General features: G+C 36.2%; 1 protein-coding gene across 1 annotated transcript; it reads left to right on the forward strand.

The window, feature by feature from the left end:
* Window positions 1-861: 861 nt before the first annotated feature.
* On the forward strand, window positions 862-55,848 carry LOC121316712 (SPARC-related modular calcium-binding protein 2-like). Its single transcript, XM_041251811.1, has 13 exons — window positions 862-1,450; window positions 10,679-10,844; window positions 21,482-21,588; window positions 22,095-22,194; window positions 26,288-26,332; window positions 29,688-29,771; window positions 30,605-30,679; window positions 36,102-36,288; window positions 38,915-38,997; window positions 50,115-50,214; window positions 51,443-51,708; window positions 53,686-53,740; window positions 55,810-55,848. The coding sequence occupies exons 1-12, from the start codon at window positions 1,373-1,375 to the stop codon at window positions 53,697-53,699; spliced, it is 1,305 nt and encodes a 434-aa protein (XP_041107745.1). The 5' UTR covers window positions 862-1,372; the 3' UTR covers window positions 53,700-53,740; window positions 55,810-55,848.
* The last annotated feature ends 16,241 nt before the right edge of the window (window positions 55,849-72,089 follow it).

Below are 72,089 nucleotides of genomic sequence, written 5' to 3' on the forward strand. Positions count from 1 at the left end.
GGGAAAAAAAAAATCAGATACTGTTTACTTACTGCTAGGATTCTCTATGTACCCAATTTCACAGTTGGCTAGATTGATTTGCCATGGGTCATGCAAGAAGCTGGAAGTTGTGCTGGGATTTGAAAACAGGAAAGCTACAGTTTATCCCGAACTTTCACCACTAGGTTACACTGCCTCCCTCTCAAAGGGGATTACAAAAAAATGGCAAATAAAGTGTGTCCATCTCTCTGTACTTCGATAAATACAGTTTCATTAAAGGAATGTCACCTTTGTTATTTCATACAAATAAGATATTACATAACATGATAGCAGATAGCAGCTCTATTACACAAAGCAATACATTTAGCTTGTCACTAGTAGTACAACAGCAGCAAACTTTCCCGTGGATATTTTCTCTTCTTATGTTTTCTTTTTCTTTTTTTCTTAAAGGCAGACCAGTCTTGGGCTGTAAATCTTTCTCATCTTTTTTTTTTTTTTTTTCGGGATAGTAATTTAGGAGAGTAAATCTAGTGTCAAGGGGTTAATCAATCAATCAACAGAGTATCAGCAAGTCTGGGAGGAGAAATGCTTTGGAGGCTGGCTAGAATGACAGAGCTTGGAGAGAGTGAGTGAGTGAGTGAGTGGGGCAGTGAAACAGAGAAAGACTTCAATCAATGCTTGGAGGTTCTGTGGCATGTACTTCATTTTCACAGAAACACACACTCACACAAGTGCATGCCGTGGAACTCTTATCTACCTTTTTATTTTCCTTTAAATACATATTTTTTATATTTTATATATATATATATATATATATATATATATATATATATATATATATATATATATATATATATATATATATTTCAAAGTAGACACACACATACACACACACACACAAGAATCCTTTAAGCTGGCTACCAGCAGATGTGAGATCTCTACAAATCCTACCTACCTAGAAGAAAGGGAAGAGCCAGTATCTGATAAGAGATCTGACTGACACATAGGGGGGTGGGAGAGAAGCAGAAGCAAGAAGAAGAAGAAGAAGAAGAAGAAGAAGAAGAAGAAGAAGAAGAAGAAGAAGAAGAAGGTCACAGAAAAGCTCAGAAAAGTCAGAAGAGCAGAGGGTGGGGGAGCATTCTGAAGTGACACGCCAAAGAAGAAGCTGGAAGAAAGAAAAAAAATAAGTTGATTTTGGCAGAGCAAGAAGGACAGAGCCTACTTATTTTATTTTGAGTTTCTGAGAACTACCTACCACCAGTAGACTAGAAAGTGGCAGTCAACGGATCAAAGGATTTAGGGACTCTGAGAAAGAATAGCTCACAGAGAAAATTAAATCGGGGAAAACCCTGGAGAGGAACCTGACGAGTTTAGCATTTCTAGTGCTATCAGGATGCTACTTCAGTGTCTTTTCCTGCTAATGATCCAGCATGCCCCCACAGTATATCCACAGAAATTCTCAGCACTCACGGTAAGAAAACATACTGATATTTATTATTGCACACATGTATACGTGTTTTCTCATGTATAGTTTAACTGCTTTAATGTGGTTTGTTATTGGGGGGGGGGTACTATTTACACTGTTTACATTATTCTGTGGGCTAAACAACTTGTTTGTTTGATTTTTTTTGCTACTTTTTGTTTCTTATATTACATTTCTTAAAATCTGACACATATATGATACATCGAAAGAGGAGCAGGCAGAGTGAGGGATTTATGTTGTGCCTAAATGAACAAGTCAGTTGGAAAGCAGGAGAGCTTAAACATTTAAAAAGCTGACACATTCTTCAGTAGAACAGAAAGAGGAGACGGAATGGGAGGGAGATTGAAGTTGAAAAAGTCAGTCAGAAAGGATTATTCGATCATGATTTAGGGATATTGAACATATTATGTATTTTATGTGATATACGACCCTATTTTTGATATTTTTTAAAACTATCCCACACACATGATATTCACAGTTTTGTCTTTATTGATCATACATATTCAGACAGTGCTTTGGTAGAGTTTCATTTGGACTTCTAAAGCTGTCCAACACAGAATGGTTTGATGCTAATCATTTTAGATAATGATCCAATTCTCTGGAATACAGAGAATTGAAAATAAAAGATGAAGTTAGGAATAGCAAGATGTTTTGGGACAGGCAGTTAAAACACTTCCATGGTTCTTAGTGTTATTATTCTGCATGGCTGAGATCTTTAGGTTGTGAAAACAACATCAATAAAAGTTCCAAGGAGGAAATTGTCCTATACATTTCTGACTGAACCTGGAATATTCATATATATATATCTATATATATATATATGAATATATATATAGATATATATGTATCAATATGTGGTGTATGTATATAATTAGATCTATATATATATTATATATATATATATATATATATATATATATATATATATATATATATATATATATATATATATATTATCATATGCTTCAGTTAAAGCTTGGTGTGGGGCTGGGGTATATAAAATATCGTCATGTTCTAAAACCCAATACATATGCTTGTGACAGTTTATTTAACCCTACAATGAAGCAGAGTATAATGTCAGGGATACAAAAACAAAGTGTGTTCAATTGTACCTAAGGCTAAACTCCAAACTCCAATCCGTGCCATCGCCACAGTCACTAAGCTGCAGTGACAGACTACATTATTCATTCCATACTGCTTGCTGAAGGTAGAATTCTACCAAGTGCTAAATGCACCAGCAAAATAGACTAACTAGAGGATTATGGTGTGGAAGCCAGAGAGTCATGTGTGGTCTCACTCCGGCAAGATCATGTGGACTGCACAGTTTTGCCCGCCTGTTTCAGCTTCATTAATATTACACTGAGTCTGATTTTCTTTTTTCTTTTAATAATAATTGTTTTTATTAGTTTACCGATTCCATGGTCAGCTTTACTTAACCTTTTCTCATGTGCCAAGTTTTTAAGATTTCCAAATGAGAAACAAATAATTGACATTATTCTTTTTTCAGACATACAGTTCTTGTGCTTTTAATTCATCAATATATTTAAAATTGTTTGTACACATGGCTGCCCCACTAACAGCCAAAGTATATTTGAAACCCTGTCAGACAGAATGTCTTTGTTTTTTGTTTTGTGTTGTTTTTATGTTACTAAACTTGCATCATTATGCATCACTACATCTCTGCTCAAGCGAAATGTTTACTGAATTAAATAACCAGACTTTAATTAGCTAAGCTTTTTCCTTTCACAATGAACAAATAAAAGACATACTAATATGTTTCCAGATACAGAGAATAATATCATTTCTGTATGACAGTACTTTATTTTAAGGTTAGTTGAAACTCTGTGTAATGCTGCAGTACAACAACAAAAAACAACAAAAAAGAAAAAACAACAAACAACAACAAAAAAGAAAAAAAAGTTTCAAGAATACTAAACTTGAAATATTGAAAACAGACTGGAAAACTACAGTGAGATTTTCAGAATGAAAGCAGTTGTAAAGTTTGTTTTGTGGAATTCATCCAGTTTATGCAGACCTTTGATGATTTAGTAGCGAGAGTGACAGCTGCCGTACCTGTGGATGTTATTTATGTGATGATCCAGAAGTCTTGACACACAAAGGGGAACCAGTTGCTGAAGTTGTTAACTCAAGGTCAGGGTGGCTTTTCACATTCACACTGTGGAATGCAGGAAGCATTGGACATAGTTATCCAATAGGATGTTATTTAGATAAACCTATATAACCTATATATATATATATATATATATATATATATATATATATATATATATAGAGAGAGAGAGAGAGAGAGAGAGAGAGAGAGAGAGAGAGAGAGAGGAGAGAGAGAGAGAGAGAGAGAGAGAGAGAGATTCTTTTTTCTATACAATAGGGCAAGATAGTATTACATATACAAACCACTGATTACTGATAATCTGTTTATATTTTGTATTTTACTCATTTATTTCTGTCTATACATGACTCTGATCTTATAGCAGACTCCCAGACCGATAATGTCCTGTTCTTTCTTCACACAAATCTCAAAGTTCAGTCCTATTATGCAAAACAATTATTTATTATGCTTCTCCCTTTGATTGAGTTAATAGCTCGGTTAAGGCCTGTCAGTGTCTTCCTTGTATCAAGCTGGAAACCAACGAATCACACAGCAACAGCAGGAAATTCATGGGGTGAGAATTTCACGCTCCATCTCTTCAGCTCCACTGGTGTGCTATTGAAAGGTTCCCCATTATGCCTAGCCCTATACTCATAGTGGCTTTTTCTTTGCATTTTTATAATACAACACAATATGTTCACAGTGTGTATTAAAAAAAGAGAGACTTTAATCAATATGGCAGAAGCTTAAAAGCTGATTTAAGAGACTTTGATTAGTATGTCTGAAAGTAACAGGCCTGTGAAATAAGAAAGACGGTTGTTTAATTATGCACATCCCTGGGTCCTCTGTGAATATACTGATGCTTGAGTGAAGCTTAACAATTGTGCCATACTGTGTTGGGGCTTTATGATATGGACAATACTTCATTAAAGGCAATGTGGTAAGTGATGTGACAAATGACTGGCTACTGAAATTCAGTGTATTTTATTTCTACTTTTTAGAGTCCTTCTAATTTTATTTCCATATGCTTTCTTTATTTTCTACTTACAAAAATGTTTGCAAAAACATGGTCTTTGGATCCCAGAGAATCTATAGTTATTATTAAAAATAAATCTGGATTCTGATTTCTAAAACATCACTGACCCATATTCATAAAGAATTATATTCCCACATGCATTCTTTATAAATACTGAGCCTGTTTGTAGGGGCATGGGGGCCAAGTACTTAGGTCTATGAAGGTGGAGGGGAGGTTTGTTGTTAGGATTATAGATCATGTTTCATTTTTAAATGTCATCTACAATATTTTATTATTTAGCTTTTTTAAATGACTTGTTATTGTTTTAATGTTATACAATGAAAACATAAAACAATTGCTGATTTGGTTCGGGCTTGTGTGTAGGGCCGATGTTTTTGTGTTGTCCAAACTGTCTGATTTGTCTCTCTGTGATTGCTTTGGTCAGCTGAAAAATGAACTTATATTAGTTTGTGAAGCTCTTTTCATTTTGACGACATAAGACTAGTAAGCAAAAATAAAACACAGATGAAATTCAACAGGATTTGACTGGTATGACTTCCAGAAAAAGGAAGACCGCTGTAGCACACATCAGTAATATGTAAGATCTACGGATACAGGGAAGGTGCTTCTGGAGGATAAGGGCAGTGACCTGAGGTGAAATAGACTCGTGGTATGTAATTGTAGAGATACTAAAGCCGTATTTTGTGCAAGACTAAAGAGCAGGTAGGGGGTTTTGTAGCAGTATAACATTTATATTCTTTTTTTCCCCCTCTATGATTTTATTTTTCTTTTGCCACTATGTGATACCACCCATTTTTGTCTTACCAGTATACATACCGACACATGTTGGTAAGACACTTTAACTGCTGTCTGTTAGTATTTCAATTGAAGACCTTAATTCAGCTTAGCTTCAGTGAGGAATTCCTTACAGTTTCTTAATGCCTCAAAAATTCTATCTAAATATGTGGGCGGTACAATTAATCTCCTGAAGGAGGTTCCACATCCCTTCATAGAGTTAGTAGGCACTGATGTGGAATTGTTTTACAGCTATTATTGAGTGTTTTCAGCTGAATTCCCGAAGGGAAGGAAGAAGGGCTATGTGAAAGACAAAAGGGCACATGTGTCTGGATCAAGTTTCAATTGAAACACAGGAAGCATTGTATTGCTTTGTTTTGTGCACAACAAGTTGTGTGGGTCTCTAAATACCTCAGTGTGCAGCAATTTGGGTTTTGCCTTGGTTCTGGCTGTATTTCTAGGGAAATTTCTTTTTTCCATTGAGCGTGGAGTGGAATTACTTTGTGAAATCTAGGAGCTACAAACCCACTAACTGAATTAAATTTAATAATTCTTTAGACATTTCTCCAATTCAAAATCCAATTCAAAGGTTGTCTCAACTTCTAATTAGTTGCTTAGTCACAGTTGGTTTTGAGAGTTGAACAAGCCCACTTTTAAGTAAATTAAAATGGTAACAAAAAATGTAAATTCTGAATCCAGATGTTATGATTCAGTTGGGAATAAACTCATTAAAGGTACAATTATCACCACAAATTTATCCTGAAACTTGAGTAACCAGTAAAATAACAGAGTTTGTAAAGTGACACGTTAAAGGGAAAAGAAAGGTTGGGAGCTTAGAACAGAGGTTCACTTAACAATCAGCGAAATGTCTTCATGTCTACCTATCCTAAAATCCCTGTGTTTTAAACCTGTCTTCTTAACACTAGAACTACCGGAGGGGTCTTTTTGACTCATCATTTTTCTCCACTGGTTTGGCAGCAAGGCATCTGTGCTTTTTTGATTTTGCTAAATATATTGTAGCATGCACGGGGGAAGGCAGCAGCAGGGCTGGTAGGTGATGTAATCACATACAAAGACATAAGCCCGATATACGCTCCTCGCAAAGGAGCCGGCTCTTTTTTACAGCGATATCAGTGCAAGAGGTCTTGGGTCACCTTGTGTGATGCAACTTCCTGCGGGAATCGGAATCTCTACAATATATATTAAACATTTCAAACCATCACTAGATACAGGATTGCAGAAACTTACGTTATATATAAGATATATAAGATATAATATGTTATACCTAGAACTGCCTGAGCTGTCATTTTGACTGTCATAGTAAAAACAATGGGTTTGGCTATGTCTGCTGAACTTGAGAGCTTCACGCTTGTTTTGAATAGCTACAGGAGACATTTTCAGACATGATTTATCTATCAACAGCTGTAAAAATACTTATTTTCTAGTTGAATAGACCAATACAACACAGGACTGCACAGCAAGTCTTAGGTGTGATTATATTGTATAAAAAAAAAAATTACTGAATAAACAATGTACCAAACCAGCTATTGCAAGACTGGAGATGGTAATTACCCTTGAATAGTTAACAGAACAAAATAAAAGGATAAACAGAAAACACTTGCATAAAACAGTCAACATCAAATCTCTGGCACTTATCTCTATTGCTTCACAGAGTGTCGTAAGCTCCCGCTGCATGTTAAAAGTCGTCTCTGAGCTCCTTTGTTTTATAGCCCTGCATTTGCAATCATAAGTCCCCTTCCAACAACACCCCAAGTCTCGTGTCAGCGCTTGTGTTGTAACAGGTTTCCCTCACGTGCAACAAGCAGGCTGCAAAAACTGTGTCACAGACAATATCCTGAAGGAAAACAAACAATAGCATCAAAACGCAATTTTTTTTGCAATTTAAAGTTTTTACACTCCAAATATCACAGGCAAGATGGGGGAACGTCTGATTTACAAAGAAGTTATGGGAAAATTGGAATTAATGGTAATCACTATGTTTAGTATGTCGAAATAAATACGCTGTTTTGACTACATTTAACACAGAACAGTTTTGTAGCGTGTGACACTGCAGTAGTTTTATACGCTAAATATCTTTAATAGAATTTATAAAAGAGCGCTGCGGTAGTTCTAGGTGTGTATGTACGCTCGGTAGTTCAAGTGTTAAACAACTATATTGCGCTTTTGTATGTTTTCTTTTGAATAGTACCTTATTTAGACATTTAGATAGAATAGTACATGTTCTATAGTGATATGTGCTTACATGTTTAAAAACATATATATATAATCACATAACAAATATATTCTCTCTTGCCTTATTTCTCTCCTCTAAAAAACACAATCTACTGACTTTCAGACAGCTTCGTATGGATTTGCTGGGCTCTGCTGCCGGTGAAGTGAATGAGTTTGGCCTGACTTGATGTTGGCCCAGTTAGGTTGAGCTGAACCCCAGATTTCTGACAGGCCTTTCATTCCTTCCAAAGCGAGTTGTGAATGAAGAAGGGTGTGAGCTCAGGGGACACAGATGCAGAAGAGGAGTCCATGCAGCCCTCTGGACTTCCGAGGACATCGGTGTCCAGTGTCCCCAAACTGCGCAGAATTAAAACAAAATGTGACACTTAACACAGAGTCATGCTTCAGCCAGACCATGTCTTCATTTAGCAACTACAGTTTGGCTTGATCTTAGATTGAAATCTTGTCATTACCACCTGCAAAATATTAATGACTAATCATTTCAGCCTTTTAAGTTTTACAGTTTGATCCAGTTTTTTTTTTTTTTTTTAGGAGTGGTGGTAGATAAAAGAATATTGTAACTTGCCAGTACTGGATGTTCTCTTACACCAATCTGTTTCAGTCTATCATATGAGAACCAAAACAAAACACTGTGCTTCCGTGCACAGAAACTCCACTGTGTGAAAATATATTTCATCAGTGTTTTTAATTTAAAGTCCAATTCAACTAAACCAATTATCCTGCTGGCCACGTACCTTTTATATGTTCCAAGCGGCTATTCCTTTTAAAGATTTATGATGAAAGTTGAGAAGAAGGTTCTAATTTAGCAGCTGGAGGCCATTTGAATCCTACCTCTCCAGGTGTAGATAGTATACTCTTGTTCCAGATCTCAACTGACACTATTGATGTCAATGCTTTTTAATCTGTGAAAGCAAATTTTGTCAGGCTCCATCCATAAAATTGCCTTTCTAATTTTATACAGCAAAACATATTTTACCAGGGAAAAACCATCAATTTGCAGGTCGGTTCACAAGTCAACTCATAAATGAATGTTCATTATTATGTAATAGGTTTGATAAAGTCATATAATGTAATAACATATTTTAAGAAATTACAGAATTTCAAGCTTTTCAAGCTTTAAACTGATAGTGAGCAGAGAACTGCTTTCAGATTATTTTGAACGTTCGATACAGTGGCATAACTTGGTTTAAAAAATGTGTGTGTGGGGGGGGGGGGGTGTTTGAGCAGTTTCTGTAGCTGATGCATATAGTAAAACAAACAAAAATAAATGGACAAACAAAAATAAATGGACCCTCTAAGTTATTCCCAATGTTTATATATATATATATATATATATCTATATATATATAAGATATAGACTCCCTCTCTTATATATATAGATGAGAGACGGATGAGAGAGAGAGAGAGAGAGAGAGAGAGAGAGAGAGAGAGAGAGAGAGAGAGAGAGAGAGAGAGAGAGAGACCATTGACATTGGAAATGGTATCATGATTGAGAAATTTGTCAATGAAAAGAAAGAAAAAAACACCTGTAGAAACTGTTCTTTAAAATCAGGCTCTGCTTTCTTCTTGTCCAACAACGCTGCCTCAGTTGATTGGCTTTCCCATCACATACTAGTGGAGACTTCTGTACTAAATAATGATTATCCGAATAAATGAGTGAGAAATTAAAGTTTTAGTACTCTTAAAAAAGCAAGGGGGGGGGGGCATGTCCTCTGCGTCTCCATGTAAATTACACTTGTAGTTTGATAGACAAGATTATCCATGCGCACTACCTATAAAATGAGGGGTATTCCTGTCCATGTATTATAATTCGCAATTTTTAATTAATCTACTTTATGTATTATCATTCCACAACTGCCAATCTTTGGGGTCTCCTAAATGGCAACACCAAGTGTCTCTTAAAGGGGTGCAATAGGGCTTGCTACACATAGTTAAGGGTTAGTCCTGCTTCAGCCTCTGCGTTTCAATTATGAATTTATTCTCATAGAAAAACCAACTCTGTAAATAAATAAAACCACTAATTTAGAGGGAGGGAAGTAAAGATATAATTAAGAGATTTAAATAGGGACTTTCCTATTTTATTCATTTTAATTGGGTAATATACATTACCAAGTGTCTGATGTAATGCAATCCAGGTGCAGAGATAAAGAATAAAAGCATTCATGCTTTGGCGCTGTAATGCTATGTTGTGACTGTTGATGCTATTATACATTACCAAATGAAAGGGAACGAGGGATTACAATGTCCGGGTCTTGTAACGGTGGTTGGAAATGTTTTAGATTAAATAGAATGCTTAGGAAACTGACCAACATGGGAATGCATTTTGTAATACCAAATTTAACAGTTGTCATTTAGACATCTTTATTGAGATGAAGACATTTCCAGAAAGCAAGTACATGTTACAAAACTGAAAACATATTTTGGCCTATATCCTGGTAGTGTGATACATCCAAAAAAAGCATGTGGTGGTATTCCACAAGCGTGTCAAATAGGTTTTCATATATTTCTTGATTCCAAAACAACATCTTAATGGCCCATCTCAAAGTGACCCAGCGACTAACATAAATCTTTTGTAAGAGTCATATATTAAAATATGTTCAATGACTATAAAAAAAGAGAGGAAACTTTTCTGGAGCTTTTGTTTGGCAAAATTCTATTTTATATGGTTAACACTGATCACCATCTGGGGATGTCTGCTGCAACAGTACCATTGATATTTATAATAAAAGCAAGCATCTGAGACAATTATTTATTACAGTGGTTCTTAGCAGTTACTAAGTTTTACACATAATGTGGCTTGCTTCCCTACACAAGTGAGTTGCTGGCAAGGTAGAGCCTTCTCCTAAAGCTATACCATCACTATAATATTATTGCAGTTGATTTCGTTAAGAATTAAACAACAGAGCAATGAAACATTCCATAGTATACATTTAACAGGTGACAAATCATAATAAACACTGTTCGATTATGGTAGGATTATGGTCTGTTTATGTTTTCAGCTTAACTCAACAAATGATTTCTCCCCCTCCACCTCCCTTCACAGTTTTTACGAGTTGACCAAGATAAGGAATGCAATGTTGAGTGCACAGGCTCACCACAGAAGACACTGTGCGCCTCGGATGGAAGGACATTCATGACTCGGTGTGAATTTCAAAGAGCCAAGTGCAGAGACCCTCAGCTAGAGATAGCATACAGAGGCAGCTGCAAAGGTAAGAGTGTCTAGAGAGATACTGTTGTTGCCATATCTCTGTAAATTGTTGCAGTTACCCAGGTAAGTGGTTTTTTTTGCAATTAAGGACTGATACATCATCATTGGAAACATATAAATACGTCTATAAAATAATTACTTAATAATGAAAAAAGTAAAACTTAATGGAATTGAAAAACAAACTTACAGGGACAAAAGTCTGGATAAAAATGGAAAGCATAAAGAAGGCGCAAACTCCATCCTCCATCCCACTTTTTTTAGTGAACGTTAAAACGAATTTCAAATGTTAAACTTTGGAATTCTTCTTAAAAATATGTGTCTTCAGATTCCTTGAAGAATCTAATCTTCAACATGTATTTGGTTTGAACGCTATGGAAACTAGGAACAGTTAATCGCTATTTTAGTTTTGTCATTTACCTTGCAATGAACTCTTACACGCTGACAGAACACATAATACAAACTAGTCAACATGTTTCCATTTGATCTGCCTCGAGCCATGAGTGGAGTATACTTAATTTTGTTAGCTGTCACAGACAAAGCAAAGTTGAGTCTTGTCAATAGTTGGATGCAACACTAATGTTCCACTTTCAACACAAAGTTACTTTTTGCATCAAATTCTTTAAAATTGTCATACGTCAAAGTAACACAACAAGTGTAAAGGCAGTGCAATAACCTTCAAGGGGCATCATTGAGCATTTCTAATTCTATTTGTGATCTGAAGAATTTTAGGCTAAACTAATGTGTCTAAGTTTTTTCAGCTTACTAAAACATGAACCAGAAAACACATCCATCCTCATGGCCATGAAATAGATTTTTCATGGGCAATTAATTACAAATTAAACCAATTATAGCACTTCTACTGCATCGGGAATGGTACTTACAGCACCCCAAAGGTGTTTGCTTAAAAAGCTGGGATGGAATAACCACTTTCTGTTTTAACCAATAAACTGCTGTCTGGTAAGTACAGTTCCTCCACAAAAAAAAACAAACAAAAAAAAAAACAGTCAAAGCCACAGACTTCCTCCTTTCAGTATGATGGTTTAAATGATAATTACATATCTGTGTGGGGTCTGAAATAAACTAATGAACATTTGAGATGACAGTGGATCTTGATGATTTAAAGTACCAGCAGACAAAAAAAAAAAAAAAAAAAAAACACACTCCCCACCACAGAGTCCATGAAGCTACTTTTAATAGTCTGCTAATGACAGACAGGAACCTTAGGTGACTCTATTTAGTACAAATTTATTATGCCTGTGTGACAAGTTAGCTGGGTGTATACAGGTGATGCAGTGCAGGAATTAAACAAACAGAGACTATAATCAGGTTTGGAAAGGGGTATTTTATTTGTAATTCCAGGTCTGGTGACCAGTAAGAATAATAAACAAACATTGTTTAATAAATCAGACGTATCTTCCCCACAATAATACATAGACAGTCACCAGTCCATGAGTACAGTAGTGCTCATGGTGGGTGATACACTTTATTGCTTTGGGACAGTAGTGCAATGCTGTTCCGGTTTTAGTGTTGGCCCTCGGCGACAGCTCCAGAATCATGTTGGCAGTCTAGTGCAGCAAACAAGACAATTGTTTACACAGACAAACAAACAAAAAACACTCACAAACTGCTCCACGTTTTTAACTCTTGTTAAAGTCCTCGGTTCTTTCGATTCAAACCAATGCGAAGGAACAGATTATTTTTCTCCATCCCACGCTTGACCCCTTGGTAAATGAGTGCAAACGCCTCTCCAATCTGCGTCTGCCACGTAATTTCTCTTCCTGATCAATACGTTCGTGCAACGGAGTCTCGCCTTCTTGCAGACTGGCCGACTTCCTGTCCCTGGGAAAGAACTGTCAAACCAGCCCGTCCAAATAACTCTTTTCTCGCTGCTTAGTGCTCTCACAGGGTGGGAGGGAGATTTACTACCAAGAATCACTGTATTTCTGTCACAGCCTGTCATATAAATCTGAGGCATGTTTAAATGGCTGCCTGAATAAGTCTAGAGCAGAACATTTGCACCTCTATAATCATTTTCCTCCATTTATTCCCATGGCACATAAACTGCAACTATACAGCAATGACTGCAGGCAGGCAGAAAGGAATCCCTAAAACAGAATGTGAAGCATAGATTGAACCTGCCAAAGAATGCTACCAGCGCTCTGTGGGTTCAGACATAGTGACATCAATTATGTTGTATTTGGTCACACAATTGTTTGTTAAATATAGACAAGATTGAAACTGGGATCAAAAGAGTTTCTATGCTGATAATCTAGGAATCTTGGTCTGTCGTAATGCATGGCTTTCACCATATTGGTAGCTATCTCAATGGTGTGCGGTAAAGCTCTTACCACTGGAACCTTCGGGATTTCAGATTACATACAACCGCCGCACCCGCAGAATGTGCGGCTCCATTTTAACATGGCTTCGATATGAAAAACAAACAATCGGATACAATGTTTTTATTTATGAACATCATACATAACATTTTCAAAGCAGAAACTCTGTATTTACATTGAAAATTGATTTTTTTCTTATTTTTTTCAAAATGAGTACATGTACATAAACATGAAAAACTGTAATAAAATAGACTTTATGCAATAAACTTCTGTGCACATATCAAATTATTAAACATAAATAACTAGTTATAAAAATAGCATAAAACAAAAATAACCTAACTTATGCAATGTGAAAGAGCTTTCAGTGAAACAGAGTTCAAAGACTGTTAGTTCTATGACAGCTTCCTCAGTACAATCTATGCAGAAAACACACTTTTCAACTGAACCAGTGCATTTGACACAGACTGCCTTTTCACAATGGGCGCAGACATCAAAAGTTCTCTTTATTTCTTTATTGCATTTAGCAACCTGGCATCTTTTATTCCATGTGCCAGTGGGCACAGCGCTGGCTGAAATGTTTCTGCCCTAGCTCCAGGGCTAGCTGCAAAATGAAGTCCCTCTGAGTGTTTGTGTTGCCGGTGCACTCCTTGTATAAAACAAAAGCCAGGTCCAAAACATTATAAAAAACAGCCACAGGCCACCTGTGAGTACCACCTTTGACAGAATACAGCCATTTCATTTGATCCAGTATATCCATACCGTACTTAGCTGCATTGTAAAATGCAACAGTCTTTGGCTTTTGTTTAGCATCAGTCCCGATGGTCACTGATTTGTGCAGAGAGCTTAGAATAAGAAAAGAATATAAGAATATAGAAAATCTTTACACCTGTACACACTCAGGGTGGCACAGTTGTTCTGCCTGAGGAGTATAGTGGAGTGCAGGGGGGCTCGCACGGCTTGAGCTGTTGGTGGTAACTCTATTCAGAGGACAGGCAAACGAGAAAAAAGTAGTGTAGCTATATCACACTGTATTGTGATTCAATGTGTATATTTTGTGACAACTGCTAATAAAATAATAACAATAATAATAATAATAATAATAATAATAATAATAATAATAATAATAATAATAATGTGTTGAATGACTTTCATAAGTGTTTCAGCACTCGACAGGAGTATATAATACATTCTTTCACAGTGACTGATTTTATTACAAAGCCCAGACTGAATTGTCAGCTATATTGTATTGGTTTCAATATGCTGCATAAACTGAGGGTCTGGCGGTTGCAGAAGCAAGTGCTTATAACTTATTCATTTTTACGATTCTGCAGCTGAAACACTGTATGGGTATTTCATTCAAATATTTATTAACACTTAAGAACAGACATGCACGAGATATTCACAAACATGGAGATATTTAAATTTGAATTGCAAAAGCCATTCAAAAAGCGGCTATGGCAGTGCTAGTGTTAATAAATGGTGCTCAAAGCCCTTTATAACACATGCAAGCTTTTGGAGGTTTTTGGTATTATGTTCTCACAGGACAGTAGCCAATAATACAGTTTAATCAATGTCTGGAAAGCACCTGAATTTAAGTTCAAATTGAGAACCACATTAACTACTCTTTGAATGGACTGGAAAAGGTTTACACATCATGGATACCATTCGTGTTGTGGAGATTTGAAATAGATATGAAAAGGAATTAATTTGCAGGTTTCAGTGCTGTTTGAACATCCTCCAGTAAACAACCCGAAATACTCTTGCAAGAGGACAATTACGTTTATTTCCTATCAATAGCATTTTGGAATTTAAAACCAAAACCAGGGTTAGACCAAACCAGAATTTACACAATTTGGTTTAATCTATTTCATATTTCAGTTGCCAAAGATAATTCTTTGTGTTATTCCCAATCAAGAGCCGTTTCTGTTTAATCTTAACCATAGGATACCAGAGACAAAATTCCACAATGTGTTTTATTTCTTCTCAATTCCGTATTATATAAAATAGAATGAGTGAAATAGGGTGTCGTTTTTTTTTTTTTTTTTTTTTTTAGCTTAGGGAGGTATTCCATGTGGTTTTAATACTTTTTCATGCTGAGGTTTTTTGGTTTTTTTTAAGGCTCTCATCTGTTTTGCCTCCTACAAGTATTTACTAAATGTATGACTGTAAATGAGCTATAAGCGGTAATGACAAAGGATGTAGAAACTGTTAAGGTTATCTAATGTTATGATTATGTGATTGTGGTTATGTGGTTGTTAGAACCATATATAAAAGGCATGTTCTCTTTGAGTCTCAGTGGCAAAACTATAAAATGTTAAATTAAATTACTCATTCACATACAGAATGCATCTACTGAAAATACCAATGCAGTTTTTTGTATGTTTATATGGCTTTTAGAATGGTTTGAGAAATGTTGCATTTTTATATTTGGGGTTAAATCAAGAATACTCATGCAGATTGGGGTAATCTAGTCATTTCTTTGCATCTTTAATGATCTTGCTCAGGTTCAAATTTTATGAACATAATACTTGAAGACTCCCACTCACACACAATTATGGACACACACACACACACACACACACACACACACACACACACACATTGTACAAACTCAATGCTATCGGCCTGTGCCCAGTGTTATGACATGTTCTCAAGATTATGATGTTTTCTCAGTTTTGAAATTACCAAGGGGGCGCAAAGTTGTCATTAAAGCAATAGTGTATGTATGAGTGTGTGTGTGTGTGTGTGTGTGTGTGTGTGTGTGTGTGTGTGTGTGTGTGTGCGTGTGTGTGTGTGTCCACTATTTCGTCATTTTAAATATTTTCATAAACAAACATTAAACTTTAAAGCTACAGTGTGCAGTGCAAAAGCACATCATGAAAATCCACATTTGTAGATGAACAACGCAACAATAAATGCTGCAACAATATATATGCATAAAATATATAAAAAAGTATATTAGATGTTCAGTCCACTAAAACAAGTTGCTTTACATTATTTCTTTAAGTAAAAACATTGGAGTGTTTACTGTGAAATCACAACACTAAATAATAAGTTTCCATAGCATCCAAAGTAGCATTATAGCATTAAAATGGGACACGGACTTTGCAGAATCCGGTACATAAATGTTTATACTGTAACAGAACTCCAGAAAGCCTTCATAAAGCTGTCTTTTCTGTTGAAAACCATGATCTGCTTGTGTTCAGCTGAATGATTTTTTGTCTCTGTGTGTCTTAAAGACACTTGGGTGTTGTGTAAAATGCCAGTGTTATAGAAGATTGTAGACATAACAAAGGCACTATCTTCTGTCACTGTCAAAGTCAGGCACAGAAACACATTCAAATTTGACAAGAATCCCACATGAAAGCTACTCTGTTGATAGCACACAAAGGAACTTGATCAGTAACTGCGAAGGACTTAATACTGTTCTGTGCAAAGAAAAATCTCTTTCTACGTTTTTACATTTATTTTCATGCTTTCAGAAACATTTATTATTTAATGTGGTTCATTGCTCAAGGTGTGATCAGTGCCTTCAGGCTGTAAAAAGAAAGTTAGAAACTTTAGCTTTGGTTGTTCAGTCAGAGCAGTCAGAGCAAGTTAACTTTTTAACCTGTCGATATTCACTGAAAAGGCCTGCAAAAAGGCAAAAACATCAGGGATGGGCTTTGATTCCATGAATCCCTCAGGGTCCTGGATAGGTCTATTCAATTGATCTAAACGGGAACAGATAACAATCAAATGAGGGGACTTTTTAAAAACCAACATCTATAAAAGTGTGTGTGAGTAGTATCATTTTGGCTTTAAAAGTAGGTACAGTGCCTAGTTTAATATTTAAACAGTGGCAGTGTTTGGATCCTCCATTGGCTGTAGAGTTTAAAACACAATGCATTCCCCCAGTTTTCAGCTTTGTTGTACATATTTCTGCAATATATGTTTCAACACAATCATGAGTGTTTTGATATTTGTATTAACATATCCCCAGTCATAAATCAGTTGTGAGTAGTTTTTTTTTTTTGTTTTTTTTTGTTTTTTTTTACGTTGGTTATGCATCGGGTCTTCCTGTCAAAATATCTTCTGAATCTGTGATTGAACCCAACCTGTTCATTATAAACATTTAATTGGTTCCCGACTCCACAACAAAGCAGGAATCAAGGGTAAGTAACATGGTGTGTTTGCAACCCTACAGCATATTCAGTAACACTTTAAAAAGATGAAAGGGAGACAATTATCTGTGCTTAGAATTCTGTAAATACCTGTTTTGGATTGGCTTCATGAGTAATAATTTCATTTTGAAAGTGTTTTATTTTTTTGGATTCCCTCCACGAGGATCTCCCTTATAGAATACTAAATGGTCTTGACTGATTTTAAAGTATGACATAAGAACCTCGGGTGTCAATCCCTAAAAACATCAATAGATAAATAAACATTGTGTCCCAGTCACAGCGCCTAGTACATAGAGGGAGTGTAAACATTTTAAACAGCCTTGTATCAGCTGACACTTGTGCTTACTAGTTCGGAAGATTCCGGGTAAGATTCCGGACAAGTTTTTTTGTCTGTTGGAGACTGCTAATCCAATAACTTGTTTTGAGTGCACACAAATGTTCTCGGAAAAAAATGGGGGTTTTGCAAGCCCTAAGTAAAATTAGTTGCAACCGTTCTGGTGGTTGAAAGCACACAGAAGGTTTGTTTTGTAGCCAGCTGATCCCAGAAGCTGCACAGCTATATGTCAGATGATTCAACTTTTTGTAACTTTTTCCACTGATGCTTAAGGATTCTGAAGGAAGTGGACACTTGTACTTCCCACTTAAGCTTGAAGCCCAGCTTTGCAATAAAAAAGCCCTTGGCCTATATTTACCTCTTATGGGTTAATTGCAGGCACAATTTGCCCACAGGGTAAAACCAGACCCATAGTGTATACTGAAGTCAAGTTTGCCTGAAATTCAAGATAGGAACTATGAAAGAAAATACTGTTCTAAATATCCCACAAAGTGATTTAAAAATTAGAAAGAATCTGGTTTTCTCTTTTGACAGAGGACCCTAGATTAACCCTTTACTTAATTTACATGAGGTATAGATCTATAAAGCTTCACTGCTGCTAGTTAAAACAACAAACCCAATTCAATCATGTTAAATGACACAGATCACGAATCTCATTTAAAGAGAAACAACTTTATTAATCATTTTAGTCAAAAGTACTCCGCTGGTGAGGGTTGGATTAACCCATCACTGGGCCCTAGGCAAGCATACACTTGCAGGCCCCCTAACCTGGAACAAACAGCCATAGACACATTCATACACACGCCTATATCCTTTAACACTAGCCCGCCACCCTTTTACAACAGGTATAATTCTCAGTTTTAAGTTATTATGAACAACTGTTTTTCACTAAGGGTAGCTTCAAATAGTCCATCCCTGTGCATTGTTGTGTAATCAAATACGTTACAGTTTACTGCATGCAAAACCGTCAATGTTTCCTTGTTTTTTTTTTTATTGATCGGGTGGGTTTTGACTTTCTTTATTAAAAAATGTCCTTTTCTCAAGAGCAGAGGAATCACCAATGTTTTGGCATTCAAGTAAGTTTTGGTGTCACATATGGTGGATTCTGTACCCTATAGAATTCTGTACGTCGACACAGCTGCATGTCTTCAAAGATCGCTGGACATATTTACATGTAATACAATGAAAATATGTTTTAAAAGAAAAAAAAGAGTTGTATATGATTACTTTAATAAAGGGTTTCATGTATTGAGCAACACAGGATGCTGAACGTACTGTATATCTAGAAAATCAGTGTAGTTAAATGTGCTATTTTATTTTGACACATAATTAGTTTTGTCTTGTTTACAATATTTGTTGCAAGCTACAGCAGAACTCAATAGAGAACACAATGGAGCTCGGGCATAGAAATATCATGCATGCGCATCCAGCGATCTTTTAAAAACTGCATCTGCACAAGCATGGAATAATGTGGTGATACAGGATTCTATACAAAAATACAGAGTACAGAAATCCACATAACACCTGTCAGAACAATTTGATTTTGAGATACAAGCCTTGGTTCGTATGTCACTGAGTGATGTTTTTCCAGTCAAATCTGTATATGTAAAAAAAAAGACACATAACAGTTTTGGGCCCCCTCTTGAGTTCGGGCCTTAGGCACATATCTAGTCTGCCTGTGCATTAATCCAGCCCTGCCTCTGCTACCACATTAAAGTGGAAATCTGCCCCAAAGTGAGAAGCTTGCTTCTGCCAGCATATATCAGTAAATTATGCAGGAAACTGGCAGGAAACTCACTTTAAGCTTACAGCTATGGCTGAAAGTTTGCATCACCTTATAGAATGAAAACATTTTGCTTCATAAAGTCGAATGAAACCTGCTCAATAATGTTACGTTAGCATATTGACTTACATATTGCTTTGTAGTTTTCCATATACTTAACAAAAAACTGACAAAAATTTTAAAAATGTGACATTTCGAAATGTACTACTATTATGACTTCCGGTAGAGTTTTGCAATACCATTTAGTATTTAGTCAAATAAAAGATTTAAATTATGCTCATATAGTTTATTTTTAAAATGATGTCTGAATCCTACAATTCTAAGTAATGCAAAACATTTGGCCATAGCTGTAGATCAAATCATGTAAACATGAAGCATATTTTAGACTCTTCCAACACCAGATTAAATCGTCACTCGAATAGCTAGCGTCTTATTAGTTCTTTGATAAATAATATGTGCAAAGATTGGCAAGAAATTATTTATAGCTTACCTCAATCCATTTGTCCCTACTGTGCATCAGATCTTGCCTCTCCAGTCCCCACCTGCCTTTTGGCTTTTCAACCCGTTAGTGATGCTATTAGCAGGAATCTTGCTTGCTTGTACAGGGAGGACAGCTATCCTGCCCCTTGCCCTTGGCTTCCCTATGGTCAGCCTCTTTACAAGGGTACCTCGAAAGGCAAGGAAAAAAGCCAAAGAATAATGTGTAGAATGCATATGGTCATGTTGTCTAGTTTACGTTTTAATAAATAACCTATCGCATAGTTTCCTGACTGAATTTAGAAAACATATTAAACTAGAAAATTTGATGCACCAACCCCAAGTGATGTTTCGCTATTCAGTCCAGAAATACATGTCACATCATTTTGTTTTAAGTAGCAGATTCATTAAATACAGTTACTGTAGCAGAATGTAACATGGAAATGGACTCTTGAACTATGTTTATACTGAAAGTGGTAAAATCCTGAGTAGTATTTTTCCAGCTTTTTGTGGTCTAAATCCAGACCAAATGATATGCAAATGCAGTGCAATTTAAGAAAAAAATGAATGCTACTTTGTAGCCGTCCAGTCTTATTTGACTGTTTCAGCAAGCACAAAGGACATGGCTGTTTGCTTGTGGGAATAAGGAAAGTTGTTTCAGAAGAAATTGTTACCGTGCACATGATGGAGGACATAAATGGAAAACAAATCCATTGGTTGTTTGTTTGTGTTAAACATACAAGAGAGGGGGTCAATAACTGAGCAATAACTAGTGGCTCACCTGCTATAGACACGCTGGTGTGGTCATACAGTCAGATAGTGCAGATTTGTATCCTGGCTGAGCAAATTTGCAGATTTTGCATTGGGATTTCATAAAGTGTTGCATTGCATCTGGTGCTCCTCTGGGTTAGGGAGGAAATATTGTCCCAAAATGTGTTACGGCAGCCCCTACTGGAAAGGCACCCGGAGAGCTCAAAGCAGACACTTGCAGGGCTGGCCTTTATCCTCCAGTGGACAGTCGCTTGCTGATATCTGCTGCAGTTCCTGGGTGTAAAGAGGCAATTGACTTGGGCGTGGGATCAGAGGATTCCCATTGCCCTTCAGTAATCCTGAGCTGCTGTGGAGATTGCTGCTGGTTTGTTTATTAATATCAAACATCCATCTATTACCAAGGTTTCTAATATAGAGCAGTTACTCCAACAACAGTTTAAATGTATTGCCATGTTATATATTCATTTACCTTTTGTACACATCTGCCTCTTTGGCTGATGCAACACACAGAATGGAATTTGTGTGTGTGTGTGTGTGTGTGTGTGTGTGTGTGTGTGTGTGTGTGTGTGTGTGTGTGTGTGTCTCTTAATTGTTTAATCACTAAGCAGTTAACAGCATACTGCTTTTAAGTCTGCTGCACAAATAAGAACAGGGTGTTTGGATATTTTCCCAGACAATGGATAATATAACCACTTCTGAAACATTTTGGATTGTTCCAAGTTGCTCTTAGAATAGTAACCTGAGCTATGTCTTATAATTTTGTTTTGCTTTTAGAGGTTTCCAGATGTGTGGCAGAGAGGAAGTACACCCAACAGCAGGCAAGGAAAGTCTTCCCACAAGTGTTCGTCCCCGAGTGCAATGAAGATGGCACATACAGTCAGGTATCTGCAGTACATATTCATTATTTGATGGAAGATGACTTCTTTAAAGAACATAAAAGTTCTGAACTACACTGCAGTGACCCAAGTGAGAATGCATGCCAAAAGAACTCTTTTGCTCCCGCTTAAACCATTTCAAATAGGGTGTGTTTTGTTGTGTTTAGAGTAAAGGAACATCTTGTCAGAGCAGATATTCAATTAAGATGCTGCTTGGTGGTTGTAATGGCATGTCTCATGTGTCATGTGTAATTGAAGATACTAGGTCAGCTTCACAACTATATGATCTGAATCAAGGAAGCAAGTACTGCACTGGACTATACATGTATACTCACTATCCCACCAGCCATGGTCCCCAAATTAGCTAAAGCTACCCAAATTCAATGTAGGGTGTTCGACACATCTTTGTTTCATATGTAACTGTTGTCCATTTAAAAAGCTTTAGAAAACACTTTAAATGTACTTGGTGTGCATGCAATGCATTTTCATTTTGAAATATGTTCCTTTTCCAGGTTCAGTGCCACAGTTACACTGGTTACTGCTGGTGCGTCACTCCCAATGGAAGACCCATCAGCGGCACAGCAGTAGCCAATAAAACACCTCGATGCCCAGGTAGGGAGACCCTTTACAACCACCCTGCTATGTACAAATATAGATATATATATATATATATATATATATATATATATATATATATATATATTAGAGCTCGAGCCGTGACCATCTTTTAGAACCTTGGGTACCCATGGGTTAAAATCAGAGTCAAACAAAAAGACCCGATGCTCGAGTCTACTGACATATTTGTTTCTTTATTTTTAAATAAAGGCAAATTCCGTTGATCTTTTGGGTAAGAAAAACCATTCTTGAGCAATAGACTAGATAAAGCATTTCGTAATTGGTATAACCTTCACACAGTGTGAGTTTATTATTATTATTATTATTATTATTATTATTATTATTATTAATGGATCACTGAGTTATCAGTGACATAATCCCAACAGGAGGTTGTTTTCTTTCCAATTTAGTTTCTTAGAAGAATAGTCGCTACAATCATTATTAATGAGGGGTACTTGCTGCTGTTGTTGTTTTTTGTAAAACCTTGATATCTTGTCAGTTAAGAAAAGGCTCAATGCAAAGCTTGTTTTAACATTGTCTTTATTACGCCAGCCAGCGACCCACAATTACAACTGTATTGTCATATTTTTTACATTTTCTTTAAATTCTCAAATTAATAATTGATACCCAGGTAGTAAAAAGAGACCCGGGTCGGGTCGGGTAATTTATACATATATATATATATATATATAAGGGGTGCACCGATAATCGGCAGCCTATCGGCATGGCAGCAATATAAGGGAAAAAACCACAATCGGCTATTGGCAGTTTTTTTGTTATTTTAGTCAATAATGTACACTGATATTTATGCTTGAATTTTTTCCATCACAGAATGTAATGTTTGGTCAGGCATGTTTACTAATGACACAAAAACACTGAGAAACTCATTTTCCCAGTGCTGTGCAACGTGCAACTAAAATGCAGTAAATACGTCTCTAAATGGAAGTGTCTGGGTTTTTTTTTTTTTATATCTGAAGACAACAATAGGATAGTGAATTGTGTGCAGAACAGACTTGATGCTACATTAAATCCAATATTATTCTGATGCTTAAAAAAAAAAGGTTGAATCCTAAATAACATTGCTAGCTTAAGTTATTAGTATTATTAGTCATCTGTTGCTTTTATTTGCTTTAATTTTAAAATGTTGTTTTTTCTTGCTGTTTTTATTGTTATATTGTTTTTATTGTACTAAATGTACTTCTAAATTATTGTTCAAATACAGCACCTATCACGGTTAGTTACAAAACAGCCTCTGTGATGTCTCTGCTCCTTCTCTCTATTTGGCAGCTTCGCGTTACCTCAGGTCCTCCACCATAGCTCACTTGATCAAATCCTTGAAAGTAAATATTTTAGCTGAAAAGCACTACTACAGCAAAGACTACAGCAGCAATGACAACAATGTTCTGAACTTCCAAGGAGTTGTGGGCTTTCTAAATGTGAAGTAGGAATTCACCTTGTCACCTTGTGCTATTAGATCAGACATGACCTCTGGAGACCTTCATGACGAACACCCTTTGTAATTTGTGTTTATCTTGCTCTGTTTGTTTATTTTAATCTGCATTGGTTGTGGGTGTATTATGTGGTATTTTGAATTGATTACTGTATCATCTTGTTTAGTAACAAATTCAAGTTTGACTGAATTTTGTAACTGGATATTTTCATGGCATCTTTTTGTTTTTGATTAAGTGAATAAATATAAGTTGAGCTGCATTTCTAACCAGTGTATGCATGTAAAGGATTGTGCTCAACTAATCAAATCAGAGACGAGGTGCAGGCAAAAATAACAACAATAAAGAAATAAGAATAGAGCACCACTCACTCATTGAATTAAAACAGATACTTTATTCTATCTGCATTCAAAATAAAAACATCTTGACGTTTCGGCCGTACATGCGACCTTCATCAGAGACAAAAGACGTTGATCACAGTGCAGTTAAATACACTATTAAATTAACAATCAACATGCTGAGATAATTGGTAAAGTTCAGACACCTATATAACAGACTTAACTCAGGGACAAATAAATAATCTGAATTAGTACAAAGTGCCCAGTGTACATTTAGGCTATACAAATAGGCAATAATAACCCATAACACCATAAGTCAAACAAGACAATCACCACACGCGCTGTTTATTTTACACGCACTGATTATTTATTTATTTATTTTTCAGAGTAAAACAGGTAAAACAGGACACTTGTGACGACCTAAAAACATCATCCTCAAATGAATGCTACAATGTGCGCGTGTATTTTACTGTCACTTTCATATGTGATTGTCTTTTCCAAGTCATACAAAAGCACTAACAGGGTTATTTTACCTCTGTATTGATACAGTTTAACTTCTAATCAATGCTCTGCAAACATAGTAAACCGGATTTATTTTTTGAATGTACAGCTAGATATCATTTGCAAGATATCCATAATGTAATTAAGAAATAGAGATGATTTAACAATGCTGATTACAGCTTTAAAGGAAGTAGAGTGGACAGAAATAAATGTTGAAAAACTTTTTATATAGCTTACTAAAGTAGGTTATTTTGAAAAAAAAAAGTGCAGTTTCATTAGTTTTATTTTATACAAAACTGCAGGCACTTTTCTAAATAAACAGATTACCACAATCGTGTTTCTTAACAATACAACAAACGTGGTCATGCAAACCCTTACATGTTATTTTCTCTCATTGTTTAAATCTAAATCGATTAGTATTTACTTCTCACAATGATATCAATTATTTTAATTATAGAACTGTAAGGTCTACAGAAAAAAATGTACCTGATTAAATACCCTCTGGTGAGTATCCACTTTCTGTCATGCAGATCTGTAATGCCAATTCAATCTGGCCAAATCCAGCTAAGAAACTGTTATGTTCCCTTCTGTTTTCCTTTCCTATAACCATAGAAAGTGTGTTCTAATCTAAATTAACCACCGTTTAAGAAAAAAAAAAAACACATTAATATACAACAGCGCCACATCAGCACACGGAGGACATTAAAAAAAAAAATGGCGGATTTATTTTTTCAGAGTAAAAGTAAGGGAGCCCCCCTCCCTCTGATGAAAAAGTGGAGGGGCCATGGCCCCCCTGGCCCTCTTGGTGGCGGCACCCCTGCATACAACAACTTAGAGAATAACATCTGTTTAAAAGGTGGTCCAGAAACATGTTGAGGTATTTTTCAAATATAAACCAGAGAAAATGATTACATTGATTTTGGAAGATCACAGGCCTGCTATAAATCAAAATGTATTTCTAGTTACATAAACTTACGGGAACAAAATATTGAAAAATATTATAGTAACTGCTTAAACTCTCCTACAGTACAGATTTAAAAAAAAAATTAATTGAGGGTGTCAATTTATTTTATTTTATTGTTTGGGTTAGTACAACTTTACAATGTGCAAATGAGGATACATACAGAAGTGAGGGGTGAATGTATTTGCTCTGCTGCGTAGGACTAAATGGAAACTATAGACTACAGTATATTGACAAAAAATACATCTGATACAATTGTATACTTACATATAGTTACACATTAAGTACATTGTAACTATACATAATAACATTGTAATTATGTGTAAGTAAGCATGTATTTACTAAGTAACTACTATGTAAATATACACAAATTAAGAGACGCTTAATGTAAAGTGTTAGCAGACCATCTAACTTTTGGTAAATATGAACATTTCAGGCTTGTGTTAGACCAGCACATGTCTCGTGTTTGCATTCTGCAACATGAAGCTAAACTAACTAACAACATTATTTATAACTTTGCTTTTAAGGTTGAGAGTTGCCCAGAAAAAGCCCAGCTTTAACAGCACACTCCTGCAGGTCTGTGCACATGCTTGTCATGTACAGCATTGCTGTTTGCTGTGGATTCCCTTATTCACTAGTCTTGGAGTAGGTATTACACATTACACAACAGTGGATCCTGGCTTATTCACTGCTGTAATAAAGAAAAATACTAGCGAAATGTAAGTTAATTTCTGGCCCTGCGTGACTCTTTATTTTTCTCTTTCTGTAACTGACTGATGTCTGTAGTAGTTTCTGTTCCTATACAGTTCTCAATTCTTTTCCTTTTTTTTTTTTTCCTTCAGGGGCAATACCTGAAAAGTTACCCCGCAGAGAAGCTGGAAAAACAGGTAAATATCTAAAACATGCACATTATTTTCTTTTTTTTTAATGCAGGAACCTCTGTTTGGACCTTTTATATTGTCAATAGTTACAGTACAGAGTTAATTAATTGTAATGTGTGTTAGGTGTTATTGTGGGGATTGCAGACCACAGATGTTCATAACTGTCAGTGTTGTGCTTTTAAAGTACTCAAGTCTCTGCTTGGATCTGGTAGTTACAAGGAACATTTGTTAAAAATAAAATTATTTTAATGATTATAAATCCTGTGTAGCAAAATTCATAAGACATGTATAGTTTGTGTACAACCATTGATCCCTAAACTAAAGCCATGACATTAAGTGTCACCCATTTTGAAATGAAAATCACATATCAAAACAGATCAAATATTATCAAGAATATGAAAGTAAACCATGGTGATTGTGCTGAGAATTATATTCTGTTAATATTTACAACACAGCATGGTAGTATGTTTTATTGTAATCTCTATAGCCTGTTCATTAGTAAATTAACAATGTATTGTCAATGTTTCAAAAATAATGTTTTTTTAGAATTTAATAAAATTGTGTGCATAGAAACATTTCAATACCTGGCAGTATGTTTTCATGACTAGTGTCTATGTTTACTTGTTGGTTTGTTTTGTTGCATGATGCCTCAATTGCTATGGAGTTAAGACAAGTCACATGAGTGACTTTTCAGTATTGCAGGTTGGTATCCATATGTCGCCAATAGTCCTGAACTTGGGCAAAGTAAAAAAAAAAAAGAAAACAAGAGAATGGGTAATATTGTATTTCTTGATCGCATTCCATTTAAACATGGTTTTGCAGTCAGCATTCTTCTTCACTTATTGAATTCTGTCCATAGTTACCAGATATTATATGTTGCTGAACATAGCAACAGCTAAAATATTCAATTAAGTAGATTTATCTTTTGCTTTAATTCAGGTATTTTGATATTATGTAAATGGGCATTTTCATGGCATTCTCTTTTTTTTTCTTGTAAATTTACAAATTTGTTGGCCATGTGCAGGATGCCTTCTCTTCAGATAATTAAACTTTATCTTTATTTCCTGAAGATATTCCTTAAGAACTGGTCTGTTTCTTGGTGTCTTTTTATGTCTGAACGAGATTCCTGTGACTGAGGGGAATGCTGTTTTTTTTTTACTATAGGTGCTTCCTGGGGACAACATTTTGTTTGAACATTTCAGATTGCAGCCAACATTTTACTCCTAGCGGAAGTTAATTACCGTATTACTTCAATTTGGCGCCGCCCTCGAATTAAAGATTCCCTCGTATTGACGCCGCAGTCATATATCAACTAATAGAGGCCTCCATCAAATAAACACGCTATCAGTAAAGAAACATAAAGGTATTTTTTTCTCCCTCTACTAAAAAAAAACACACACAATGTACATGTAACGCCCCCAAAGAGACGAGAGCCTCAATCTAGCACGTCAATTACAAACTAATGTACTCACACACACACATATTAAGCACATTTTATTTTATGGTAGTACAGTTCTGAAAGAAAATGCAAGATAAACTACGTACAGAACGACAGTCCTTCTGAAGTTCTTATAGGTGTTTTTGTTGTTTTGTTTTTAGTTCAAGTAATTCCCATACTCAGTCCCGTACAAATTAAAGCAATGTAAGAAGGAAGTTACAGTGAGAAAATACTAAGTAGTATATACTGTAGTTTTTACAGAAATCAAGCTGATATTCTGAGGTAATTTTTGGTGCAGAAAAACATCTCCACCACACTCTTGGACTTAACTGCCACACCAGCATTGTCCCGCTCCTTAACAACCAATACACACTCCTGATTCGCTGGTACAGTACTCCCCTGAACTTCCAACTCCCACCTAATAGGCTCTCTGTAACTGTCACTGATAAATGTACTGTAGTCAAAGTAGGTTAGCCACACACGATGCTACGTACAGGTAGGCTACCGTATTACAGAAAATAAGCAACCGCGATACTTCAAAAATGTAATAAATCATGTAATAAAATATTACAGCGTTTGAAAATCGTAGTGTTATTAATAAAGGTCGCTCTCGTATAATGGCCGCCCTCTTTTAAGTGCCACAGTCATTTTGATCAATTTAAAATGAACACTGCGGCACCAAATTGAAGTAGTACACTACATTCAATTGTGACCTAAATTAACACTGAAGTACACAGGCAGCACTATTACAAGTAATTTTTTTTTTGTTGTTGTTGCTGATAATACTGAAGGAAAAGGAGTTATTGTTCCCAGAAAATAATCTACTGTACTCCTGGCATACTTAAGTATCTCTCTTTTTCAGGCACTGTTCATTTTCTCTTTTACTTTTTTTTCCTTGCATCTAGGTTTCTCTCTTTTTTTTTTTAAAACCACTGATTTCTTTTGTTTCAGAATACACTTTACTTTCCTTACCTTCCCCAAAGCTGCAAGCTGGTAAAGCAGGAACCTCAATCCTATGGCATCAAAACTCTTAGGACATTTCGGGTGTGCTTGATTTACCTCTCATATGTTTCCAGATTTGTTAAATACATTTTATCTCTGATTGTAGTTTATATCATAATCTACTCATCTTAACATAGCTGTGTATGTATAGCGAAAGTAGCCCAAAATATGTAAATAGAGTAGTGTGCAAATGTATTAGAACAACTCACAATTTGTCATGGATATCCTTTATATACCAACATGCATGGAAATGCTTTAATTAGGCATTTTAAACAACTAAAAAGTTTCATGCATCTTACCATTTGTGGCAATGTGTTCCTTTTCACTGACTATTTTAAATTAATTGCATGTATGGCCTACTTAAGTCATCAATTAAATTAGACAATCATAATTTGCCTATTTTGATAATTTTCTAAGATTTTCAGATGCAGTAGTTTGTTTTCATTGCACAACAAATCAAAACTACAGAAGCAGCAGGGTGTTCTAATACATGTGCACACTACTGTATATATATATATATATATATATATATATATATACATACCAATGTTTGTGCTTTTCACCATATTCGGAATGGTGAACACACCACAGTGCTACTGCTGTTCAGTAGGAGACAGGGCTGATGCTAGCAGAGTACTACTGAGCTAATGAAGCAAACATTATCACATCCAGCCGCTAGCAGCGGAGCAAATCAAGTACACCCTTTGACTCAGATGTGTTGTTCTTTGGAAAGCACTCTTTCACCATCTGACATGCAAACAAGTTTCCATAACTTGCGTAGCTATACCCCCAGTGCCACAAAGCACTGTACTACCACTACACTAATTTCTTCCTTGTTCTTTCCTATTGGCCGGGCAATGTGCAAATCACCAGTAATTCATTGTAAGTGTAGAAATATCTAGCTTACTTTTATAATTGTAGTCTCTTTGCAAATCTTTTCCATTCTGAATTCAGATGATTCAACCGCTGCGGCACTGGATCCACAACCACAGGGGGATGAAGAAGGTAAGTAAGTAATAACGCTAAGTAAATAATAAATTCTTACCACACGCCCTGGGTGTGTTGTGAGGCACAAGGCTGCAGACAGAGTGCCTTCAACCACCCAGGAAGTGCACTAAGAATTGTCTTACCGCACACCCTGGAGAGGGTTGTTTTGCTTATAAAATGGCTACACTTTTTCTTGAAAATAATTACGCAAAATAGGTTTTTTAAGGAAAAAAATAAGAAATATATTCTGTATCCTTCCACTGAGAAAAAACAGTCCCTGCAGACTGTTTGATTGTAACATGTATTTGTAACATAAACATTATGAGAATTGAAAGCAGACTGACTTCCCACATATGATAGACAACTCATATAACAACCAAACACTGCACCTGACATCGAAGGAGGGGCTTCCGAGTTTTTGTAGGAAATGATCCTACTCAGGCTTTGCAGTCTTCAAGAGAAGCTGACCAATAAGTTCTAAGGCTGTTTTCATACCAATGGCCAGTAATTGGCATAATTTCCCTAGATTGTAAACCAGAATATGTGGACTAAATGGCTCCCGAGTCAGTTTGCGCAGGACCCCAGTCCTTCCCGTTCGTGGCGAGCACAACAGAATTCTATACCGAACCCAACCTTGTTTAAAAGCCCAACAGTTGTGTCAGCAAAGAGCAGGAGAGATTTTCATTTTGTTTTAAATTTGTTTCTGAAATCAGAGGGTAGTGGTGAGATGTATCTGTTGTGTCTAGTTTAAACATTGCATACTCGCTTGACAGTTTTATAAGTCTATCTATCTATCTATCTATCTATGTAATTGCAGTTTTTGTCTTAATTTTTGTTTCTTCACTTTTTAGACATAACCTCTCATTACCCATCACTGTGGACTGAACGAGTCAGAAGCAGACAAACAAATAGAACTAAGAATCCAGGTATGAAATGATTTGAAATTGGATTTTAAAACCTTGGTTAGCATTATATTAAAGCTACTTGGATATCTTTTTTTTTTTTGTCTTCCATGAAAAAAACAAAACAAAACAACTGCGGGTGATTGCTGGTAAAGCCTGAAGAAACAACACCACTGGGATTGAATTTATTTTCAGGTCCTGTTTTTTGTCTGTGTTACTTTTTCTCTAGGTTTCTCTCCTGTCTGAACGTTTGATTTCTCCTGTTTCTGAATCAACATTCTTTCTCATCTTGCCAAAGGCTGAATGATGAAGTAGGAAGCTCCTTATTCAATTACTGCTTCCTTGGATGCCAAGTGCAGAGCTGGGTACTGAGGGTGGACAAATGAGGCCAGATTCACAAAGACTTAACTTTTTTTTTTTTTGTAACAGGAAAAAGAAAAACTGGCATGATGGATTGCCCAGTCAAATCAAAGGGATAACTTCCTTTCAACATGTGTCTGTCTATATTCGTGGTAAAAAAATATATACATTATTTTATCAGCAACCCTTTCCTAGGTGTCTTTGGCCTTTCTGCTGGCACACAACCAAGACAAATGGAGATTTTTAAAGAGCCAGCCCATCTTATCCTTAGGCCTCACACGAAGCCCAGGAAACAACATCAGGGTCGATGGACATAAACAACACTTGTGTGGTAAAATGGTAGCAAATCTCTCCTACAACCTTAAAGTGCTTTAGATTTACTTGGAAAGCATGACAGACAGTGCAATATAAAACTAAGCTATGCTAAATATTATTATGTTCCCCATTCAAGCAACCTTTCGTCATAAAATATTCTGTTGTAGGTCAAACACATGTTGTGACATTGTTTCAATTTGTAGAAGATATACCATAAACAGGAGTGAATGTTATTTTGCTTGAGTGACTTTCTAGTAATTAGTTGCTTTTTTCACAGCACCGAACGAGCATCTTCTGTGAGTCAATAATGAGGAATTTAAAAAAAGTGTTTTAATAGTAATAACTGAGCTGGTGTTTAATGTGACTGGCTCAAATGGGGTGAGGGACACAAATGTGACCTCTGAGATAATGAAGACTTGAGTAGTGGTTTCCAATTCCACTAATATTCCCAATCCAGGCTTGTGCAAACTCTAAGAAAATGACTGCATTCTGAAGACTGCACAAATCCAAGTTTTAGCAGAGATGATGTGGAATTAAACCTTCTTTATGCTGTTAATTTATCTGCTTGTCCAGTAGTGTATAGTAGATTAGAGAGTGCAGCCTGTTCTAGTTGTATTTTCTGAGGGTCATTGACAAAAGGTCATAAACTACGTGAAAACCAAGACTAATTGATCTTTTTTTTTTTTTTTTTTTTTTTTTTTTCCAACTGTGCTAAACTTACTGTGGTTTGATAAAATGAAATAAAAAACTTGCAAGAAAGTTAAAGCACCAGAGCCTCTCTACAAATCTTTGCCTTTTATCATTGATTTATGTTTATTTATGTTTGGAATCTGTTTTTTTACTTCTCTTGCCAATATGTGCATATTGGACTTCCAGTATGGTTAAGTGAAGGGCTCCCAAGTAAACAAGCAGTCCTGTGAAATGACTGGGCAGGATGACACTGTCTGTGTTAGCTAGATTGACGCGCTCAAAAACATTACACTTTTTAAATATTTATTTTACTTTGGCACGCCAGGCATTAAAAAGTCTTTAACATCTTTAATAAATGTAAACACTTCTATGGAGATGATAATACAAGCCAAATGTAATTGCTTGATCAAATGCACTTTAGTAATTGTTTAAAAAAATTTGTAGAAGGCTCTGGTTTAGAAATAAAATATGACCTCTCTATGTTTTGAAAGATTCCCAAATTACAAAATTCCCAAAGTTCCTTGCAACTGTTTCCTTTAAAACTATACTGTAGTCATCACAATACTATGGTTGATATTTTCAGCCAAAACAGACTAACTCAGTATTTGAACCTGAACTGTTTTTTTTTTGTTGCTGTTTTTTTTTCGGCATTAATCTTTTCAGACATTTTTTTGTGAAAATCATCCAAAGTAATTGCTGATCTACTGATTATATTGTCAAACATTCATGCCTTAAGTTTAACCTTGCTTCAGCTATTGGGTGATAATAATAGCTGAGTTATTAGTGTTAACATAACATATTATTTTCTCTTTGATCCGTTACCAAAGGAACATTTAAGAAGAATGATAGTATTCTTAGAATTATATACTGACCTGTTAGGAAAATAGTAAGGCATTAAGTGTTACAACTCATTTGTCTTGGGGTTGCCATGGTAAAATGATTTTTGGGCAATGTTTTCCATTGGGATTGATTTTACTAAATCATAACAACTACTGGTAATGTGCAGGTTACCCTTTTCTTCTATTGCCTACCCTTGAACCACAGGACTTTTCAGGACTTTTCAGTCCCAAGTGTTCTATTTAGTCATGGAGCCTCTTCTGAACAAACACTGTCAAATTGTGTCCGGTTACAGTATGCTTAGATTTTGTGCAGCAGCTATTAATCCAAAGGGGAATTCATTGAGACCGTCAAAGCTATTTAACCTGTGCCCCACAGTCTGATTTGATTCCTGATTATGCTTCCCCATTAGCACACAATGTAACCAGGTCACCGTGGCTTTGAGGATTCTCAAGGGACCTGACATAGATCACGTAAAAATCAAAATCAAACATGAAAACATTCAGTTAGAGCGATAACTGTCTATTTAGCTCAAATAAATGGGCCTTTGATCAGAACTATAGGACAGCATAATTTTTGTATATGATTTGGTTTCACAGACCATGAGTAGCACTGATCCACCTGACGTAATCCAAAGTAAATTACACTAGTGCCAATACAGGGTTTGTGAGTCCAGTTGAAAAAGTGTATTGATCAAACGCACTGGGCTCTATTCATTTTGTTGGCAGATCTAAATACCACTGTTGTTTAAAAAATGTTACATAGTTTTATTACCATAAATAAACTGAAAAGATGCACATGCATAGCTACAGTTGGTGTTTGGTTTTCAGAGCCTTTACACACAAAGGACCTTGTATTAATAATCTAAAAATAGTGGTAGTATTCAGACCTGCCATTGTTAAGTTCAATTGAATAGACCCCATTCTGTGTTCATTTCAAGGATTTGAATTCGGGAAACATGTAGAGAAATGCAGAATAGCTAATTAATTAGTTGCACGAAGTCCTTCTAACACAGCCATGCTGAATTTGCCAAGCTATGTACTGGTAAAACTCCAAGCACAAGACAAAAAAAAAAAAGAAACAATATCAGTGGTGTTCACATTTCAGGACATTTTACTGAATATGACAGAACGCCAAAGAGAGGCTTTTGTATTAAATAATATTCAAATACCAGTATTTCTTACAGTACCTTCAAAGATATTCCATCCATAGGCAGGAATTGCAGACATTTTAAACATGCCAGTCTTGATTTACAAATAACCATTTGAAAGCTATGAGGCAGCCGAGGCACAGGCCTCAGTTAATTATTTATTCAGCTCCTTTATTCGATTTCTTACCCCTCATTTGTTATTGGATGGCAAAGCATATAAAAGGTCCAGATTTTTATCAAATGCAATGTGTGCTGGCTTAAAAGGAAATAATGAACAAAAATGGTAAAGAATCAGTTAGGTGCATGCACGCCTGAGGACTGAAATAAACACTGCAATGTTTACTTACTAAGTGCTTTGAAACAATACGTGAATATTCTCTCACAAGTTAATGCTTCATAAACCTATGTGGGTCAGAGTACCCTATTATTAAATGTTTTTCTTAGTGTTATTATTGAACAGACCGGTTCGTTTTAAAACAACACCTTTCACCAGGAAGGCTTTTATATCAACAGCATTGTATATCACAAGGCTTCTTATGGAAACATTTCCCTAAATGTTGAACCATATTTCAATGTAGGGACTAAACACACTTTATGTTCACAGGACCAGAATAAACAGGACTTTGAGAACTTAATAATAAGTGACTTGTCTATAATTTTCTCAGTTTCCGATAAGAATAACTATTAATAAGTATTAGTTTTAAGGTGTGGGCAATAAATTACACAAACTTGATTATATGCAAATATATTATTGCAATCATAATAACTGGTAATTCTTAGCCAGTTAATGAAAGATCACATGCACTCTAATAATATCATTTAAGACTGCTACTAGCATTTTTTTTATACTATATATCAGTTTCTGCTCATGCCAATTTGTCCACATGGCACTTTCAGTGTCAGCATTAACTTCGCTATATTACCCTGCAAGCATCCAGCGAAATCTGTTCAGCCTCAATACCTTATTCCAATTCAATCCTTGGCTTCCTTTGAGACTGCCATGTGCCAGCTGTGCTGAATTGTGTTGTGGTTTTGTTATGTGGAACCCTCCAACCCCCTCCTGCAAAGCTTTAATGTTTATCCAGTTGGCCTTCAGTTTTTTTCTTCCATTATCTTAAAAGATCTAATTGATTGTTTAAGTATGGTTTAAGAAATATAGGATTGCACACATACACATTTTTTGTCAACCGACTAATCTTTCTACAGAAACAAAAAAATTCTACTTGATGATCAAAAAAATGGGGACTTGAGCAACAATAGAGAAAAACAGGATTTTCATAGTTTCTTCACAAATTTGAATCAGTCCTAATCTGGTCAATATGTGTTTTTGAAATGTGGTGACGGAAAAAGTAAAGATTTTGCCAGCAGTAATCACTAGAGAGATCATGCAGGAGAGGTGGTGGAGGGGTAAAGAATTTGCAAAACGTTTAAATCAAATACAGTATAGCCTTTTTACTATCGTTATCAAACAGATGGTAAAACAGACGCTAAGTGCAAACCTAGGGAAGCAATGTATTTCTCCTGTGTGCACTAGATTGAAAGATAATCAGTATGTTCCCCTGGAGAATGCAGTGCCCCTTTCCCAGGCACAATGTGCAATGTGGTTTTCTTTCTGATACTCATGCAGTATCTGTATACATGGTTGTCTTATGTTTTGCTGGCTGAAGTGAGAGCCAAAGAGAGCATAAAAAGTAAAGATGCAAAGATACAGATGAGTTAGTGTTTAATGATTCTTTCTTTTCTTCCTGGAAAAAAAAAGAAAGCACCCGCTTAGAAGTTGTAGCTGCTTGATACTACATAATAGTGCACGGGGTCTATTTTTTTTTTAAACTGTGGTGAAACCTAATGCAGAAACCTTAAATGGCTCCTGCTTTAAAACAGGCCTCTTTTCATTGTGTTCATGTTGTATTTATTGATTGTAAAGAGAGAGTCAATAAATCTCCCCTAGGGGAAAACATACATTCACACAAAGTTAAAGGACAACAGTAGATCATTAAAAAAAAAGTTTCGCTGCAATCTCATTGCCTGTAAGTATACTGGTGCCAAACATTAACAATAAAGTTGGTGTCTCTTTTAACGATTTATATTTTTCAGCTTCCTCGTGTGATCAGGAACACCAGTCGGCTCAGGAGGATGCACGGCAGCACAAGAACGAGGCCATCTTCATTCCAGAATGTGCCAACGGTGGCCTGTACAAGCCGGTGCAGTGCCACCCCTCCACTGGCTACTGCTGGTGCGTGCTGGTAGACACGGGGCGCCCCATCCCTGGCACATCCACAAGGTAACAACGAGCCCTGTTGTAGGTTTGCACACCACAAAACATCCTCCCACTCTGCTTCTCAACAACCTCTCGCCTTACCTATCAGCTGCTTCTGATTCCCAGCGATCGCAGGGCTCTGCCGTGGTACTGAGACAAGGCATGCTCAAGGATTCCCAAGAAACCTGCATTTAATAATAAAGAGTTCAGCTGCAGTTATAAATCAAGCCGTGGCATATATGCTAGGGTTCTCAGGAAGATCTGAAGCCCTCTCGAGCTTTGTGGTGTATTTCACATAGTGATACTGTCAGAAGCCATGTTCTTCATGCTGTTTGTGCATGGCTCTATTCAAAGTGTGTGTCCCCTGCTTGTGCTGTATGCTGGACCTGTATGACCATACATGTCCAAGTCAGATGGAAGTGTTTCTGAGGAACAAGCAGGCATCAGTAATGGGGTAAATCTAGTAATCTGAGATGTGAAACAACCATATCTTAAATAATCTATTTGACTTTTTTTTTCATTTTTATTGGTTTCCTCTCCACAGGAATGCAGTCATATCCCACTAATCCAAAATACATTGCAGCTCAGACTCTCATAATGCATCTCATAATTTTTCAACATTTATCAGATAGTTTAGATTTTATTCATCAAGAGTAAATAAAATTAGGAATTACTTTTTTCAACTTTTACTAGGGAACATTCGCCAGGGGAATGATCATTTTTCTTCTACACATCGCAATGTCCAGTTCATGCTCCCTCCTGCAGCAATGCTGGTGGTCTGATTGAAATGAGTGGCGCATTTTGGGAACAGAAAAGCAGCATTTTTGCAGGAGACAGTGCAATCTGAACACACTGTGATCCTTAGATGACATCCTGGTGATCACAGCTGAGTTAATGTTGAGAAATATGTTGCCCAGTTTCTTTATGACCCATAATGTGTGACTCAAAATTAATAAAAAAAAGTTTGCAATATGCTTAAAATATTATGTTGGGAACAGACAAAGGTAATGTAATGTGTTTCTTTAAACTTTTCAGGGTGTTCTGTAATACTAGAGGTTACAGGTATTTAACTGGAAGCTAACTTTATAAAGCCCATATCAGTGAGTTCTCTCTGTGACAGTTATATATAGCACTTTTCCCTTATTATAACAGTACAGCTGGGGGCTATCGATTAGAGACTGTGCTTTAAAAGGTATTTAAATGGACATTTTTTGGACAAGTATGAACAAGTATCTCTTGTCTCTGTTTAAAAAGAGGAAGTTAAAGTAAAGCATTACATAGTACCAACAATGGCTTTGCATATTTAATTTGACAACCCCTCCATCTAAATTTGATATATTTGTTTCCTTGTTAAAAGTGTAATAAATGCATGCAATAAGAAGTGTCCTTTTTAAAGCAAAAAAAAACCTGACAGGATTTTAGCACTGCAAATAACCTTGTTCTTGTTCATTGAATTCTTCTGAAACCTTTAACTTACATGCCAGTGCAAATTTCATTGTAACAACCCCTTACTCTAGACCTAATGTCATTGTAATATCCATCCATCCATTGTCTGGATCACATGCGCATACTGTAGGCATCCCATAAATTGTACTGTTAGCAGGAGAATGTGCTAGGCAAGAGATCAACTACCAAGTTAACAATCTAGTACACAGTGTATGCCAGGGGGACTGGGCAGAGGAAGCATAGCCAAAGAGAAAGAGTATGAGCAGAACAATTATTAAAGAGTGAAAGAACTGTAGAGTGGGGTATCAGATTAATCAGAGATCAGGCAGGGTGCCAGATGCTACATTAGTGCATGCAGCTCCGAGATTTCTCTTTCACTCTTTTCTTGGCTGATTTAAGAGGCCATCCATCAGCTATCAGAATCCAAACCTTTCCAAACTGGGTATCAAAGCAGCTTCTATCCTCCCTACTCCAAAAGGGTGCCTTTCCCACTACCTGGACCAAACCAGCATGAGCATGAAATTCATTGCATATCTGATAGTCTCACAGCAATCAAGAAGGTCTGTAATTTGTTCAGAGATTGGACAAAACAAAAGCATTTTCCTCCCTGAAGTGCAAACTCATTTAGCGCCAGATCTCGTGTGATTTATTGCCAGGAAACTTTATTATTATGAATCAGATACAAAACGACCGGTTATGCCTAATGTGCAATTAGTCTCCTATAGCCAATGTGTTGGAAGAAGAGTTTGGAGAGCTTGCCTGTGTTCAATATCAGTTGACCTAAACCAAGATTACCTGAATTTCAGGGGAACTGAGTTTATTCAAGCCAATGGAATCAGATATTAAGCTTTTTAAGTCTGTCCATCACATAATCAAATATGTATCTTTTGCTTTTAGGTGCCTCACACCTCGTATATATTAAAAATTAATTTGGAAAAGTTTGCATGTTTCCAGTTTCCAAACACCATACATATGTTTAGATATTTTAATGGTCCATTTGTCTATTGTACCAAGGTTGTTTAAATCAACAACCCAAAGTGTGTTTCATGAGTAAAAGTAATTAAAATTGCAAAGAAGATTGTGGGGTTTGAACCCCAGGTTCAGACCTACATAACTGAGTATCATTCTCAATTGTACAATACAAGACTATATATTTGACATCATAACTTAATATAATAATCAACAATATTTTTGTTTTTTGTAGATACGAACAACCAAAATGTGATGGGAATGCAAGAGCGAATCCTACAAAACCAAAAGATCATTACAAAAGCCGACATCTTCAAGGTAAGTGCAACACAAGAAGATGTAAACGAGTACTTGGTACATGACAAACTTTTTTTTTTTTTTCACTTTTAGTGAATGTTTTTTCAGAGTCTCTATATGAATATAATTAAGTTTGCTGTATGTTGTTTAAAAAGCCAATAAGATCAGTCGGAAAAAAATATTTTAAATCCCCTGGCTTTGTGAAAAGCTCCTCATATACTTTACTGACTACAGGTAAATTGCTCTGTGGGGCTTTTAAAGACTGTGGCATACATCAGCTGCCAAAGGACTCCTGATGATCCCAGGGGAAAATAGTTGTAAGATCTGAGTGTGCTGAAGTCACAGATTATCAATTATTCCACTGGGAGATGCTCTGGAATCCAAAGCTGAACATGGCAGTGTTTAAACAAGCTGCTCTGCAAGCTCCTACATCGCCTCCTCCCTTATAGACGTGTCCCATAGTAAAAGCATAATGCAGTGAAATAAAGCATAGTGAAAGAATGATCAATCATAGATATGCTATGGTAAAGCATATTAAAAAAAAGGACAAACCAGGGTAAACAATGGTAAATTCATACTAAACCATCGGGAAAGCATGATAAAACTGCAAAAATACCATAAAAAAAAAAGAAAAAAGATTTGGTAAACTTTTACAAGGGTACACATAATCTGATCATATCATATCATATCTCCAATAACGCCACAACTCTTTTGTAAGGATTCTCCTGGATTATTTTTCTTTTATTGACTGGGTTGGTTCCTACACCTACGTAGTGCCTATTTTAAAATGTCAAATATATTGGACACCAGGCAGCAAAGGGTTAACCAACATAATTGTAACAGATGTATAGGGTGCCTAATAACACACCTTGCAAAGCAGTAATTCCAGATCAACGGAAACCTTAGTTTAAAAAAAAATGAACCGAAAATATAACATGTAAATAATATGCAATATATTTAAATCTGAACTAATGTTTACCCTGTGGTGAGTTTCAACAGCAGATGCCTGTTTCATGAAAGTATTTTTGAAACTGAACTGAAACTTAATTGACCAGAGATTTGAAGGGTATTTGCTGAACATCCTTTAATTACTGTCAGATTTTCTTCCATGCTTTCAGTATTTTCATTTAAATTGCTTTTCAAGGTTTTATTTCTCTAATCCCTTAAATGCAGCATTGCCTCTTATTGCGATGTGAACTCATAATCTGTCATGATTACACTGCTGTACTTGATCCTAATGCTCAATATAAATCTTGTGTTTTTGTAATAGGGTTTGAGAAGGATACTTTCGCCATTAGCTGTTACAGGATGTGCTTTTAAATATGAAATATGTTGAAATCTTCTTTCTGCTTTTAGTAAATTACTATAGAACATTTTTATATGTGTTTGATCTTGACCTAATTTGTAAACAGTACAGATTATAATAAATTATGATTGACTACCACCAAGTCCACCAATTAAATGTCATGTTATTTATTTCTGCTTTTGTAACTTTATTGGGTCTATTTTTTTTTTCTGAAAAAAATGCGCCAATGATGATTTTTAGTAAATAGCTGACACTGGATTAATCTGTACTGTAAACAGTTTTCACTGTTTCTTATATTTTTACTAATACTTAAGGCAAGGCATGGATAATACACGGCATGTATTTCATACAATAACACTTCCATACTCCATGAAGAAAACACCATTAACAATTCCAAAACAATTTAAAACAAAAAAGACTAGTAACAAGCCCCTAAACTGAATGTCTAAGTTATGTATTTCTGGTTTGGTAATTTTGACTGTTAATGACAATTTGTAGGAAATTGCTGTGAAAATTCAGCCCATATTGCTGTAAATGCATTTCCACAAGTGGTGGGCATTCCTGGGGATAAGGTCCTCTATAATTATCCTAAAGAAATAAATAATTGAAACATACCCAAGAGTGAGCAACAACAAATAGTTCTCACCCCTAGTAGTAAGAAGTGAGAGGATCTGCTGTTGCATTGCAAATTCCTGATGCAACCCCAGGGTCTTTCCCAGCAGGAGGACAGGATAAACAGCAATCTAACAGAAAGCAGTGGAGATGAAACAGAGTGGAGGGTGCTTTCTTTAACATCACTGAGTGCATGTGGTCTGTACAGCTATTTATCTCTGTCCGGACATTGTGCACATCAGTAGCTGACATGTTTGCCTTGGAACCTAAAATAAGGTGTTATGGAAAGCACGCAATTGTGTGTATAATAATAAAATAAGAATGATAGTTAAACATACAGTGTGTGTGGGAGCTTGACTCTCATAATTGAATCTGAATGGGAAATTATTTTACATAGAAGATCTGCTTTTTATCAACAATCCACACCGCATAGAACCACTTTATTAGAGGAGTACTATGTTAGACGATAAAGGAAACCAAAATGTTTTTTATCAACCAAGCTTCATTAAATAAAAATCAAAATGACAAACCCACGGTAACCAATCCTGAGTTGATGAATTCAACATACATCTTAGATATTAATCACAATTTTGTAAAAGAACACTGATGTAAGGGTTGTTACCTTCCTTTAATGTAATAAGGAGACAATGACTTTGATATAAAATAATAATAATAATAATAATAATAATAATAATAATAATAATAATAATAATAATAATAATAATTAACTACTGTCACCCGTGGTTTCCATAGGACCTCTGTTTGGGACACAGTTTCAGGAAGGCTAGTATATTATAAATGGGATTAGTCTCTTCTGGAAGCAGTTTATACAGTATTTTTGTTTTATTTTACAGTTTAGTAAAATGATGACTAGTTTGATTGACCTGGCACTTTAACCCTTGTAGACAATGTATACTTTGTAGAGCATAAAGGTTCCATAGTACTTTTATTACTTTGATGACACTTGCATCCTGACAGCATTGCTCAATAAAAGTGCATTCTTCCATCCCAACATAAACCAGGGATCGTGTTGCAAAAACAAGTTTTAAAGGTCATGTGTCTACACATCCTTATAAAAATGGGGCAGTGGGTATTTGTACCAGGCACTCCAACTTTCGTATTTAGAAATACTTTTGCCTAGGAAACAGTTGATTTTTTTTTTTTTTTAATGTTCACTAGTCTATGTAGGGGTTAATTAGGCATCGGTTAAAAAAAGCCAAAAAAAAGAAGAGAAAAATGTTGAGATAATACATTTCTGGAATAGCTCAGATAAAAAAACACATGTATGCAAGCCAAATGCAACGAGACAGAGAGAGAGAGCGAGAGAGAGAGAGAATGAGAGAGAGATAGATTAAGGAGTGATTGACCCCTGACCTTTTCAGTTGTTGAGATGGTCCAGGTCAAACTGAATTGCTTTAGAGGAAAGAGGTCTGTCTTTTCACCTGTAATAAATGCAAATGTAACATGGTTTTAATGCAAGATCTATTCATCTACATTAATTTAGTTTAGGTTATTCACTTTGTGCCTGCAGAGCCAGCATAGGTACATCTTAATAGTGCAAGCACTAACGCAAAGAGACCTAAGCAGACCATACTCTTTAAATAATGATACAACAATAAAATAATTCCAAACAATTACTGTGCATCCAACGTGGTATGCAATATATATTTAATTAAATGTGCATTTTTGCACATTTTTCACATTGAATTTGGTCAGATCTTTTTGTGTGTTCTAGTAGTATGTAGAGAGAGTCTGAGAGAAAAAATGACACCAAAGTTTGGTGCTTCTTGTTTGGTGTGCAAGGTAATCAAACCCAGGTGTGAAAAAGTTATAGCCCCCCTAGTTAACTCAACCCAATTAAAGGGATAATTAGGGTCAGCTGTTTGAATACTTTGGTTAACAATCGGGCCTGATTTGGGCCAGCGCTGCTCAATATAAATCTGACTAACTTTGTCCTTTACCATCAGAGTGAAGTTGTCAGCACACATGTTCTAGAGGCACATCATGCCACGATCAAAAGAAATTCCTAAAGACCTCCGGGAAAAAAAATTGTTGATGCCTATCAGTCTGGAAAGGGTTACAAAGCCATTTCTAAGGCTCTGGAGCTCCACCAAAGCACAGTCAGAGCTATATTGTCCAAATGGAAGAAGTTTTGGACAGTAGTGAATCTTCCCAGGAGTGACCATCCTTCCAAAATGTCTCCAAGAACAAGGCGTAAAATCGTCCAGGAAGTCACAAAGAACCCTAGAACAACATCCAGGAATCTGCAGGCCTCTCTCTCCTTGGCTAAGGTCAGTGTTCATGACTCTGCCATCAGAAAAACACTGGGCAAAAATGGGATTCATGGCAGAGTAGCAAGGCGGAAACCACTGCTCACTAAGAAGAACATGAACGCTCGTCTCAAGTTTGCCAAAAAGCACCTGGATGATCCTCAAGAGTTCTGGAACAAAATTCTATCGACAGATGAGTCAAAAGTGGAACTTTTTGGCCAACATGGGCCCCGTTATGTCTGGTGAAAACAAAACACTGCATTCCACAGTAAGAACCTCATACCAATGGTCAAGCATGATGGTGGTAGTGTCATGATTTGAGGATGCTTTGCTGCATCTAGACCTGAACCACTTGCCATCATTGAAGGAATTATGAATTCTGCTCTGTATCAGAGAATTCTACAGGAGAATGTCAGACCATCCGCCCAAGAGCTGAAGCTGAAGCGCAGCTGGGTCATGCAGCAAGACAATGATCTGAAACACACAAGCAAGTCTACATCAGAATAGTTGAAGAACAAGAAATTTAAGGTTTTGGACTGGCCTAGTCAAAGTCCAGACCTAAACCCTATTGAGATGTGGCAGGACCGGAAACGAGCAGTTTATGCTCAAAAACCCACAAATGTCACCGAGTTGAAGCAGTTCTGCATGAAGGAGTGGGCCAAAATTCCTCCACGGCGCTGTGAGAGACTGATCAATAACTACAGGAAGCATTTGGTTGTAGTTATTGCTTCTAAAGGTGGTATAACCAGTTATTGAGTCTAAGGGGGTGATTTCTTTTTCACACAAGGGCATTAGGGGTTGCATAACTTTCTTTAATAAATAAATGAAATAAGTATCAAAATTGTATGTTATTTGTTCACTCAGGATCCCTTTTATCTAATATTAGATTTTGCTTGAAGATCTGATAACATTCCGTGTCAAAAATATGCAAAAATGCAGAAAATCAGACAGGGGGCAAATACTTTTTTCACGGCACTGTGTGTGTGTGTGTGTGTGTGTGTGTGTGTGTGTGTGTGTGTGTGTGTGTGTGTGTGTGTGTGTGTGTGTGTATAAAACAAAAAAAAAAGTTCAAGTCAAGCACAGATGATGCTGAGCTGCAGTTTTAACCGTGAAGAGACTTGACAGTGACACAATAGAATGCGGAAGGGCATTCCATAACCCCGAAGGTGATAAGTCGTGATTGTTAGTGCAGCTCTGCGGAGACCTCTCTACCTAGGTTTTTTACTAGCATAGAATTATCAATTCCTGTATAAGAGTATAAAACTAAAATCTGACCACATTACATGTAGGTAGTAAAGCAGATATCTGTTTAACTTGTCATTTCTAACCTGTTGAGTTGGTTGTGGTTCTCAGCTAAAAGACTTGATTAACAGTGCTATACAATGACATGCAACCAGCCTTCTCAAAATGTATTTGATCTAATGCTTAAACTTTTTCGACAGACACAAGCAACTGTCTCAGTTGTAAACACCTGTTGGTCCAGCATTGTAGTGTATTAACCTGTGGGGAACCAGTGCCTGAAAAAATCTATAGCATGAAGTAAACATGTACCTTGTTCTGGGCATTTGGGGTTAAAATTAAGCTTGCTTGGAACCTTTACAATTTATTAAGAAGCAAATAAGCTAAATCCAAATTCCAGATCCCAGATTCTAAGATATACATGAGACTACTAAATAGCATAACATATGAGTATTGCACAAATACTTCCAAACACAACATAGTAAACTGTAACCTTTCTGCCAAGGCTCATTTCAGTCCATTTCATTTCTAACTCGGGAGAGTCCTAACCCTGTCAGTAAAGCTTCATTTCTGTCTAATTGACATTTTATTTTGTTTTATGAGCAAAGTAACTTCGGTTTTAGTAGTTTACCATCTATGGATTTCTGACCATATATTTATATTTCCTTGGATAACCCTCCCTATTAATTTACTTTAACCTTCTTTAGCAAAGTACATTTAGATTACAGAAAGAAATTAGCTTTCAGCCTATAAATCAAGATTGCTATCAGTTACATGCTGCAAACATTGTGCCAACTTTACTCTAAGTTATATATTTAGAAATGATGATCCTTGTAAGCATGCTGTGGGATTGATTAAATTGTCTCTCTTTTCAAGTCTGAGAAAAGAGGAGTTATGTGGTCGAGAAACACTTTTCCTTATTTTTCAAACAGGATTCTTGATCTATAACAGAAGATGAATGCATTTACATGCTTTACTATAACTGAATTTTCTGACACTTGTTACAGTGGTGGGCTGGATAGACAGGGACTTGTCTGTGACTTTGTGACTTCAGTTGGGTAGTTCATATAAACATTACGGTCAGTGTAGAGAAAAAAAAAAAACAAACAGCAAAGGAACAGACTAAAACATGCAGCACAACTGCTTTATGTTTACTTAGTGTCCTTTTATGGGCTGTAAACATTTTGATAGCACTGTAGACATGTACAGTGTTAATGAACACAGGGTCTACTGTTCCCAGTAATATTTATCTAACTGCCTCGTTATTTAGTCTGACAGACTTAGGTGTCTGCTGAAACCCAAGTCCAGCCAGGAGGTGTTGATTTATTAGGGGAATGTGGAATTAATCCTTAAAAAAAAAACTTATTTTAAAACCCTCCCTGTATACAGAAAAATAAAACCCTACGGCTGAATAATATTTTGTGTTTTCATAATAACCACTTGTTGAGCATTTTGTAAATCTGTTTTTTTTTTTTTTTGTGGTTTGTTTTTTTTTTTTTTTTTTTGCCAATAGAGCCATTAACAACTTATGGAGTTGGACCGTCTTGAAGGTTTGAAAAGTTTTTTTTTTTGGTGTTGAGCTGTTCAATGTAAATAAGACGGACAGTCGAAATGATTGAGATGTAATATTAAAAATAATGAATGACACTTTAATGAAATGTAATTAGCTAATTGGCATCTAATTGATACAATTTTTTGTTCTCAAAAATAGTCAACCTAATTAGACCAGCCAAGGTAAATTACTTCTTTCTTTTCCAATGAAATGCATTGAAAGCCAGGCAGCTTTTCTGTTTACAGGCTGTCCTTTGCAACTTGATTGTAAAAGTTCTGATGTTAACTTGTTAAGCTCCATTTGCTGATAGAGATATCACATGGTATATATAGTATATATATATATAATATATATATAATTTATATATATAGTATACTGGCTGCATATATATATATATATTATAAATTAGAGCCAGGTGCAGGGTATTTAAAGAAGGCAGAAAGGCTGGTGCTGTGTGAAGGAGCCTGATTGAATGTGTGCTCAGTTGTATGAGGAAAAGGTACTGTGCATAGTCCTTTTTGTGTGTTAATTGTTTAAAAACGATATGTTTTAGTTTTATTTTGTAGCCGTAAACAGCTTGCTGTCTGGGGTATGGTCAGGGTGTTTCTGTGTATAGTTAGCACTCCAAAATAGGAGTTAGGTTTTGGTTTCGTTTTTTTTATTTTTTTTATTTCTTATGATTTGAGCACTTTAAGTCATGCTCCTTCACACAGCAGCAGCAGCAGCAGCAGCAGCAGCAGCAGCAGCATTGAGTAGAGTGGCTGCTTCTTTAAATACCCTGCACCTAGCTCTAAATTACAATAATTGTCAGGTGCAGATGATAATTAACTAATATAGCATAGTTAAATAAATAAAGAAATACACCTTTCTGCTCTATCAAAGAAAGGTTCTTTGTCCAGACTATAGCAACTGACCTGTTTGTAAAATCTTAGTTTTCCATACTAAAGTAAAAACAAAACATGAGAAGAACAAAAGCTGTTCAGCAGAGTTGAGTACAGAAGTGATGCTGTTAAAACTAGCAAGATGTACCCGTAAAACACGGTTAAGTGAAGCCATATTAAAGTATGCAGTGTCTATCTATACTATACAATGGGTGCCTTGTCAAGAGTCCAGGAATTACAGTTTGCCTGCACTTTGTGTTGAAAAACAAAAGACATTTATATTTACTTGCATCTTGGCTCTGAACCCACACTTATTTTGAGGGCTTTGACCTAGTTAATGAAGTATCTGTAAGTGTGTGTGTACTTTACATATTGTACCTGCTGTACCGGTGTGTGCTTATCAGCAGACCGTTCTACAGCAGGCCCCAGAAATAAAGCAAGGTGTTGGTATATTTCCACATGCCAGGTGTGCTGCAATATGTACATAAATACATATTTGTGGGTAAAACTATGTCTAAAATATAGGCTGACTTCTTAATATTGCTCAAAACCAGCCACGTAATGCTGTGCGGTTTCGACTTCAGCTGTTTAACAACAAATTACTTATATGGGCTGTCAAAGCCACACAACATAGGCAGCTGTACAGAAAAAAAAAGAAAAGGGAATTGAAGCAAGCATGGCACGATGAGAACTATAAGCCCTTCATTACGGCTCAAGCTTCTCCAAGGTACACATGCTGCTTGGAGTGAATTATTCTTTACAACCAAACTTAAGCTCCCCGGTTCTGCCACTTAATCCGAAATTGAAATTACAATGTAGAAGAATTCAAACCAAAGGGAATTACTAAAAGCCGTCAATCTCAGTACCAATAGAGGACTGAGAGACTTCTCTCTACATTATTTACGGCGCAGCAGTACAGATCTTACATATTTCTGGATAGCTGAGAGATAGAATGGCAAGTATACAGAGTAGCTGACATGGGGACTAGGTGGCAGTTGGTTTGATGCCTGGCTGGCAATCACACAGTCTAGTCTGGTATATAATTTCTGGTTCTGGAAAGATTGAATAAACCAATCAGTGTGCCTCAAGACACTCCCGCAATGATAAGTCACATTTGAAAAGATTGAATAAACCATTTGAATTTAAGTTTGATGATGATGAGTTATCAGGTTACAAAACAGTACTGTATCAGCTGTGAAAGAGTCACTAGCGGTGCCAAAAAGGTGTTCTTTTAAGTGAAGTTCCTATTCCTTTAGCCAGAACATTTACAATGGGAGAAATCGGTTTTACCACAAAGGTCAAATTACTGTAATGGGATGACCAATTCAGATTGTTAAAGTAATGTGATGGGTTGATTGTTTAATGATTTCTCATTACGCGGCTTACTCTGGAGGCTATAGTGACATCTAGTGGCTGTAAAATACAAGGCCCTGGTGATAAGTAATGTTTTTTGTGCTCTCTGTTTGTAAACAAGGAATCTGTGTGACCTCTAAGGTTATAATTATCTGAAGAAGTAACTGCCTTTTTTCCCCTGTAGTTGTGTTTTAACAGTATATATTTATTCAGAGTTTCTTGGAGCTATAGGTCAACATCTGTTTATTTCGTTCAGAAACTTAAACGTGTAATTATGTTAGTGACAGCCACAATCTTTCCTTTAGGCATCTCCATAAAGACAGAAAGGAGTAACTACTTTCTAATGCTTTTACAAGAGCAAAATTAGATAAGCCCTCTTGCTTTTTTAAGTGCCTGTTTTTTTTCACAATCCCAAGTTGCTTTCTTTTAAGTTAGAATAACCCATGAAGCCCTGTGGTTTATAGTGAAATGTCCATCAAAATGTGTTGGTATCCAAAGTATGTGTGAGTGTGTGGGTCATGGTTCCTTGTGTAATTGTAAGTGGCAGTCATTGGAGTAAAGTACCTGCCTGTACTCATAACGCGGGTTTCTTTTTTTCAAGTATAATCACATGCCTGTGGTACAGTAAACCCTGGAAACTGAGAGAAATAATTTATTACAGCTCAGTAGCTATCCAAAAAATTGAGGACAAGTAAGTAAATAAACCCATTCACTCAAAGCTTATATAGGTAAGCGGCCCTTCACGCTTGCCAAAAATAATCTTGAAAGACTACTTACTGAACTGTTAAAAAAAAAATCTATGAAATTATGTAAAAATGCAAAAGTCTAACCGTAACAAACTTCTGTAACTTTGCCAGTTTACTACTAAATTTTCTTTAAATGTATAAGTATTGACTGCAAAATACTAACTGCTGTGTTAACGCTGATGCAAATGGTGTCTTTTTACACTCTCCTTAACAACTACTCAAGTGTTGTAAACATTTTTTCAAGCAGATATATGCATTTTATTGTTTTGTTTAGCTATTTTTGTAGCCTTGAAATATTTAATAGAAATATTTAGTGACTTACCACATAAATAAATCAATGTAAGATGACTTATTGTCAATATGATGACGTATTGTAGTTGTCAAGTAAATGGGAACAAATGAAGTGTTTTAGCTTCTTGCGTTGGCTCGGCCATCTGTTTCAAAGCTCCTGAACTTTCTTACAGAGATACAGCTAGTGCCGTTCTCACGGTGAATGTCTGTTAAGTGAATGATGAAAATCTGTCCGTGTGTGTGTGTGTGTGTGTGTGTGTGTGTGTGTGTGTGTGTGTGTGTGTGTTTGTGGATTTTTAACAATGTTCAGTGGCTTCTGGCTCCTACCATGCACAGCTCTCCCCCTTGTCAGATTGTTTCCTTGCATCAGAGGCCCTATTAAGTGATAATTTCCCAGACAGACCTTTCAGTCTCCTTTTATCCCTCCCTCTGCCCACGGGGGCCATCGTAAAGTGTAATAGGATAATGGAGCCTTACTGATTGACAAATTCTCCCTTTCCCTGAAGGGCTGGGGAGGTCTCTGACTGAACGACTGAAAAAGAAGGGCTTGGAGAGCCGCAGGGTTTGTGAAAGATGCCTTCTCATATTATATGGTTCTTTATACTTCCTCCCTTAATGTTCACCAAAGCCGAGCTGTCAGTTTGGCAGTTGTTTGCAGAATCACTACAACCATGCTTATTTATTGAGTAACAATAGAAGGAATTTAAAACCAAAGTCATGCTCTTCATTTTGCAACCCGTGGCCGCTATGTTTGATGCGTTAACATGAAAGGATTATCTTCTTTTTCTTCTATTCCCCCCCACAGCAGAGACATTTGACTTATAAATCGGATTTGATACCTGGCCAAGGTGTTAAAGAAACTAAATTATTTATCTGTTTCCTATTCAGGCTGCCCAGGGGAAAAAAAGAACGAGTTTCTTACTAGCGTCTTGGATGCTCTGTCAACAGACATGGTGCACGCAGTCTCTGATCCATCTTCAGCAAGCAGGTGGGTAATCAGCTTTCTGGAAGGAGCCCTAATACACCCACAGGCAAAATACAAGTCAAGTGCTGGTTCAGTAAAACTAAAATATTTCCCAAGGGGTGTAAATATATAAACAGAGAGAACAAGGGAGACTGACAGAGAATCGAGTTAGAGTTGGAGGTACCTACAGGTCAAACCTGCCATAAGGTTAATTACTCTTTCCTTAACCAAGCATGTGGTTAGTCTACTCTGTTTCACAATTAGCAGTGCTGTCATTTAGAATCCTTTGCTGATAATGAATGCTTTTTTTTTTTTTTAAAAAAAGGTTTTCTATGTGGTGTTCATCAAAAATTTTTTGTTCAAGACCTGGATTTCAATTTTAAATCATCCACCTTGGCTAGCAGAGACTCTGTAGTCAAATGGAACTATTTTGCTAACCAGTTCTTAGTTTGACTATATCAGCTTTGAAAATGTGGCAAAGATTTTGAGATTTTGAGAAATACTACTGAACAATCTTTCCATTATGTGTGAGAGCTTTTCTATGTTGTTTATTGCATGGGTATTTGCTTCTATGTAGGCTTGTGACTGTAATAACAAGAGAACAGACAGCTGTATTGATATGAAAATGTCTATCTGCAAAGCGAACAAGACAGCATTCCAGACTGTTGCAAGAAAAAACTCTGAAAACCTCTCTAGTTACAAAAAGATATTGGCAAAATCCTTTGAGAGTGTATATGGGTGGGATGTGTCGTGTTAGTTCTTCCCTAAGTTATACAGGGTAAAAACAAACAACAGTTCGCATTTTACAATGGTAGTTCTAATGACTTGTGTTGTACATTCAGATCATTTTCACAATTTGCAATAATAATACAGAACAGAGTTGCATAACAAGCAATAATCCTACAATAAATACAGAAAACTAATAGTTAAATCACTATTTTCAAACTCAAACGTGCAGTATTGTTTTAACTATGTAACTAAAGTATGATTGGACCATCTTCAATACAATTTACACCCCTTGTCTTATGCTCCAAAAGGTCAGGTACCTGACAAATCCAAGCAGAGAATTCCAGACTGCATTTGCTTTCAGGGTTCAGCAACTCGTCATTGCTTAGGTTTGGCAGATGAAAAGATGCATTTTAAACTGGATAGAAGAAGGGGTAAAAAAAATAAAAGGAAAAGATATTTGCTCTGCATGGTGACAGGTATTCCTGATCCTGTTCATGTCTTGTAACACTTTCATATTAATTAGAATAACTTTGAACTCCAGGATCTCAGAGCCAGACCCTAACCACACGTTGGAAGAGCGAGTGGTCTACTGGTACTTCAACCAGCTGGACAAGAACTCCAGCGGGGATATCGGCAAGAAAGAGATCAAGCCCTTCAAACGATTCCTGCGCAAGAAATCCAAACCCAAGAAATGTGTGAAAAAGTTTGTGGAGTACTGCGACGTGAACAACGACAAAGCACTGTCGGTGCAGGAGCTCATGGGGTGCCTAGGAGTGACTAAAGAAGAAGGTACAAGCACTTTCATTTCTACTAACAAGAGAAGTGCTTTGAGCGGGGACAAAATAAACTGGAGTTCAGCAGAGACCCATTTACTAATCCATAAGATTTACTAACAAGTGCATTGTTTAGGCAAAGCGCTAACTGGTAAGCTATCCCATAATAATTTACAAAAGACTACTCAGAAAACACTGACGATATGCACCCTTACAGAACTATACAGTGCGATTCTATACACCCTAAGAGTCTTGGCATTTTTTGGCACCTGCAAAACAAAAAATTTCACAATCCATATTTATGGTTGAACTGTTGAAGATTTTGTTACAATGTAATAATTAATTAGTAGGCCATTTCTTGTGTTTAACATTTCATTGTTCTTTTGTAATATTAGACCCAACCCTCAAGGTCTTAACTCATGAGTTATCTAAATAATGTTTTGAAGATATTTGATATTAATGAAACTGTTCCATCCTTTCAAAACTTTTATTATTTAATTAAACTCGCTTTTTAAATAATCCCTGATTTGAGCTTTGTGAGTCTGGTTTAAGGCCAAACAAAAACTTGAATGTAGATAAACAAAGGTAAAACCAGCATATGAGAGTGTGTACGATGTCAAGGGCTTTTGTGGCTTAGTTTGAATGGAAGATGACCCCAATTGGTCTCCCAATTGATTTTAACAAGCAAGTGGCAACAATCAGTGGGTACTGTTCCATGAACACGAGTCAGATATACTGAGCTAGTGTTAATTACTGATTTTCTGATATGCTTTACAAAAAAGACATTTATAATACATTCAGTTGATATTTGGTGGAAAAAATGATTATCAATATGAATCCAACTAATATGGTAATAGTATAACATTTATACTAATAAATCATAATGCCTTAAACAGATAGTTTGACAGTGGTTTCCAGGCGCATATGAAGCAGCCAAGATACAAAATAATTCAGTCTGAAGAATATGTTTAATTTGGAGAGAGACTGCACTTTTTTGACAGTTCTCCATTCTATCATAAGGAAACGATGATTAAAATTGTTTACATTTTTTTTAAATCCCTGGTTTTACACTTAATTGGAACTACACCTGTTTTTGTTGCTAAGGATTAGCTGGCAAATCAGGACAGATATTTACTAAAGTACCAGACAACATCCATCCCAACCACAGACTAATGCCTCATTTCCAGTACCTTTCCCCGGGTATAGCTGAGCTGGCTGGTCTGGATGAGGTGTAGTTAAAGATTGCTGTCTGCGTTCCAGTGGAGTTTTGTCAGGTGTACATGACCGAGGAAGTAGTAGTGCAGCAGTAAAAGGCCACGCTGAATTGTGGGACTGATTCAATATATGCAAACAAGTGAAGATGGACGAAGTTGAACAATTATTTGTGGCTGATTTTATTTTCGGTCTTTAAACAGCTGTCAGTAGTCTTTATCATGCAGTAAGACAATAGCGATGGATTCAGGTTTGTTTTCAAGACAGCCTTCGCTTACATCCGTCATTGTTCATAACAGGTAGTCTCTTTAGCAAGTGCCTGTCGATGACGTACTTCTGTACAGCACAGTTTGCCCCCGTTGTGTCTGAGATACAAAACTGTTCTGTCTAAGGTGTAGCTAGGTGCTGTATAGCTAAGCATCAGTGGAAACACCCTCCAGCTACACCTCGCCCAGACCATCCAGCTCAGCTAGACCTGGGGAAAAGCAGTGGAAACGAAGCATAACAAACCAGTCAGATAAGGGTAACTGAGGGGGAAATAAAAAGATTGTGCTATATATTTAACAAGCATAAATAAATAAATGAGAGGACAGATTTAACTATGAAAGAAATTACTACTGTCCTATGAGTTTGAATCTGTAGGTAAATATTCCCCCCCCCCCCCCCCCCCCCCCCCACCCCCCCCCCCCCCCAAAAAACAAAACAATAGTATATATATATATATATATATATATATATATGGAACCCGTTTAATTTGGCTTTCATATCTTCTTCAATACAGAAAGAAACCCATAGACCTTCAAAATGGAACTTAGCCCACCAAATCACTAAAAAAGGTACCTGCTTATTTATAGGAGTGTGTTTGCAATCATGCAACAGGGAATAAACTAAATTAATTATATATGCCTCTGTAAAACTCAATTCGTTATACATGCCTCTGTTAAACTCAATTAATTATATATGCCCACTGTTAAACTCAATTAATTATATATGCCCACTGTTAAACTTAATTAATTATATATGCCTCTGTTAAACTCAATTTATTATATATGCCTCTGTTAGACTCAATTCATTATATATGCCTCTGTTAAACTCAATTCATTATATATGCCTCTGTTAAACTCAATTCATTATATATGCCTCTGTTAAACTCAATTTATTATATATGCCTCTGTTAAACTCAATTTATTATATATGCCTCTGTTAAACTCAATTTATTATATGCCTCTGTTAAACTCAATTTATTATATATGCCTCTGTTAAACTCAATTTATTATATATGCCTCTGTTAAACTCAATTCATTATATATGCCTCTGTTAAACTCAATTAATTATATATGCCTCTGTTAAACTCAATTCATTATATATGAAACTCAATTTATTATATATGCCTCTGTTAAACTCAATTCATTATATATGCCTCTGTTAAACTCAATTCATTATATATGCCCACTGTTAAACTCAATTCATTATATATGCCCACTGTTAAACTCAATTCATTATATATGCCCACTGTTAAACTCAATTCATTATATATGCCTCTGTTAAACTCAATTCATTATATATGCCTCTGTTAAACTCAATTCATTATATATGCCTCTGTTAAACTCAATTCATTATATATGCCTCTGTTAAACTCAATTCATTATATATGCCTCTGTTAAACTCAATTCATTATATATGCCTCTGTTAAACTCAATTAATTATATATGCCTCTGTTAAACTCAATTCATTATATATGCCTCTGTTAAACTCAATTCATTATATATGCCTCTGTTAAACTCAATTCATTATATATGCCTCTGTTAAACTCAATTCATTATATATGCCCACTGTTAAACTCAATTAATTATATATGCCTCTGTTAAAAAGTTTATGACTGGGTCATAGCTATACATTATAATGGCTGATGTTAACTTTGTATTCAATCCAGGCCTTTGACTCAAATGAAAATCATAAAGAGATCTGAGGTAGTGTTGTTACGCAAATAAAATACATGTTTGTTTTTTTTTAAATCATTACATATTAACAAAAAACATTAAGTACACCTGTCTTTTAAGGACACCAAGGAAATACTCTAACAGTTATTTGGTAAATTAATAGTTGATGTTTTTAACTGGATATGAGATTGAAGGAAAAGACACATATCAAAACATCTTTCAGTAGGACAATCTTTAAGGGAAATGTGACTACTCCAACCATAACTGCCTCTCAGAGTATTAATTGCAATTTAATTTTACATTGATATGTGAAGTCTTATAACACCACTGATTTGCAAATGAATTGCTTAATTGCATTTTGACTGCATGAAGCAGATATTGTGTTAACTAGACATTTGACTATCCAAATGCATTCCAAAGAGGTATTCAGTAGAATTAAAAAGAAACGTATAATTAAGTCAGACAAACGTAGACTGCACACTGCAGACGGGCCTATAAACTAACCATGCAAATCAGCATTTAGTCTGGCTGTACTGCAGAGGGACATGTGGAATTATACCAATTCTGATGACAAAGGACAAGACTGTTTCTGAACACTGTTTTAACTCTATGAAGGGAATCTGCACTTTGCACTGATTCGCTTGTGGTACTTCTGAAATCAATACTGTGAGCTCTAGTCACAAAAGGAATGTTTTAATGAATGTTTTGTTAATTAATTCAACAATTCGGTATGGTAGGTGTTAAGTGTTAGAAGTGAACAGAAAGTGTATAAAAAACAGTCCTTTTATAACAGTCTAAAGTTTTTTTTGAATAGGGTCCTATATTGGTATATAAATTAATTCGCATCACCACACTCCAAGACTATTTTCTATGGCTTGATTCTTTCTATTCAGGGGTGTGCAGAGGTTTCAAGTCTCTTTATTGTTTTCAGTTAAATGTGATTTGCCTTCCTTTCTGTTTTTCAGCGCCTAAAAACACTGGGGAAAGCACTTCATCAAACAAACAGGTATGTCCCAGTGTACTTTTAATGAGCTTTATAATGAGCTCACTGCACCCAACCCCACTTTCAGAACAGTAAAGCCAGGTTTTGCTTTCATCTCGTGAAAGGGTTTAGGTGTTAATTTTTAAGAAGAGAGTACAGAGTTTGGATGAAAAATGTCTAGCTGTTAATACCTATAGTCCAGACACTCCCTTTTCATCATTGTTGATAAACTGTAAATGATGAACTACTCTTTCGTTTCTGGGAGATTTCCTCACCAAATGGCAATGAAAACCATAGTATTTGCACTTTGTACTTTAAATGTAAATTCACTTTGTAGAAACAAGATATTTAAACAGACTTTTGAATCTGTGAAAGTCGTAGGTAAGTTGTTGTTGTCGTTTTTTTAAAGAACATTATCACATACAATGTATGTGTCCTTTTTGTCTAAAAACTATACTTTTCTGAATTGTACAAGTTTTCATTTAATGTAAGTTTATTTTTGTTTTATGGTTTGATAAAAATTGCTTGCAAAAATATTGAATCTCGACACAGGATTTTAACCATTTCAGAAGCAATAACTTAGCGTCGTGAGAATGATCTGCTTGTGCTGTGGTGACTCTTATAGTGTTTTTAAAGTGTGAATGAAATCTGTGAAACATTGCAAATACAATTTTGCTATTAAAAAAGAAGAAATTAATACAAAATTTTGGCTGTGTGTAATTCTTTAAGGGGTTAAAAAAAAAAAAGTGAGCCTGCTGCACTGCCTATTCAAAACATCTCTTTCTATTTCTCACCAATATGAACACTTTGAGCCTGCTGCATTCGCTATTCAAAGACTTGCTTTCTACTCATCACCTGAATATGTTTTATAAGGGCCTTTTATTTATGCTTGACTTTTATTTCTTGTCACAGTGGGATTAGTCATGCACAAACAGAGAGCAAATGGTATGCATCCTCCTGTCAGTCAATGTGTATTGTGCCAAGCCCCAGAGCATGTTTCTGCAGTCAGGTGAAAGCAGTTACAGACAGTTTTGTTCAGTATTGTAAATCTAATTACTGAGAAGGCTGAGGGAGGCTAAACAGAGTTGTCTGTCTGTCTCTTGCTTACACCTGGCAAAGGCTACTCTCTCCCCCAGGACATGCTTAGGGTCCGACGGCATGCTAAAGCTGGGTCACTTTCATGGACTGGGTGCAGTTGCTTAAAGGAGGATCCTTTTCTTCTGTCAGTGTGTAAAGCCCCTGCCCCAGGCTGCTTCCCTTAACTCGAGGAGCCGTTTGTACAGGTTTTAAGACATTTTCAATCATTCCTGTCCAGCGTGCCTTTAGGATAAAAGAGCAAAAAGGAATAAGCAGATGTGAGCACCGGGAATGAGAATGCACAGGCAAGGAGGGGATGTCTGAGCACACAACTGAGGACGATCAATGCAATCGAATGCCGCTTTTTTTCTGTATATAAAACAGTGGTTCAAAGGGGAGCTGGAGTGGCTAGGTTTCACTTTGTTATGTTTATTCTGGCCCATTACCAGATGAGGTTTGTTTTATGTTGTCATCTTTACATACATTCATAAAACATAGCACAGGTGCTAACAATGTCTGTTTTTTAAGCTACTTTGCTAAGCATACTTTAAAGACTTGAGAAAGCTGCTTATAATTTGACGGACTGCTAAAATAGACAGTAACTTTTAGGAATACAGACCAAGGTGGTTTAGCCTTTTAATTCCATATAGTGAAACAAGTGAATCTTTTGACATATTTTTTACTCTATATATTCTAATATATAGAACACACATTACAAGTTCCATGCTGTGTATTATCCTCTATTAGCAATTAGCAGCTGTTTAAGTTGACGATTAAATGGATATTACGGAATTATCAAATGACACATTTAAAGTGTGTTTAGAGTTGTGGGTTATATATGGAGGTTTTACTTTATAAACTCAACCAAGTACTGGAAAAAACAAGTATGAACAAAAAAGTACTTTTTTTTTTTCTTTAGCAAACTAGCAAGAAACAATTGTTCCAGGTATAGTAAAAGTAGGGGCACTTATTGTATGTTGGCATTCTTAATTCTTAATTCCAGTCATAGAAAATGTTTCCTTTTCTGCAAAAAAGTTTCGAAAATGAGCCTTGTTGTTCGCTTGATTGAATTCACAGGAACTCTAAAGCAGGTGAAGAATGAACGCTGCAGGGAACCTTTGTTGTGGCATCCTTTCACCTTCTTCACCTTGTTTAACAGGAAGTTATCAGCAAGTTAAATGATAAGCATACCCATAATTATCACTCTTTATGGCTTCAAACTAGACAATAAAGATGACTTTGGGTGGCTTTTTTGTTGTTGCCCTTTAATTGCCTGTGGTGTCTAAGTCTCTTTCTATGGTCAATAATATTGAAAGAACAAACAAAAGCAAATTATGAGGCAGTGATTTGAATGTGGCTGTGGGTTGAGGCAATATTGGATTGTGTACTAAGTTCCTTATTTCTGTAACTTTCCATGACAAGGACACCCAATTTAGTTGTATTAAAGCAAAGTTAAAGGCATGGGAAGACTATCTTGCACCTTCTCTCATATATATATATATATATATATATATATATATATATATATATATATATATATATATATATATAACCCATGTTGGGTTCAAACCCACAGTTTACATAAAGGTGCTAAGTAAACAATAAGTTGAAAAGGCATTCAGTGGGTTATTGACGGTGTAGGTGATGGCTGGCCATTGCTGACATTAAGAACACATTGAACGTATATGTTAATATGATATGTTTAGCTGATTTTAATACTGTTATAGTAATTAAGTGATTTTTATTTTTCTTCATTAAAGTCCAGTTGTAAAACAGGTCTTGCACAGTGGGCCCTTCAGTTCCACTGACATAGTGAACAGAGTCTGTAACTGCAGAATAAAAAGAGCAATGTGGAGTAACTGTTAACTTATAAAAACACTTTGGAACAAAAACAAACAGAACTTGGATGAGGGAAACGGCTTCATGGTAGACCTACATGATGAAATTCTTCACTAAGTACCCAGAATTCCAACACATGTGAGAAATAAATATATAACCATACACTAGAAAGTAGACCCAACCTCTAGTTTCAATCCTGATTTCCTGCCAACTGAACTTTCGTGTCAACTGGCTTTCCAAAATGCTTTAGTTTATTGCAGAACAAGCAAATAATTAAAACGATGAAAGGCTGTAATCATTAAGACACCCTGATAGAAAGAAAAAAACAAATGCAATTATCTCAACACCTCCCACACATACATTTTGTCTGAATAATCAAGGTTGCACTAATGTGTTTATACTTTATGGAGCAACATTATTTCTTTTTTTTATATATATTTATACAGAACATAATTTAATTAGGTTTTGGATCCTAAAGATGCAACTGTAATTTAGCAGTTGTTTAGCAATTGTTTAAGTAATAAATAAAATTTTAAAAAAGTGAGGAAGGTCTTAAAGAAAATTTTGGAAAGCTGCCATAATGTGTCATTTTCTGGAAACTAGCATTTGCAAATTTGTATGGTTCTGGAGCCATTTATTTACACGTACATTATATAGGTCTTGTAATATTACATACTTCAGAGTTTCATTAAAGTGGATTGAGATTGGTCAAGATCAACGATATCTCAGTTTTAATACTGGCAACTAGTTATTCTTTCTTGCTGCAATTCCAAATAATAATGAATACAATATGTGTAGAAAAGGATTAGAAAATGTGGCCCAATCCAAAAACATGATCTTATCAGAGATTGACTACAACATACAGCAACAGGGCAACAGTGACACAAAGGAAAGTTTAGCAATTCAATTTCCGAGACCTAAATCCATTTTGGCAGTGGAACTGCATAATTATCCTAACAATACAAGTCATATGTTCATCCCTTTATACTGTTGCAAAAGGTCATTAGATCCTCTTACAGGCATGAACACAGCAGCTGTGGTAGTTTTGACATAAAGAGAGATTAAAGTATGAAAACCCTATTATGTCATTTCTTCAATTACCTGGGTGGTGATTTAAGTGGCTTCATCTAGTTTTATGGTGCGGTATTCATTGCAAGATCTAGGAAAGTTTATTAGCTGAAGCAAATTGTATTTGAATGAAATCATCTGTAAAACAAATATAATTTTGTTAGAACAAGCCGCTCTGGCTATACCAGCTATCAATACAGTTAATGCGGCACGTCCGATTAATGGCATAGAAAAATGACGTCACAATTAATTTAAAATACTTGAAACATATACTTTTAAATACATGACTTTACCCAAATTACGCACCATGATAAACTATCCAGGATAAACTATCCAGGAGAACAATGAGTACAGTCTGGAAACTTGTGTGATGGATCATTTATTAAAACATAGACCTGACTACAGAGTTGGGGTCAATTTCACTAATTGAACTCCAATTCAATTCCCTCTCCACATCAATTCATTTCCCTCTCCACATCAATTCCTTTAGTTCCAGTTCCATTTTTTTTTTAAATCAATCTAGTCAATTCCAATTCCACCTATGTATGCATTCAGTTCCCTTACAATTTTGTCATTCCAAATCCAATTCTACCTCTATTCCATGACATTTTATAAGTTTGTATTAAAAGATAAGGGACACTCACACAACATACACTTTTTTATTCATTTGTATTGCCACTTTTAACAGCAATAATGATAAATTACATTACCGTACAATATGCATGTGCACATCCAAGAAATACAAAAGAATATAAACCGCAGACAAACAATGTTGTACTGTAGTATGTATTGCCTTAAAAAGAAAGTATCTATATACAGCCATAAAGATTATCATTACTTATCAATTCTGTTACACCAGATCATCATAAGCTCTTCACATTTTGCATCACTTAGGTTGCACCGCTCAGACCTGAAAACTTTGCCTGCCATACTAAAGTGTCTTTCTACAGGTGCAGATGAAGCAGGTATGACTAGATGCTTGCAGGCTAGTTGGGCTAAATGGGGGAATTCCATCTGTTTTCCTTTCCAGTAAGCCAGAGGATCAGAATCTTCTGTCAGACAGGGTTGGCTCAGGTAGTTTGATATTTTAGAAGAGGCGTCCGTAGTGGAGATACTGCTGCAGATTTCAGTGGAGCAGTTGGTTATATATGAAAAGATGCACATCTTTTGTGGATGGGATGTAGCCATGTCAGCAACTCTTGGTAGCAGGGAGGTGACCTTGTTAGTCAACAGTTCCCTCATGCTGTGCACTTCATCCTTGTACCAATCCAATTTGAAACATGGATCCAGACTTGCAGCCATCTTGAAACACTGCAACTCCAAGGACAATTGCATGGTTACATAAACCTTGGACACAGGCAATGACATAGCTGGCAGTGATTATCTGGTCTCCCTGGATCTTTTCAGCGACCTCTTCAAAAGGGCTCCAGTATTTCAGAGTCCCCCAGTGATTTTCAATTTGTATGGTGTGAGCTTGCATGGACTATGTAGCTCAGATAGGACATCTGCAGGAACTTTCAAAATTGACCTCAGCATCTTCAGCTGGCTATTCCACCTTGTGGCATTTGAAATTTGCAGTTTGTTGCGTCCCTCCAGTAACTCTGTTGCTTTGGTGGATTTATGGCAATTAGATACTATTCTGGTCAACTTTGCCATCACCTGCCTTACAGGGCCAGCCTGCTCCAGTGCATCACGAACAGCGAGCTGTAGAGTGTAAGTGAAACAGGGGCTACGCTCAAGTTTGTCGCTCACACTCACCACTTCAATATCAACAGCCTCATCTTGGTCTTCGTCACCATCTTGGACATCCAATGGTGGGAATATGGTGAATGCCTTTGTGTTGTTGGCAGCATTGTCAGTCACTTAAATTTTTCAGCCATGTTGTAGACTTAAATAGTCTCCTCATATGTTCTGTAGATGTTCTCTGCAGTATGCTCACCCCTAAAATGCAGACAGCCCAACATGACAGTTTTTAGTGTATAGTCAATGAGGAAGTGTTCCATGGTACCAATAAGAGATCTCATATCTCTATTTGACCACAGATCCATGGTGAGGTAAATGTCTTGGGCTTGCTTCATTTGACTCCTCAGTTGATCTTGGACACCGGAGGTGCATTGAAAAAGCAGCTTCTGGCTGAGGTGTTTCCTACTGGGTATGGTGAAGCATGGTTCAGAAGTGCTAATGATGTCATGAAAGGCTGTGCTGTCTGCAACAGACAGGGGCATGAGATCATTAGCAATAATGCTAACAATGTTGTTGGTAAGCTTCACTTGGCGAGGATCTGTTGCCTCCCACTTCTTAGGCTCTGAAGTCTGGCCAGATTGATCAGTAAACTCCCCAAGGATGTCAGGGTGCTTTCTCTGAAAATTCACAGAAAACAAAATCACACATTTTATGTACATAACACATTGAACAGAAACATTAAGTAGTATTCAATTACCAGATGAAGCTTAGCATTTAATCATCAGCTTACAATAATGAACCCTAGATTCAAGATGGAATATCTAATATTAATCTGGCAATATAGGATAGGATACAAATGATAATACTAAATCATTCAGTGAGATCTGCTTAGTACACAGGCACCATAAGGTATCATGCTTGCATCCTATGCAAAAATGCAATCAGGTAAGAGCTACCCATTGAAATACAGCTTTCCCTTGGAGTGGATACACTTAACCAATTTATTACAAAAACTATTAATGTATTATGGAGATCGAGTAGTTTTAGTGAACCTCTATTAGTTCATCAATTATATAACCACAAATCTTTTACACAAATTTGCTCTAAATAGTTTCTACCTGCATCATAAAATTCACTAGATTAATCATAAACACACCAAACATTAAAATGATCAATGTATCTAAGAAATACAAAATATGCAAAATATGGACTGTCACATAATATACTTACTTTGAGGTGCCTTATGAAGTTGGAAGTAGCTTTTGTTGAACCAGAGACAGATGTTCCACAATGTTTACATATAGCACAGTGGTTTCCTACTTTGCTACCTTCACTTGTCTCATCAAAGACTGAGGCTTAAAGTAAAGACAACAATGTTTAAATCGTCAAGCAAAGTTTGTGGTAAAAAAAGCAAGCAAAATGGTCTTTATTTCATTCCTCAGTTCCTCATCTAGTCCTGGGTCAATCACACGATCAGGATTCTTCGTTCCAGTCCAGGCCCAAAAATCCAAGCAATCCCTCAAAATCTATCCGACACAAACAAACTACTCTCCAAATCCTAAGATTCCCAGTCTCCCTCATTTCCTTCCAAAAAATGTACTCAACAAAAACTGAGGGTTAAGTCCATTGCACACTGGATCCAATAACGCATCCAAATTTAACGTGCGTCTAAACAGGAAAAAAAAAAACACATAGTGTGCATTCTCTATTGCACTTAGCACGTAATTATCGTACGACGGTGATTTGTCAATTTTGGAATGGAAACAAGTTCGATTTGATCCGATTTGACTTAAAAATTAAATTTGATGTTAAAAATGACATTCACCAATGAAAAACGACTGGGAAGACACGTGGATTCTTGCAGTTCCCTGAACAAAATAAAAAATCTAATTGTGTGTGCTGCCAAACAAAAATTACTTTATGATAAGTTCAACAAGGATTACTAAGACTTTGTAAAAAAAGAACAAAGTCACATATGGAAAGACATTGTCATGGACTTGGGCATGAATGATATGTATTATAAAACATGAAAACATGGATTTTGTGCAGTATATGTTATTACAAGTATATACTTTTTATTTCAATTGTAGTCGAGGAAGTAAAGAAACAACGGTCTAACCTAGAGACACATATCAGAGAAAGAAGCGTGACAGGGCAAGAGCGGTCAGGGCTTAACAGTCAGAAAATAGGGGCAGAAAGTGATGGAAAGTATTTTCAGTATCTCATTGCTAGCTTCCTAACTTTTAGATATATATTTATTACAGGAGCGAGTGTTTGAAAAATTAAATATTGGTCATATGGTTCCTGATGCTATGACAACCATGTTGTGTAATATCATATGTTTTTTTGTTTTTTTTTTTAATGTATTGCATAACATTAATGTAGTCTTGTAGAAATGTAATCATTAGCAAAGTTTTCCATCAGCATTTGCTGATCATTAAGTTTATACTACATTTAACATTTTTTGTGTTCAAAGTTATGTAAGAATTATCATGATTGTATTTATTTTTTATTAAAATACTGAAACTATGTATATTTTCTACAAAGCCTCTACTGCACATCAGCGCTCTGAAGTATGATATTAACGCATCTAGTGTGCAATGGATTGACACATGACTTTTTCGGATGACAGATTCTAAATGACGGAATGGATCCAGTGTGCAAAGGCTTTAAGGCTGGGTCTTAAATAGAGCTGTAGGGCAGGATTGCTAATTACAATTAATTGAGAACAGGAGTTAACATTCACATCACAATTGTCATACTAATAGACTCACTTGTAAAGATGACAATGAGCAATGTAAAGAAGTGGCTGCTAGTGATCTGCCTGTCTCAGGCTCCTCTTCCTTGTGGAAACTCAAACTGTAATTGGTTCATCAGTAATGGCACCTGCTGTTGTGACTGTGTGAATTACATTCAGGTGTGTTGACTGTTGAGCCAGGCTACACTGAGAATACTATTCCTCAGGTTTTTTAAAGGAATTCAGTGCAATAGTTTTGTGCAAAAAAGGGTGCTGTTCAGTGTTATTGAAATGGAATTGATAATCCCATTCACTAAAAAATGCCAATTCCAATTCAATTCCAATTTCAAAGCATGGAGATGTTTCTCAATTCCAATTCATTACCAATTCCACACTTGATCATACTTGAATTGGAATTTCAATTTAATTCGGAATTGACCCCAACTCTACTGGACAACACTACATTATACATATTTTACACTACATTATACATATTTTACACTACATTATACATATTTTACACTACAGTATACATATTTTACACTACATTATAATTATTTTACACTACATTATTTTGTCTTTGGCCTTGCCTTTTAAGGTACCCCTCCCCATGAATTATCTTGAGGATAAGTGGAGAGGTTCACCATAGGGAAGACATGGGCAGGCAGGGGGGCAGGACAGCTGCCCTCTCCCGTTAGACTGTCAAAAAGCAGGTGGAGTCTGGGCAAGAGAAGGATTGAGGTAAGATATAAACCCCTTCCTTACCAATCATTGGACATATTGTTATTGAAGGACAAATAAGATATTAGCTATTCGAGTGATGATTTGAGACCATAATATGTACTCTACAATGCACAACAAACAGCAATGGAATCTAACAGAGATTCTAAGAAAAGCAAATTGCTTGGACTTAAATTTTGGTAGAGAGATTGCAAACTTAACATCATCAGTCAAGGCATATTCCACTTGTTTGGGGCAAGAGATTTGCAAATGATCTGGAACCAGAATCTATTTTCAACCATGTGATCAAGTAGAGCAGTCCTCCAGTCACCAAAATAGGAAAGATATTGGGGTGGGGGTTGACCACTGAAGCATCTGTATATCAACACCAAGCAGGGGTACCTTCTTCTCACATTCAGAGGAATCCAAGTAAAACCAAACAGAACTGAGATCATAGTGATGTGGGAAAACACACACTAAAGCACAAATATGCATCATCTGTTTTACAACAAGTTAAACTTTTGCAAGGCAGAGGTACTGACCGATAAAAACAAAACAAAACAAAACAAAACAAAAAAAACATTACCACTGGCAACGTAACTGTTTAGGTATATAAAGATAATTAAGCAGATTTATGCTTGAAGGCATGCCGATGTCTGAATATTATTATGGCTAAAATCACTTTACACATTCTAATAGAATGTTTTCACAGCAGTGAGTGGCACCCAGTGGCTAAGTGTTGTAATTACATGTTCTTTGTATTGTATTTTTGATATGGGGCAAAGTGACACCCGTTGACTACATGATGTAATTTCGGCAAGGATCTTAAAAGCGAAATAAAACTTGAATTAGTGCACGGTCCATATAATCGACATGCAGTAAACACTTCTAATGACCAGGGCAGTAGCCAGTCGTTAAAAATCACAGAGGCACATTACTGTAAACTATACTTAGGGATGGGAATATGCTTTGTGCTGAAGCAGTCTTAGCAGACTACCTCTAACTATTAATAAATTATAATATTGAAATGTACCATAATCAGATAACCATGTTCTAGTGTTCTCAAGGACAGTGTTATAAATGCTCTTGACTTAATTTAACAGAAATAGATATTTGTTTCTTTATCCATTGGCAAATCACATAATAAAAAATAAAAATATCCTAAAATCAATACAAAATGCCTTAAGACCACTTTCAAGAACCCAGAAGATCTGTCTGGGTGGTTTTGGTTTGGTTGCTTTATTGGGATATTTTGTTTCTTTTCTTTCTGACAGTTTATTCCAATAATAAAAATTAGAATTACACTATTTCATAGAGTTTTTCATATTTAAAGTACATTTCACTATAGTATACTAGTGTCTGCTGTATTGTAAATTGCAGCCATTCTTTAAAGATACCGGTACCTAACAACCGAAATATAAATGACACTGTTAAAATAGTTCATTCATAGTCTAACATTTATTTCTAAGTTTATCCAAGTTGAGTTATGCATTTATAATTTCCAGCCTGGTTCTCGGTTTTAAGCACAGAGGAGTTCCAACTTCCCTTAATAATTCCAAGTACAAGATGATGCAAGTCCTGATACAGTTGGGTGCCATATAGCCCGGTATACCAAGAAGAGTCGCATTAACCCCATGGCATACCTCCATAGGCAGTTCAACTGTTTGTATTTCTTTAATTGCTTGATATCAGAGATTACAAAGCAAGCAATGGCTGGAAATATGGGACCTTTGATGGAGATTTATGATATTTAATACTTACGATTTCAAGACAAATCGATCGCTGCCAAGATCAAGTTTCATATTAATGCCCTGTTTCACACCACAAATACCTCTGAAAAACACAACATGCACATACTTAATTAGCTGCCCAAACTTTGCTGTATTCTAGTACTGCTCTCAATCATAATTATATTTTCTGTACCTGATTCTTGATTTTACTCTTAAAGGTAACTGTATTCATGTGTTTTGAATTGCACATTTGAAATCATTCGTATACATTTATTACACTTACTACTTGCTCTTAATGGAATTTACTCTTATAACCAAAATATTTTTTATCTACTCCTAGTTGTAATTGCTCTCAAATGTGATTATTTACTGTATTTCTTTTTATTTTCTCATTTGAATTTGCTCTTATTTACTACTGATTTTGTTGTGTTTTATAACTGCTCTTATCTGCAATATGATATTCTGAATTGTAATATTTTGTAACAACAAGTTGCCCTGTATAAGTGTCTGCTAATAAATAAATACTACTACCACTAATAATAATAATAATAAATAATAATAATAATAATAATAATAATAATAGTCTCATTTTCAAGTTTCATATTGGGCTCAACAAAGCTCAGAAACAACTCCTAGTTACCATAATGCTTTTTCAGATGCTAAAGCATTTAGAATTACTTTGCACATGTAACTGGTGGACTTGTAGACTGCCTCATTTTAGACATAGGTCACATGTGGGAATGTTAATGAAGCATAAATTACTTATATATAGTTTTTTTATTTTAAAATGTTAAAATGTGGGTCTTTTGTAATCAATGACTGTGCATTCTCTTGGATCAGAGTTATTATGGACTATGAACCTGGACAATCTGTTTTTACGGTATTGTAAAACTGAGCTTTCAGCACTAAACAATTCTGAATAGAAGGTTTTGTCCTCGGCCATTAAAGGTTCCTACTGAAATCTAAGTGAGCACTGATCCAAGCATGAAGGCATAGTATTCAGTTAGCTGAGCCAGACTTACAACCTCCAACCAAAACCTATCAAACATAATGTCAGTGTTGTGACAGATCCTGAGCTGCACAGCCTTCAGCATGTAATAGTCTGACATCCAGAATGACTTGGCTCTGAAATAACCTGACCACATCAGAATTAGAACGCTTGGTGAAAGCATTTAACAGTTAAAAAAAAATACTGAATTAATTACTGACAGGAATACCTTAATTTGTTTTCATCCTTTTTTTTTCCAGTTGAGGTGCCTTAATTCTGTAGCACACTCAAATGTGCCATGTATGTACCATGCATGAGTTTTTAGCAGAATAGTAAAATATTAATCCAACTCCACTGGCATTGAGCACCTCCCTTTTGAATCTAATATTCTACTTGTGTATGTCATCAGTAATTAATCTGCAAGCCATGTATTCCTTTATAGATTTATCCTTCAAAGATTGCCTTAATATAAATGACTCTGAGATGATATATATTTTGAATGAACTACATAAGTTACACAGGTGTTTTTACCAAAGTAATGTCCCTACCACAAGTGAATAAAAATCACATTGACACATTGACTGCTAAGCACGATGCATCATGCATTTAGATTTATACCTGTACAACCTGAATGTGATTCAGTGTTCTGTGATGTACCATAGTGATACGGTATGGAGTATAGGAAGAATTCAAGCTGAGTGAGATCAGGTGATCTTGGTGGCCATTCCACAGGTCCACACCTGCCTAGCCAAGCGATGAGAAATGTTGACACTTAATCAGTCAAGAAACACCGACCCACTACACCACATCCCATTCACATTTTCCAAAGACGACTCCTTTGTTGGACAGTAGACAGTGTCTGTAAAGCATATCCAGGAGTGTGTCACAACACTGCTGTTAAAAAAGAACTCCATGATCCCTATCTCCATAAATCAATACATGAATTGGGGAGCAACTTTTGATCTGTAAATCTCCCTCCTGACCAGAAAAGGCACTGTGTAAGGTTGGTTGTACAGAGACTTGCGAAAGTATTGACCCCCCTTGGCATTTTTCCTATTTTGTTGCCTTACAACCTGGAATTAAAATGGATTTTTATTTGGATTTCATGTAATGGACATACACAAAATAGTCCAAATTGGTGAAGTGAAATTAAAAAAATAACTTGTTTAAAAAAATTCTAAAAAATAAATAATGGAAAAGTGGTGAGTGCATATGTATTCACCCCCTCTGCTATTAAGCCTCTAAATAAGATCTGGTGCAACCAGTTACATTCAGAAGTCACATAATTAGTTAAATAAAGTCCACCTGTGTGCAATCTATGTGTCACATGATCTGTCACATGATCTCAGTATATATACACCTGTTCTGAAAGGCCCCAGAGTCTGCAACACCACTAAGCAAGGGGCACCACCAAGCAAGCGGCACCATGAAGACCAAGGAGCAGTCCAAACAGGTCAGGGACAAAGTTGTGGAGAAGTACAGATCAGGGTTGGGTTATAAAAAAAATATCCGAAACTTTGAACATCCCACGGAGCACCATTAAAGCCATTATTAAAAAATGGAAAGAATATGATACCACAACAAACCTGGCAAGAGAGGGCCGCCCACCAAAACTCACGGACCAGGCAAGGAGGGCATTAATCAGAGAGGCAACAAAGAGACCAAAGATAAACCTAAAGGAGCTGCAAAGCTCCACAGAGGAGATTGGAGTATCTGTCCATAGGACCACTTTAAGCCATACACTCCACAGAGCTGGGCTTTACAGAAGAGTGGCCAGAAAAAAGCCATTGCTTAAAGAAAAAAATAAGCAAACACATTTGGTGTTCGCCAAAAGGCATGTGGGAGACTCCCCAAACATATGGAAGAAGGTACTCTGGTCAGATGAGACTAAAATTGAGCTTTTTGGCCATCAAGGAAAACGTTATGTCTGGTGCAAACTCAACACCTCTCATCACCTCGAGAACACCATCCCCACAGTGAAGTATGGTGGTGGCAGCATCATGCTGTGGGATGTTTTCCATCGGCAGGGACTGGGAAACTGGTCAGAATTGAAGGAATGATGGATGGCGCTAAATACAGGGAAATTCTTGAGGGAAACCTGTTTCAGTCTTCCAGAGATTTGAGACTGGGACGGAGGTTCACCTTCCAGCAGGACAATGACCCTAAGCATACTGCTAAAGCAACACTTGAGTGGTTTAAGGGGAAACATTTAAATGTCTTGGAATGGCCTAGTCAAAGCCCAGATCTCAATCCAATTGAGAATCTGTGGTATGACTTAAAGATTGCTGTACACCAACGGAACCCATCCAACTTGAAGGAGCTGGAGCAGTTTTGCCTTGAAGAATGGACAAAAATCCCAGTGGCTAGATGTGCCAAGCTTATAGTTACATACCGCAAGAGACTTCAGCTATAATTTCTGCAAAAGGTGGCTCTACAAAGTATTGACTTTGGGGGGGGTGAATAATTATGCACGCTCAAGTTTTCTGGTTTTTTTTCTTATTTTTTGTTTGTTTCACAATAAAAAATATTTTGCATCTTCAAAGTGGTAGGCATGTTGTGTAAATCAAATGATACAAACCCCCAAAAAATCATTTTTAATTCCAGGTTGTAAGGCGACAAAATAGGAAAAATGCCAAGGGGGGTCAATACTTTCGCAAGCCACTGTATGTGTTCCCCTCAACTGGCAGACCCGACGGTAGATGGAAACCGAAAGTCGGCCATCTTAGGGAAAGTGCTTAACTGCAAGTATTGTAAACAACTCCATTGCGATTAGATACAGGTCAGGCAGCGGTTCGATAAACCATGGTAATGGGCAATTGCAGGGAGGAGTTTGGTGGTACAAAGGGGATGCAGTTCCATGAGTACAGCCCCTTACGGTGATGATTCCAACGCACCGTAGAGCTGTGTCTTGTTATTGTTTTGTTGCAGAGGGAGAGTGAATGACCCAGGAGCTGTAGCCACAGAGCCAGCACGGAAATCCTGAGCACCATCCTTCACTGCACAAGCACAGCACAGAGCACAGTTTTGTGCATGGAGGATTGTGTTTTGGAGTGTCTTTTTGTTTGGGACTGTAACCCGCTGTATTGGCTGCCCCTATACCATTGTTGGTATAGGGACGACTGATTTATTATTTACTTCTTTAATAAATACTGATGTTTTTCATTGAGAGTACAGTTTAGACATTCACTTTGTACACTGTACCACTTGCATTCCTATCACACTGTCTAATTTTGTTCTTTTTCAATACACAGTGAAAGTGAACCTGATTGCCCAACAGACATACTTTCTAAATATAACCCAATGAATTAGAAAGCCATCAGCCTTTTTATCCTGTTGATGTTGTTTAATTGAAGGCAATCCCAGAAACTGCATTATAGCCGGAGAAAGTCTTTGTATAAAACTGCGTTGCATCTTGTCGGTAGGTTTGTGCAGCTCCATTTCACTTCCAGCTAAGTGGGTGTAAGCCAATAACATCTGGACCAGCCTCAGCATTTCTTGCTTTTTAATAAGAGCCTCTTGTCTGTATCAGATTAAAAAGTCAAATAGGTGCAAAAGGATTTTAGGATATTGGCCAATTAACATAATCTCTTCTCTTACCACAAAACAGAGGCGTCTGTCTTTCTGCAAGGTATGAATGATTTGATTTCTCTTTCTTTTCTTTATTTAAGAAAGACATAAAGAAGCAAATAACCAGTGTTTGATGTGTTCAGACTGGAGAATTTCAACCTTTTATAATTCTATGTCTGCTCTTGCAGTAACTTAAAGAGAAACATATAAACAATACAGTTTGGTTTCATTTTACTGTCAGAGAGTCGAAGACAAGAGGACCAGGTGTTGCTTTCCTTCATGAACAAGCAATGTTTACATTCCTATACGAAGGGATACAGCTATTTATTTTTACAAGCAAATAAATGGTATTCAGCGGCTGAATAAAGAAGGTACTTTTCTAAAAGGGGGTCCTGAAGTCCTCCGATTCCTGTTTTTATCTAGACAATAGAAAGCAAATATTTATAATATATGAAAACAGAAATCAAATAAAAAGTTAATAAAAATGACTAGCGGGTGTGTAGTTCATCCTGCTTTACAAAGAGACAATATCTGCTTTCTTTCTTGAATATGTACAAGGATTAGTTCAACAGGTAAGAAAGGGGGCCCTTTCATCCCATTCATATAACAAAACTTTAGCTGGTTATCATTTAAAAAACAGAACTGGTGTAACATTTCCCTCAAGTCTCTCCGCACGGCTAGCCGGCAGACTTTAAATCCTGGGGATTAGTCCAGCTATCTGCTGGAATGCATTGTTGGATGCTCTGCTGACAAATATGTGTGACCATCTGGCCTTTCGGGCAGGTGCATGGCCCCTTCTGAAAAAAAAAAAAAAAAAAAAAAAAACATTCACTGTTGCGAAGAGCAACAAAATA

The sequence above is a fragment of the Polyodon spathula genome, chromosome 6, assembly GCF_017654505.1.
Source record: "Polyodon spathula isolate WHYD16114869_AA chromosome 6, ASM1765450v1, whole genome shotgun sequence".
In the NCBI taxonomy this organism is placed as follows: Eukaryota; Metazoa; Chordata; class Actinopteri; order Acipenseriformes; family Polyodontidae; genus Polyodon; species Polyodon spathula.

Coding starts and splice junctions, on each gene's coding strand:
- LOC121316712 (XM_041251811.1), top strand. CDS start 1,373: ATGCTACTTCAGTGTCTTTTCCTGCTAATGATCCAGCATGCCCCCACA. Junction 29,772..30,604: donor ACCACAGGGGGATGAAGAAG/GTAAGTAAGTAA, acceptor TTCACTTTTTAG/ACATAACCTCTCATTACCCA. Junction 36,289..38,914: donor ATCCCTGGCACATCCACAAG/GTAACAACGAGC, acceptor TGTTTTTTGTAG/ATACGAACAACCAAAATGTG.